Source organism: Anomaloglossus baeobatrachus, chromosome 2, assembly GCF_048569485.1.
Source record: "Anomaloglossus baeobatrachus isolate aAnoBae1 chromosome 2, aAnoBae1.hap1, whole genome shotgun sequence".
NCBI classification, from domain to species: Eukaryota; Metazoa; Chordata; class Amphibia; order Anura; family Aromobatidae; genus Anomaloglossus; species Anomaloglossus baeobatrachus.
In genome coordinates this window covers 341,984,963-342,057,051 of record NC_134354.1, presented here as the reverse complement: position 1 = coordinate 342,057,051, position 72,089 = coordinate 341,984,963, and the positions used below count along the sequence as shown (strand labels likewise).

The 72,089-nt window shown below is 42.9% G+C and overlaps 10 non-coding genes across 10 annotated transcripts; all 10 read right to left on the bottom strand.

Moving 5' to 3' along the window:
• Positions 1-1,149: 1,149 nt before the first annotated feature.
• Positions 1,150-1,222, bottom strand: TRNAV-GAC (transfer RNA valine (anticodon GAC)). The gene has a single exon. It is a non-coding gene; the product is annotated as a tRNA-Val (tRNA).
• A 9,480-nt stretch (positions 1,223-10,702) lies between these two features.
• TRNAV-CAC (transfer RNA valine (anticodon CAC)) lies at positions 10,703-10,775 on the bottom strand. Its single transcript has one exon. It is a non-coding gene; the product is annotated as a tRNA-Val (tRNA).
• Positions 10,776-13,757: 2,982 nt separating this feature from the next.
• TRNAV-CAC (transfer RNA valine (anticodon CAC)) lies at positions 13,758-13,830 on the bottom strand. Its single transcript has one exon. It is a non-coding gene; the product is annotated as a tRNA-Val (tRNA).
• Positions 13,831-17,684: 3,854 nt separating this feature from the next.
• Positions 17,685-17,757, bottom strand: TRNAV-CAC (transfer RNA valine (anticodon CAC)). The gene has a single exon. It is a non-coding gene; the product is annotated as a tRNA-Val (tRNA).
• An 18,620-nt stretch (positions 17,758-36,377) lies between these two features.
• TRNAG-ACC (transfer RNA glycine (anticodon ACC)) lies at positions 36,378-36,450 on the bottom strand. Its single transcript has one exon. It is a non-coding gene; the product is annotated as a tRNA-Gly (tRNA).
• Positions 36,451-37,362: 912 nt separating this feature from the next.
• On the bottom strand, positions 37,363-37,435 carry TRNAA-UGC (transfer RNA alanine (anticodon UGC)). The gene has a single exon. It is a non-coding gene; the product is annotated as a tRNA-Ala (tRNA).
• An 8,691-nt stretch (positions 37,436-46,126) lies between these two features.
• TRNAV-AAC (transfer RNA valine (anticodon AAC)) lies at positions 46,127-46,199 on the bottom strand. The gene has a single exon. It is a non-coding gene; the product is annotated as a tRNA-Val (tRNA).
• Positions 46,200-46,373: 174 nt separating this feature from the next.
• TRNAV-AAC (transfer RNA valine (anticodon AAC)) lies at positions 46,374-46,446 on the bottom strand. The gene has a single exon. It is a non-coding gene; the product is annotated as a tRNA-Val (tRNA).
• A 2,991-nt stretch (positions 46,447-49,437) lies between these two features.
• TRNAV-AAC (transfer RNA valine (anticodon AAC)) lies at positions 49,438-49,510 on the bottom strand. The gene has a single exon. It is a non-coding gene; the product is annotated as a tRNA-Val (tRNA).
• A 342-nt stretch (positions 49,511-49,852) lies between these two features.
• On the bottom strand, positions 49,853-49,925 carry TRNAV-CAC (transfer RNA valine (anticodon CAC)). Its single transcript has one exon. It is a non-coding gene; the product is annotated as a tRNA-Val (tRNA).
• Positions 49,926-72,089: the final 22,164 nt, after the last annotated feature.

Here is a 72,089-nt window from a genome sequence, read left to right as displayed (position 1 = left end):
ATGGGATTATGTTTTCTGTTAAAATGGTCAATAAAAAAGAAACCCAAAATCGTAGTTCTCTTTGTGATGGAAGCCAAAATGTATTATCATTTGGCAACGAAAGCAAGAATTTTATATATTATAGGTTGATAGCAAATTACTTCAACAGCGAAAACGGCTTGTTTTTACTGGGGATTGAACCCAGGACCTTCTGCGTGTGAAGCAGACGTGATGACTACTACAATTTAAAACCTGTGAAATCCTGCAAAGAGAAGGCAATTAGAGACGAGTTTTGACCACCAGGGGGAAAAAAAAAATAATTCGTAGTTCTATTGGTGATGGTAGCCAAAACATCCTGTCATTCGGCAAAAAAGCCAAGAACTTCATATATTGTAGTTGGATAGGGTATTATTTTAACACCAAGAACAGACTGGTTTCACTGGGGATTGAACCCAGGACCTTCTGCGTGTTAAGCAGACATGATGACCACTACACTATGCAACCTGTGAAAACCTGCAAAGTAATGGCAATTAGAGACGAGTTTTGACCGCCAGCGGGAAAAAAGAATAATTCTTAGTTCAGTTGGTGATGGAAGCCAAAACATCCTGTTATTCGGCAACAAAGCCAAGAACTTTATATATTGCTGGTTGATACGGTATTATTTCATCACCAAGGACAGATGGGTTTCACTGGGGATTGAACTCAGGTCTTTCTGCGTGTAAAGCAAACGTGATTACCACTACACTATGAAACCTGACAAAAAAATTATAGAGTATTGGCTATCGGAGCCGAATTGTAACTGACGGGGCCTTTTTATTGCTGAAGAAAAGTGTTTTTGGTTAATAAAACATTTACAATTTTTATTTCATATTTTACTAGTTTTATTCCTACAAAGGGATTTTGCTTAAATTGAAGTTTATATTGAATGTTTTACTTTTTCCACAAAGTTTTGTCTTTTGCTTTTGTATTTATGGGAACTATATTTTTTCAAACAAACAGGATTTTTATAATATGGGATTATGTTTTCTGCTTAAATGGTCAATAAAAAAGAAACCCAAAATCGTAGTTCTCTTGGTGATGGAAGCCAAAATGTATTGTCATTTGGCAATGAAACCAAGAATTTCATATATTACAAGTCGATAGGAAATTACTTCAACATCGAAAACAGATTGGTTTCACTGGGGATAGAACCCAGGACCTTCTGCGTGTCAAGCAGACGTGATGACCACTACACTATGAAACCTGTGAAATCTTGCAAAGCAATGGCAATTGGAGACGAGTTTTGACCACCAGGGGAAAAAAAAAAAATTCTTAGTTCTGTGGCTGATGGAAGCCAAAACATCCCATCATTCGGCAACAAAGCCAAGAACTTCATATATTGTAGTTTGATACGGTATTATTTCAACACCAAGAACAGATTGCTTTTACTGGGGTTTGAACCCAGGACCTTCTGCGCGTTATGCAGACGTGATGACCACTACAGTATGAAACCTGTGAAATCCTGCAAAGTAATGGCAATTAGAGACGAGTTTTGACCGCCAGGGGAAAAAAAAAAAATAATTCATAGTTCTGTTGGAAGCTAAAACAACCCATCATTCGTCAACAAAGCCAAGAACTTCATATATTGTAGTTTGATAGGGTATTATCTCAACACCAAGAACAGACTGGTTTTACTGGGTATTGAACCCGGGACCTTTTACGTGTTAAGCAGACGTGATGACCACTACACTATGAAACCTTCTGGAAAGTTACTGTGTATTGGCAAGCAGAGCAGAATTGTAACTGATGGGGCCTTTTTATTGCTGAAGAAAAGTATTTTTGGTAATGAAACATTTACAATTTTTATTACATATTTTACCAGTTTTATTCCTACAAAGGGATATTGCTTAAATTGAAGTTTACATTGAATGTGATACTTTTTTCTACACAGTTTAGTCGTTTGCTTTTGTATTTATGGGAACTATATATTTTGAAACAAACAGGATTTTTATAATATGGGATTATGTTTTCTGCTAAAATGGTCAATAAAAAAGAAACCCAAATTCGTAGTTCTCTTTGTGATGGAAGCCAAAATGTATTGTCATTTGGCAACAAAACCAAAAATTTCATTTCTTACAGGTTGATAGGAAATTACTTCAACACCGAAAACAGGTTGGTTTCACTGGGGATTGAACCCAGAAATTACTGCATGTGAAGCAGACTTAATGACAACCACACTAGAAAACCTGTGAAATCCTGCACAGTAATGGCAATTAGAGACGAGTTTTGACTAGAGTTGAGCGCGGTTCGTGGTTCTCCAGTTCGCGGCTCGAGTGATTTTGGGGGCTGTCTTAGATCGATCTAGAACTCGAGCTTTTTGATAAAAGCTCGATAGTTCTAGATACGTTCGAGAACGGTTCTAGCAGCAAAAAAAAACAGCTAATTCCTAGCTGGCTTTCCGCTGTAATAGTGTAAGTCACTCTGTGACTTACACTATTATAACATTTCAGTGTATAGTGTGCGGGAACAGCGCGTTCAGATCACTGCTGTATGGATAATGGCAATCGCCATTTTTTTTTTTTCCTTGTCTTCCTTCCCTAAGCGCGCGCGTGTAGTGGGGAGGGCCAGCATGTCAGCCAATCCCAGACACACACACAGCTAAGTGGACTTTTAGCCAGAGAAGCAACGGCATGTGTGATAGGATGTCCATGTCACATGTCCCTGCATTATTAAACCGGACATTTTCCTCCAGCACGCCATTATCTGCCTTCTGCGTCCTTGGTGTCAGACTTCACTGGCGCAGCTCCTATCGCCAATACAGCTGTATACGCTCCATACACAGTGCTGGGCAGCATAGGGATAGCACTTTCTATCAGTCCTTTTAAGGGCTCATACCGGCAGGGTCAGAGCCATAGGTGACAGGTCCTGAAAACAGAGTTTAACAGCTACACAAGATGACAGCGTCTGTGTAGCTAAGGTCAGGGATTTCCTCGCTGCATTTTCCCATTAGGAGGGATAGAAAGGCAGGCTTCATTTCCTCTACCCAGAGACCCACAACCCTGCCACTGTACCCTCCTGCCCTTTGCACACTCTAACTCATTGTTACTAAGCCATTATACTAGCAAACACTGAGTGAACTTAGTGGCATCCTAAACGTGGCTATTGGACTTCTGTATAGTTCCAGTAGTGCACAGATATTTGCAGCACCTCTGCCTGCATTGCACACTCAAACTCATTGTTACTAAGCCATTATACTAGCAAACACTGAGTGAACCTAGTGGCATCCTAAACGTGGCTATTGGATTTCTGTATAGTCCCACTAGTGCAAAGATATTTGCAGCACGTCTGCCTGCATTGCACACTCAAACTCATTGTTACTAAGCCATTATACTAGCAAACAATGAGTGAACTTAGTGGCATCCTAAACGTGGCTATTGGACTTCTGTATAGTCCCAGTAGTGCACAGATATTTGCAGCACCTCTGCCTGCATTGCACATTCAAACTCATTGTTACTAAGCCATTATACTAGCAAACACTGAGTGAACCTAGTGGCATCCTAAACGTGGCTATTGGACTTCTGTATAGTCCCACTAGTGCAAAGATATTTGCAGCACGTCTGCCTGCATTGCACACTCAAACTCATTGTTACTAAGCCATTATACTAGCAAACAATGAGTGAACCTAGTGGCATCCTAAACGTGGCTATTGGACTTCTGTATAGTCCCACTAGTGCAAAGATATTTGCAGCACATCTGCCTGCATTGCACACTCAAACTCATTGTTACTAAGCCATTATACTAGCAAACACTGAGTGAACCTAGTGGCATCCTAAACGTGGCTATTGGACTTCTGTATAGTCCCACTAGTGCAAAGATATTTGCAGCACGTCTGCCTGCATTGCACACTCAAACTCATTTTTACTAAGCCATTATACTAGCAAACACTGAGTGAACCTAGTGGCATTCTAAACGTGGCTATTGGACTTCTGTATAGTCCCAGTAGTGCACCGATATTTGCAGCACGTCTGCCTGCATTGCACACTCAAACTCATTGTTACTAAGCCATTATACTAGCAAACACTGAGTGAACCTAGAGGCATCCTAAACGTGGCTATTGGACTTCTGTATAGTCCCACTAGTGCAAAGATATTTGCAGCACTGCTGCCTGCATTGCACACTCAAACTCATTGTTACTAAGCCATTATACTAGCAAACACTGAGTGAACCTAGTGGCATCCTAAACGTGGCTATTGGACTTCTGTATAGTCCCACTAGTGCAAAGATATTTGCAGCACGTCTGCCTGCATTGCACACTCAAACTCATTGTTACTAAGCCATTATACTAGCAAACACTGAGTGAACCTAGTGGCATCCTAAACGTGGCTATTGGACTTCTGTATAGTCCCAGTAGTGCACAGATATTTGCAGCACGTCTGCCTGCATTGCACACTCAAACTCATTGTTTCTAAGCCATTATACTAGCAAACACTGAGTGAACCTAGTGGCATCCTAAACGTGGCTCTTGGACTTCTGTATAGTCCCACTAGTGGAAAGATATTTGCAGCACGTCTGCCTGCATTGCACACTCAAACTCATTGTTACTAAGCCATTATACTAGCAAACACTGAGTGAACCTAGTGGCATCCTAAACATGGCTATTGGACTTCTGTATTGTCCCACTAGTGCAAAGATATTTGCAGCACGTCTGCCTGCATTGCACACTCAAACTAATTGTTACCAAGCCATTATACTAGCAAACACTGAGTGAACTTAGTGGCATCATAAAATTGGCTGTTGGACTTCTGTACTTCCTCCCCTTCCTCTTGGACCAACACCTGACTCCGAATAATGCTTACAGTGTGCTCCATTTTGTAGATGACCAGAATTGTCACGCTGAGAATGGCATCGCTAGTGCTAAACATCTTCGTCGACATTTGTAAACTGTGTAGAAGGGTGCATAGGTCCTTGATCTGACACCACTCCAGCAGCGTGATCTGCACCACCTCTGGATCAAGTTAGCCCAGGGTATACATTATAACGTATTTCAGCAGGGCTCTGCGGTGCTTCCACAGACGCTGCAACATGAGCAGATTCCAATTCCTGCGTGTCGGAACATCGCATTTCCGGCGTTTAACCGCCAGACCCTAAGACTTCAGGAGCGATGAAAGTTGTTGAGCTGCTGGGTGCGAAGGATGAAAGTGAGCACATAGCAGCGTGCCCGCTGCACAAGGCCATGTAGGCCGGGATGGTATTTTAAAAATTGCTGGAGAATCAGACTCAACACGTGAGCCATACAAGGCACGTGTGTCACATTGCCCTGACGAAGGGCCGCAGACAGGTTTGCATCATTGCCGCACACGGCTGTTAAGTCACCAACGTAGTCCACTCAATTAATTTGTACTCCGGTCGCCAGGTGACAACGTGTTCCTTTCGTGCATAGTGCTGATGATGGGAAAGGAGTCGATGCCTGCGGCGCAGGTGGACGCAAGTTATGGTCACCCACTGGGTTGCGTTACCTTGACCGATACAGAGCCACAGGCTGAATGTAGGTGGTGGGTATCTCACAGATGAAGTACCATCATTCAGCTACAACCAATGGGAAGACACCACACCCTTTTTTAGGCCCCTCCTGTCTGCAGACCACTGCCAGACAAAGCTATGAACCTTTTGTTACTGTTACCCCCAGTTCAGTTTTATGAGTTTGTGTGCTTGTTACCTGACTACTTTTCCTGCTTGCTGTTTATGTACCTCGTTGGCCGATCCGCATTTCACCTCTGCTTGTTTTCTGATTAAGTCCTGGCCATCCCATTCTGTTCCTCTTCCTCAATTAATGTTTTTGACCCTGCATGACTACTATTCTCTGGAACTGCAGCCTTCCACAGGTATTGATCAACTTGGGCCCTGTGTAATTCCAAATCACTGTATAGGGGTTAAAGGGTTTCAGGGTTCTGGGTGTCCAGCTTGGTGAGTGGCTTGCCTCTAGCCTATCCTTTACAGCCCATCTGAGTGTGTCGATCCAGGCAGGCGTTACACCGTGCCCTCTGCAGAAGGCCATGTAGGCCGGGATAGTGTTTTAAAAATTGCTGGACAACCAGGTTCAACACGTGAGCCATACAAGGCACGTGTGCCACATTGCCCTGAAGAAGGGTCGCAGACTGGTTTGCATCATTGTCGCACCCGACCTTCCCTGGCTGCTGGTTGAGTGGAGACAACCATTGATGAAACTCGGTCTCACTCTCCAGAGCTAACCGTCCACAATTCCTCAGCGGTGTCTCACATTTCCCCTACATTTCAAAGTAAACATTTGACCGCCTGATGGCCTTGAGCTCTGCTGCCAGCATAGTAAGGAGGTGTGTGGGATTCCTTGGGCGCAGTTACAAGGAAGGGTGGACTGACCACACAGGGTTTGGGCCAAGGTGGAGGACCCACACGAGGTTGAGGAGGCAGAAGCAGCGGATGAACTTGTACATACAGAGGAAGGATTGACACACAAGTCGTGGGGACGGCAAGACTTGTACAGCAAACCCTTCTCCATCTCTCACCATAGTTACCCAGTGCCCAGTCAGCAACATGTAACTCCCCTGTCCATGCTTACTGGTCCAAGTATCTGTGGTGAAATGCACCCTGTCACACACAGAGTTTCTCAAGGAATCGGTGAGGTTGTGTGCGACCTACTGTGGTAGCGCGGGCACGCCTTTCTTGGAGAAGGAGTGACGACTGGCCATCGGCTCTTGGGGCACTGCAATGGGCATAAGGTCTCGAAAATCCTCAGTCTCCAAAGGGTGTAAAGGCAGCCTTTCTGTTGCCAACAAGTTGCAGATGATGAAACTCAACCTCTTAGGCATGTCATGCCCTTCGAAAATCTTGTAAAACACAGCGAGGGGACTCCAACCACAGTCTCCCTCGTTTCCACTAATTGGGCCACACACACCCCACTTGACTGGCATCACTTGATCCCCCTTTTCAAAATGAAAACGATGCTTTGCATGAAGCACTCTCAAAAATACGCATGCCTTTCCCGTCCCCTGGCTGAATCAGGGGAAGAAAAGTCCTCTGAGAGCCATGACTTGTTCATCTTGGTTCTTTTACAAACACAGCGAGGGGACTCCAACCACAGTCTCCCTCATTGCCACTAATTGGGCCACACACACCCCACTTGACTGGCATCAGTTGACCCCCCTTTTGAAAAAGAAAAAGATGCTTTGCATGAAGCACTCTCAAAAATACGTGTGCCTTTCCCATCCCCTGGATAACCCAGGGGAAGAAAAGTCCTCTGAGAACCATGACTTGTTCATCTTGGTTCTTTTAGAAACACAGCGAGGGGACTCCAACCACAGTCTCCCTCGTTGCCACTAATTGGGCCACACACACCCCACTTTACTGGCATCAGTTGACCCCCTTTTGAAAAAGAAAAAGATGCTATGCATGAAGCACTCTCAAAAATACGCGTGCCTTTCCCATTCCCTGGCTGACCCAGGGGAAGAAAAGTCCTCTGAGAGCCAAAACTTGTTCATCTTGGTTTTTTTAGAAACACAGCGAGGGGACTCCAACCACAGTCTCCCTCGTTGCCACTAATTGGGCCACACACACCCCACTTGACTGGCATCAGTTGACCCCCCTTTTGAAAAAGAAAAAGATGCTTTGCATGAAGCACTCTCAAAAATACGCGTGCCTTTCCCATCCCCTGGCTAACCCAGGGGAAGAAAAGTCCTCTGAGAGCCATGATTTGTTCATCTTGGTTCTTTTAGAAACACAGCGAGGGGACTCCAACCACAGTCTCCCTCGTTGCCACTAATTGGGCCACACACACCCCACTTGACTGGCATCAGTTGACCCCCCTTTTGAAAAAGAAAAAGATGCTTTGCATGAAGCACTCTCAAAAATACGCGTGCCTTTCCCGTCCCCTGGCTGACCCAAGGGGAAGAAAAGTCCTCTGAGAGCCACGACTTGTTCATCTTGGTTCTTTTAGAAACACAGCGAGGGGACTCCAACCACAGTCTCCCTCGTTGCCACTAATTGGGCCACACACACCCCACTTGACTGGCATCAGTTGACCCCCCCTTTTGAAAAAGAAAAAGATGCTTTGCATGAAGCACTCTCAAAAATACGCGTGCCTTTCCCATCCCCTGGCTGACTCAGGGGAAGAAAAGTCCTCTGAGAGCCATGACTTGTTCATCTTGGTTCTTTTAGAAACACAGCGAGGGGACTCCAACCACAGTCTCCCTCGTTGCCACTAATTGGGCCACACACACCCCACTTGACTGGCATCAGTTGACCCCCCTTGTGAAAAAGAAAAAGATGCTTTGCATGAAGCACTCTCAAAAATAAGCGTGCCTTTCCCGTCCCTTGGGTGACCCAGGGGAAGAAAAGTCCTCTGAGAGCCTTGTCCACATTGTCAGTGGACAGACACGTGTGCTTATCTACCAGCAGACCCCCAGCAGCACTGAAGACAGGTTCCGAGAGAACGCTGGCTGCAGGACACGACAAGATCCCCAAGGCGTACGTGGCAATCTCAGGCAATTTATCCAGATTGGAAGCCTAAAATGAGCAGGGCTCAAGTTGCACAGTAATGGCATCGATGTTTCCTTGCATATACTCATATATCTGTGTGTCCTCCTCTTTTTCCTTGTCCAGCACTTTTGTTTTCGCATGAGTATATGTCCTTGTCACTTTCCCATGTGTTTGGGATGTGTTGTGCGTTGTTTGTCACCTTTTGGACACCATTGAGGGTGTTTTCTATGTGTTTTTATGTGTTTGTGAATGCCTGCCATTGTTTCCTATGCAGTTCGCGTTCAATTCGTCGAACGTTCGACGAACCGAACTCGAACGGGAGCTCCGTTCGGCGAACCGACCTCGAGGCGAACCGCGACCGGTTCGCTCATCTCTAGTTTTGACCGCCAGGGTAAAAAAAAAAAAAAATTCGTAGTACTGTTGGTGATGGAAGACAAAACACCCCGTTATTCGTGAACAAAGCCAAGAACTTTTTATATTGCTGGTTGATAGAGTATTACTTCAACACCAAGAACAGATAGGTTTCACTGGGGATTGAATCAGGACCTTCTGCATGTAAAGCACACATGATAACCACTACACTATGAAACCTGACAAAAAAAATTATAGAGTATTGGCTATCGGAGCAAAATTGTGACTGACAGGGCCTTTTTATTGCTGAAGGAAAGTATTTTTGGTAATGAAACATTTACAATTTTTATTACATATTTTACCACTTTTATTCCTACAAAGGGATATTGCTTAAATTGAAGTTTACATTGAATGTGTTACTTTTTTCTACATAGTTTAGTCGTTTGCTTTTGTATTTATGGGAACTATATATTTTAAAACAAACAGGTTTTTTTATAATGTGGGATTATGTTTTCTGCTAAAATGTTCAATAAAAAAGAAACCCAAAATCGTAGTTCTCGTTGTGATAGAAGCCAAAATGTATTGTCATTTGGCAACGAAACCAAGAATTTCAGACTTTACAGGTTGATAGGAAATTACTTCAACACCGAAAACAGATTGGTTTAACTGGGTATTGAATGCAGAACGTTCTGCATATGAAGCAGACTTGATGACCACCACACTTTAAAACCTGTGAAATCCTGCAAAGTAATGGCAATTAGAGACGAGTTTTGACTGCCAGGAAAAAAAAAAAATTCGTAGTTCTGTTGGTTATGGAAGCTAAAACATCCCGTCATTCGGCAACAAAGCCAAGAACTTCATGTATTGTAGTTGGATAGGGTATTATTTCAACACCAAAAACAGACCGGTTTTACTGGGGATTAAACACAGGACTTTCTGCAAGTTGAGCAGATGTGATGACCACTACACTATGAATCCTAATAAAAAGTTACTGTGTATTGGCTAGCAGAGCAGAATTGTGACTGACGGGGCCTTTTTATTGCTGAAGGAAAGTATTTTTGGTAATGAAACATTTACAATTTTTATTACATATTTTACCAGTTTTATTCCTACAAAGGGATATTGCTTAAATTGAAGTTTACATTGAATGTGTTACTTTTTTCTACACAGTTTAGTCGTTTGCTTTTGTATTTATGGGAACTATATATTTTAAAACAAACAGGATTTTTATAATATGGGATTATGTTTTCTGCTAAAATGGTCAATAAAAAAGAAAGCCAAAATCGTAGTTCTTTGTGATGGAAGCCAAAATGTATTGTCATTTGGCAACGTAATCAAGAATTTCATACTTTACAGGTTGATAGGAAATTACTCCAACACCGAAAACAGATTGGTTTAACTGGGTATTGAATCCAGAACGTTCTGCACATGAAGCAGACTTGATGACCACCACACTTTAAAACCTGTGAAATCCTGCAAAGTAATGGCAATTAGAGACGAGTTTTGACCATCAGGGAAAAAAAAAAATAATTCGTAGTTCTATTGGTGATGGAAGCCAAAACATCCCGTCATTCGGCAACAATGCCAAGAACTTCATATATTGCAGTTGCATAGGGTATTATTTCAACACCAAGAACAGATTGGTTTTACTGGGGATTGAACCCAGGACCTTCTGCGTGTTAAGCAGACGTGATGACCACTACACTATGAAACCTGTGAAATCCTGCAAAGCAAAGGCAATTGGAGACGATTTTGACCGCCAGGGAAAAAAAAAAATATCAAAGTTCTGTTGGAAGCCAAAACATCCTGTTATTCGACAACAAAGCCAAGAACTTCATATATTGTAGTTGGATAGTGTATTATTTCAACACCAAGAGGAGATTGGTTTCACTGGGGATTGAACCCAGGACCTTCTGCGTGTGAAGCAGACGTGATGACCACTACACTATGAAACCTGTGAAATCGTGCAAAGCAATGGCAATTGAAAACGAGTTTTGACCGCCAGGGGAAAAAAAATATTAGTTCTGTTGGTGATGGAAGCCAAAACATCCCATCATTCGGCAACAAAGCCAAGAACTTCATATATTGTAGTTTGATAGGGTATTATTTCAACACTAAGAACAGATTGCTTTTACTGGGGATTGAACCAGTGTTAAGCAGACGTGATGACTACTACACTATGAAACCTTCTGGAAAGTTACTGTGTATTGGCAAACAGAGCAGAACTGTAACTGACGGGGCCTTTTTATTGCTGAAGAAAAGTGTTTTTGGTAATGAAACATTTACAATTTTTATTACATATTTTACCAGTTTTATTCCTACAAAGGGATATTGCTTAAATTGAAGTTTACATTGAATGTGTTACTTTTTTCTACACAGTTTAATCGTTTGCTTTTGTATTTGTGGGAACTATAAATTTTGAAACAAACAGGATTGTTATAATATGGGATTATGTTTTCTGCTAAAATGTTCAATAAAAAAGAAACCCAAAATCGTAGTTCTCCTTGTGATAGAAGCCAAAATGTATTGTCATTTGGCAACGAAACCAAGAATTTCATACTTTACAGGTTGATAGGAAATTACTTCAACACCGAAAACAGATTGGTTTCACTGGGTATTGAACCCAGAACGTTCTGCATATGAAGCAGACTTGATGACCACCACACTTTAAAACCTGTGATTCCTGCAGAGTAATGGCAACTAGAGACGAAATTTGACTGCCAGGAAAAAAAAAATCGTAGTTCTGTTGGTTATGGAAGCTAAAACATCCCGTCATTCGGCAACAAAGCCAAGAACTTCATGTATTGCAGTTGGATAGCGTATTATTTTAACACCAAGAACAGACTGGTTTTACTGGGGATTAAACCCCGGACCTTCTGCGTGTTAAGCAGACATGATGACCACTACACTATGAAACCTGTGAAATCCTGCAAAGCAATGGCAATTGGAGACGAGTTTTGACCGCCAGGGAAAAAAAAAAAAAAAATTCTTAGTTCTGTTGGTGATGGAAGCCAAAACATCCCATCATTCTGCAACAAAGGGAAGAACTTCATATATTGTAGTTTGATAGGGTATTATTTCAACACCAAGGACAGATGGGTTTCACTGGGGTTTGAACCCAGGATCTTCTGCGAGTAAAGCAGACGTGATGACCACTACACTATGAATCCTAATGAAAAGTTACTGTGTATTGGCTAGCAGAGCAGAATTGTAACTGACGGGGCCTTTTTATTGCTGAAGGAAAGTATTTTTGGTAATGAAACATTTACAATTTTTATTACATATTTTACCAGTTTTATTCCTACAAAGGGATATTGCTTAAATTGAAGTTTACATTGAATGTGTTACTTTTTTCTACACAGTTTAGTCGTTTGCTTTTGTATTTATGGGAACTATATATTTTAAAACAAACAGGATTTTTATAATATGGGATTACGTTTTCTGCTAAAATGGTCAATAAAAAAGAAAGCCAAAATCGTAGTCCTTTGTGATGGAAGCCAAAATGTATTGTCATTTTGGCAACGAAACCAAGAATTTTTCATATTACAGGTTGATAGCAAATTACTTCAACAGCGAAAACGGCTTGTTTTTACTAGGGATTGAACCCAGGACCTCCTGCGTGAGAAGCAGATGTGATGACTACTACACTTTGAAACCTGTGAAATCCTGCAAAGTAATGGCAAATAGAGACGAGTTTTGACCACTAGGGGAAAAAAAAAATAAGTCGTAGTTCTGTTGGTGATGGAAGCCAAAACATCCTGTTATTCGGCAACAAAGCCAAGTACTTAATATATTGCAGGTTGATAGGGTATTATTTCAACACCAAGGACAGATGGGTTTCACTGGGGTTTGAACCCAGGATCTTCTGCGAGTAAAGCAGACGTGATGACAACTACACTATTAAACCTGTGAAATCCTGCAAAGCAATGGCAATTGGAGACGAGTCTTGACCGCCAGAGGAAAAAAAAAAAAATTCGTAGGTCTGTTGGTGATGGAAGCCAAAACATCCCGTCATTCAGCAACAGAGCCAAGCACTTCATGTATTGTAGTTAGATAGGGTATTATTTCAACATTAAGAACAGATTGGTTTTACTGGGGATTAAACCCAGGACCTTCTGTGTGTTAAGCAGACGTGATGACCACTACACTATGAAACCTGATGAAAAGTTACTGTGTATTGGCTAGCAGAGCAGAATTGTGACTGACGGGGCCTTTTTATTGCTGAAGGAAACTATTTTTGGTAATGAAACATTTACAATTATTATTACATATTTTACCAGTTTTATTCCTACAAAGGGATATTGCTTAAATTGAAGATTACATTGAATGTGTTACTTTTTTCTACACAGTTTAATCGTTTGCTTTTGTATTTATGGGAACTATAAATTTTGAAACAAACAGGATTGTTATAATATGGGATTATGTTTTCTGCTAAAATGTTATATAAAAAAGAAACCCAAAATCGTAGTTCTCCTTGTGATAGAAGCCAAAATGTATTGTCATTTGGCACCGAAACCAAGAATTTCATACTTTACAGGTTAATAGGAAATCACTATAACACCGAAAAACAGATTGGTTTCACTGGGTATTGAACCCAGAACGTTCTGCATATGAAGCAGACTTGATGACCACCACACTTTAAAACCTGTGATTCCTGCAAAGTAATGGCAATTAGAGACGAAATTTGACTGCCAGGAAAAAAAAAAATTCGTAGTTCTGTTGGTTATGGAAGCTAAAACATCCCGTCATTCGGCAACAAAGCCAAGAACTTCATGTATTGCAGTTGGATAGGGTATTATTTCAACACCAAGAACAGACTGGTTTTACTGGGGATTAAACCCAGGACCTTCTGCGTGTTAAGCAGACGTGATGACCACTACACTATGAAACCTGTGAAATCCTGTTGATAGCAAATTACTTCAACAGCGAAAACGGATTGGTTTCACTGGGGATTGAACCCAGGACCTTCTGCGTGTGAAGCAGACGTGATGACCACTACACTATGAAACCTGTGAAATCCTGCAAAGCAATGGCAGTTGAAATCGAGTTTTGACCGCCAGGGGAAAAAAATTATTAGTTCTGTTGGTGATGGAAGCCAAAACATCCCATCATTCGGCAACAAAGCCAAGAACTTCATATATTGTAGTTTGATAGGGTATTATTTCAACACCAAGAACAGATTGCTTTTACTGGGGATTGAACCAGTGTTAAGCAGTCGTGATGACTACTAAACTATGAAACCTTCTGGAAAGTTACTGTGTATTGGCAAGCAGAGCAGAATTGTAACTGATGGGGCCTTTTTATTGCTGAAGAAAAGTGTTTTTGGTAATGAAACATTTACAATTTTTATTACATATTTTACCAGTTTTATTCCTACAAAGGGATATTGCTTAAATTGAAGATTACATTGAATGTGTTACTTTTTTCTACACAGTTTAATCGTTTGCTTTTGTATTTATGGGAACTATAAATTTTGAAACAAACAGGATTGTTATAATATGGGATTATGTTTTCTGCTAAAATGTTCAATAAAAAAGATTGAACCCAGGACCTTCTGCGTGTGAAGCAGACGTGATGACCACTACACTATGAAACCTGTGAAATCCTGCAAAGCAATGGCAATTGAAAACGAGTTTTGACAGCCAGGGGAAAAAAATTATTAGTTCTGTTGGTGATGGAAGCCAAAACACCCCATCATTCGGCAACAAAGTCAAGAACTTCATATATTGTAGTTTGATAGGGTATTATTTCAACACCAAAAACAGATTGCTTTTACTGGGGATTGAATCAGTGTTAAGCAGACGTGATGACTACTACACTATGAAATCTTCTGGGAAGTTACTGTGTATTGGCAAGCAGAGCAGAATTGTAACTGATGGGGCCTTTTTATTGCTGAAGAAAAGTGTTTTTGGTAATGAAACATTTACAATTTTTATTACATATTTTACCAGTTTTATTCCTACAAAGGGATATTGCTTAAATTGAAGATTACATTGAATGTGTTACTTTTTTCTACACAGTTTAATCGTTTGCTTTTGTATTTATGGGAACTATAAATTTTGAAACAAACAGGATTGTTATAATATGGGATTATGTTTTCTGCTAAAATGTTCAATAAAAAAGATTGAACCCAGGACCTTCTGCGTGTGAAGCAGACGTGATGACCACTACACTATGAAACCTGTGAAATCCTGCAAAGCAATGGCAATTGAAAACGAGTTTTGACAGCCAGGGGAAAAAATTATTAGTTCTGTTGGTGATGGAAGCCAAAACATCCCATCATTCGGCAACAAAGCCAAGAACTTCATATATTGTAGTTTGATAGGGTATTATTTCAACACCAAGAACAGATTGCTTTTGCTGGGGATTGAACCAGTGTTAAGCAGATGTGATGACTACTACACTATGAAACCTTCTGGAAAGTTACTGTGTATTGGCAAGCAGAGCAGAATTGTAACTGATGGGGCCTTTTTATTGCTGAAGAAAAGTGTTTTTGGTAATGAAACATTTACAATTTTTATTACATATTTTACCAGTTTTATTCCTACAAAGGGATATTGCTTAAATTGAAGATTACATTGAATGTGTTACTTTTTTCTACACAGTTTAATCGTTTGCTTTTGTATTTATGGGAACTATAAATTTTGAAACAAACAGGATTGTTATAATATGGGATTATGTTTTCTGCTAAAATGTTCAATAAAAGAGAAACCCAAAATCGTAGTTCTCCTTGTGATAGAAGCCAAAATGTATTGTCATTTGGCAACGAAACCAAGAATTTCATACTTTACACTTTAATAGGAAATTACTTTAACACCGAAATCAGATTGGTTTCACTGGGTATTGAACCCAGAACGTTCTGCATATGAAGCAAACTTGATGACCACCACACTTTAAAACCGGTGATTCCTGCAAAGTAATGGCAATTAGAGACGAAATTTGACTGCCAGGAAAAAAAAAAATTCGTAGTTCTGTTGGTTATGGAAGCTAAAACATCCCGTCATTCGGCAACAAAGCCAAGAACTTCATGTATTGCAGTTGGATAGGGTATTATTTCAACACCAAGAACAGACTGGTTTTTACTGGGGATTAAACCCAGGACCTTCTGCGTGTTAAGCAGACGTGATGACCACTACACTATAAAACCTGTGAAATCCTGTTGATAGCAATTTACTTCAACAGCGAAAACAGATTGTTTTCACTGGGGATTGAACCCAGGACCTTCTGCGTGTGAAGCAGACGTGATGACCACTACACTATGAAACCTGTGAAATCCTGCAAAGCAATGGCAATTGAAAACGAGTTTTGACCGCCAGGGGAAAAAAATTATTAGTTCTGTTGGTGATGGAAGCCAAAACATCCCATCATTCGGCAACAAAGCCAAGAACTTCATATATTGTAGTTTGATAGGGTATTATTTCAACACCGAGAACATATTGCTTTTACTGGGGATTGAACCAGAGTTAAGCAGACGTGATGACTACTACACTATGAAACCTTCTGGAAAGTTACTATGTATTGGCAAGCAGAGCAGAATTGTAACGGACGGGGCCTTTTTATTGCTGAAGAAAAGTGTTTTTGGTAATGAAACATTTACAATTTTTATTACATATTTTACCAGTTTTATTCCTACAAGGGGATATTGCTTAAATTGAAGATTACATTGAATGTGTTACTTTTTTCTACACAGTTTAATCGTTTGCTTTTGTATTTATGGGAACTATAAATTTTGAAACAAACAGGATTGTTATAATATGGGATTATGTTTTCTGCTAAAATGTTCAATAAAAAAGATTGAACCCAGGACCTTCTGCGTGTTAAGCAGACGTGATGACCACTACACTATGAAACCTGTGAAATCCTGCAAAGCAATGGCAATTGAAAACGAGTTTTGACAGCCAGGGGAAAAAAATTATTAGTTCTGTTGGTGATGGAAGCCAAAACATCCCATCATTTGGCAACAAAGCCAAGAACTTCATATATTGTAGTTTGATAGGGTATTATTTCAACACCAAGAACAGATTGCTTTTACTGGGGATTGAACCAGTGTTAAGCAGATGTGATGACTACTACACTATGAAACCTTCTGGAAAGTTACTGTGTATTGGCAAGCAGAGCAGAATTGTAACTGATGGGGCCTTTTTATTGCTGAAGAAAAGTGTTTTTGGTAATGAAACATTTACAATTTTTATTACATATTTTACCAGTTTTATTCCTACAAAGGGATATTGCTTAAATTGAAGATTACATTGAATGTGTTACTTTTTTCTACACAGTTTAATCGTTTGCTTTTGTATTTATGGGAACTATAAATTTTGAAACAAACAGGATTGTTATAATCTGGGATTATGTTTTCTGCTAAAATGTTCAATAAAAAAGAAACCCAAAATCGTAGTTCTCCTTGTGATAGAAGCCAAAATGTATTGGCATTTGGCAACGAAACCAAGAATTTCATACTTTACAGGTTAATAGGAAATTACTTCAACAGCGAAAACAGATTGGTTTCACTGGGTATTGAACCCAGAACGTTCTGCATATGAAGCAGACTTGATGACCACCACACTTTAAAAACTGTGATTCCTGCAAAGTAATGGCAATTAGAGACGAAATTTGACTGCCAGGAAAAAAAAAAAATTCGTAGTTCTGTTGGTTATGGAAGCTAAAACATCCCGTCATTCGGCAACAAAGCCAAGAACTTCATGTATTGCAGTTGGATAGGGTATTATTTCAACACCAAGAACAGACTGGTTTTACTGGGGATTAAACCCAGGACCTTCTGCGTGTTAAGCAGACGTGATGACCACTACACTATGAAACCTGTGAAATCCTGTTGATAGCAAATTACTTCAACAGCGAAAATGGATTGGTTTCACTGGGGATTGAACCCAGGACCTTCTGCGTGTGAAGCAGACGTGATGACCACTACACTATGAAACCTGTGAAATCCTGCAAAGCAATGGCAATTGAAAACGAGTTTTGACCGCCAGGGGAAAAAAATTATTAGTTCTGTTGGTGATGGAAGCCAAAACATCCCATCATTCGGCAACAAAGCCAAGAACTTCATATATTGTAGTTTGATAGGGTATTATTTCAACACCAAGAACAGATTGCTTTTACTTGGGATTGAACCAGTGTTAAGCAGACGTGATGACTACTACACTATGAAACCTTCTGGAAAGTTACTGTGTATTGGCAAGCAGAGCAGAATTGTAACTGATGGGGCCTTTTTATTGCTGAAGAAAAGTGTTTTTGGTAATGAAACATTTACAATTTTTATTACATATTTTACCAGTTTTATTCCTACAAAGGGATATTGCTTAAATTGAAGTTTACATTGAAAGTGTTACTTTTTTCTACACAGTTTAATCGTTTGCTTTTGTATTTATGGGAACTATAAATTTTGAAACAAACAGGATTGTTATAATATGGGATTATGTTTTCTGCTAAAATGTTCAATAAAAAAGAAACCCAAAATCGTAGTTCTCCTTGTGATAGAAGCCAAAATGTATTGTCATTTGGCAACGAAACCAAGAATTTCATACTTTACAGGTTAATAGGAAATTACTATAACACCGAAAACAGATTGGTTTCACTGGGTATTGAACCCAGAACGTTCTGCATATGAAGCAAACTTGATGACCACCACACTTTAAAACCGGTGATTCCTGCAAGGTAATGGCAATTAGAGACGAAATTTGACTGCCAGGAAAAAAAAAAATTCGTAGTTCTGTTGGTTATGGAAGTTAAAACGTCCCGTCATTCGGCAACAAAGCCAAGAACTTCATGTATTGCTGTCGGATAGGGTATTATTTTAACACCAAGAAGAGACTGGTTTCATTGGGGATTGAACCCAGGACCTTCTGCGTGTTAAGCAGACGTGATGACCACTACACTATGAAACCTGTGAAATCCTGCAAAGCAATGGCAATTGAAAACGAGTTTTGACAGCCAGGGGAAAAAAATTATTAGTTCTGTTGGTGATGGAAGCCAAAACATCCCATAATTTGGCAACAAAGCAAAGAACTTCATATATTGTAGTTTGATAGAGTATTATTTCAACACCAAGAACAGATTGCTTTTACTGGGGATTGAACCAGTGTTAAGCAGACGTGATGACTACTACACTATGAAACCTTCTGGAAAGTTACTGTGTATTGGCAAGCAGAGCAGAATTGTAACTGACGGGGCCTTTTTATTGCTGAAGAAAATTGTTTTTGGTAATGAAACATTTACAATTTTTATTACATATTTTACCAGTTTTATTCCTACAAAGGGATATTGCTTAAAATGAAGTTTACATTGAATGTGTTACTTTTTTTTACACAGTTTAATCGTTTGCTTTTGTATTTATGGGAACTATAAATTTTGAAACAAACAGGATTGTTATAATATGGGATTATGTTTTCTGCTAAAATGTTCAATAAAAAAGAAACCCAAAATCGTAGTTCTCCTTGTGATAGAAGCCAAAATGTATTGTCATTTGGCAACGAAACCAAAAATTTCATACTTTACAGGATGATAGGAAATTACTTCAACACCGAAAACAGATTGGTTTCACTGGGTATTGAACCCAGAACATTCTGCATATGAAGCAGACTTGATGACAACCACACTTTAAAACCTGTGATTCCTGCAAAGTAATGGCAATTAGACACGAAATTTGACTGCCAGGAAAAAAAAATAATTCGTAGTTCTGTTGGTGATGGAAGCCAAAACATCCCATCATTCTGCAACAAAGCCAAGAGCTTCATATATTGTAGTTTGACAGGGTATTATTTCAACACCAAGAACAGACTGGTTTTACTGGGGATTAAACCCAGGACCTTCTACGTGTTAAGCAGACATGATGACCACTACACTATGAATCCTGATGAAAAGTTACTGTGTATTGGCTAGCAGAGCAGAATTGTGACTGACAGGGCCTTTTTATTGCTGAAGGAAAGTATTTTTGGTAATGAAACATTTCCAATTTTTATTACATATTTTACGAGTTGTATTCCTACAAAGGGATATTGCTTAAATTGAAGTTTACATTGAATGTGTTACTTTTTTCTACATTGCTTAGTCGTTTGCTTTTGTATTTATGGGAACTATATATTTTAAAACAAACAGGTTTTTTTATAATATGGGATTATGTTTTCTGCTAAAATGTTCAATAAAAAAGAAACCCAAAATCGTAGTTCTCCTTGTGATAGAAGCCAAAATGTATTGTCATTTGGCAACGAAACCAAGAATTTCATACTTTACAGGTTGATAGCAAATTACTTCAACACCGAAAACAGATTGGTTTAACTGGGTATTGAATCCAGAATGTTCTGCATATGAAGCAGACTTGATGACCACCACACTTTAAAACCTGTGAAATCCTGCAAAGTAATGGCAATTAGAGACGAGTTTTGACTGCCAGGAAAAAAAAAAAATTCGTAGTTCTGTTGGTTATGGAAGCTAAAACATCCTGTCATTCGGCAACAAAGCCAAGAACTTCATGTATTGTAGTTGGATAGGGTATTATTTTAACACCAAGAACAGACTGGTTTTACTGGGGATTAAACCCAAGACTTTCTGCGTGTTAAGCAGACGTGATGACCACTACACTATGAATCCTAATGAAAAGTTACTGTGTATTGGCTAGCAGAGCAGAATTGTGACTGACGGGGCCTTTTTATTGCTGAAGGAAAGTATTTTTGGTAATGAAACATTTACAATTTTTATTACATATTTTACCAGTTTTATTCATACAAAGGGATATTGCTTAAATTGAAGTTTACATTGATTGTGTTACTTTTTTCTACACAGTTTAGTCGTTTGCTTTTGTATTTATGGGAACTATATATTTTAAAACAAACAGGATTTTTATAATATGGGATTATGTTTTCTGCTAAAATGGTCAATAAAAAAGAAAGCCAAAATCGTAGTTCTTTGTGATGGAAGCCAAAATGTATTGTCATTTGGCAATGAAAGCAAGGATTTTAGATATTACAGGTTGATAGCAAATTACTTCAACAGCGAAAACGGCTTGTCTTTACTGGGGATTGAACCCAGGACATTATGCGTGTGAAGCAGACGTGATGACTACTACACTTTGAAACCTGTGAAATCCTGCAAAGTAATGGCAATTAGAGACGAGTTTTGTCCACCAGGGAAAAAAATAATTCGTAGTTCTATTGGTGATGGAAGCCAAAACATCCCGTCATTCGGCAACAATGCCAAGAACTTCATATATTGTAGTTGCATAGGGTATTATTTCAACACCAAGAACAGATTGGTTTCACTGGGGATTGAACCCAGGACCACCTGCATGTTAAGCAGACGTGATGACCACTACACTTTGAAACCTGTGAAATCCTGCAAAGCAATGGCAATTGGAGACGATTTTGACAAAGAGAGAAAAAAAAAAAAATTCAAAGTTCTGTTGGTGATGGAAGACAAAACATCCTGTTATTCGGCAACAAAGCCAAGAAATTCATATATTGTAGTTGGATAGGGTATTATTTCAACACCAAGAAGAGATTGGTTTCACTGGGGATTGAACCCAGGACTAGAGTTGAGCGCGGTTCGTGGTTCGTGGTTCTCCAGTTCTAGGCTCGAGTGATTTTGGGGCATGTTCTAGATCGAACTAGAACTCGAGCTTTTTGCAAAAGCTCGATAGTTCTAGAAACGTTCGAGAACGGTTCTAGCAGCAAAAAACAAGCTAAATCATAGCTTGGTTTCTGCTGTAATAGTGTAAGTCACTCTGTGAATCACACTATTATCACATTTCAGTGTATGTGAACAGCGCCTTCAGATGACTGCTGTTTGTATAATGGCGATCGCCATTTTTTTTTTTTTTTTCTTGTCTTCCTTCCCTAAGCGCGCGCGTCTTGTGGGGCGGGCCAGCATGTCAGCCAATCCCAGACACACACACAGCTAAGTGGACTTTGAGCCAGAGAAGCAACGGCATGTGTGATAGGATGTCCATGTCACATGTCCCTGCATTATAAAACCGGACATTTTCTTCAAGGACGTCATTATCTGCCTTCTGCCTCTTTGGTGTCAGACATCACTGTCGCAGCTCCGTCCTCCTGAGTCCTATAGCCGATACAGCTGTATGCGCTGCATACACAGCGTTAGACAGCTTAGGGAGTGCACTTTCTAGCAGTCCTTTTAAGGGCTCAAACCGGCAGGGTCAGAGAGCCATAGGTGACAGGTCCTGCAAACAGCAACAGCGTCTGTGTAGCCAAGGTCAGGGATTTCCTCCCTGCATTTCACCATTAGGAGGGAATAGAAAGGCAGGCTTCCATTCCTCTACCCAGAGCACCACAATCCTGCCACTGTACCCTCTTGTCCTCTGCACACTCCAACTCATTATAACTAAGCCATTATACTAGCAAACACTCAGTGTACCTAGTGGCATCCTATCTGTGGCTATTGGACTTTGCTATAGTCCCACTAGTGCAAAGACATTTGCAGAGCACGTCTGCCTGCATTGCACACTCCAACTATTTTAAACTAAGCCATTTTACTAGCAAACACTCAGCGTACCTAGTGGCATCCTAAACGTGGCTATTGGACTTTGCTATAGTCCCACTAGTGCAAAGACATTTGCAGAGCACGTCTGCCTGCATTGCACACTACAACTTTTTTAAACTAAGCCATTTTACTAGCAAACACTCAGTGTACCTAGTGGCATCCTAAACGTGGCTATTGGACTTTGCTATAGTCCCACTAGTGCAAAGACATTTGCAGAGCACGTCTGCCTGCATTGCACACTCCAACTTTTTTAAACTAAGCCATTTTACTAGCAAACACTCAGTGTACCTAGTGGCATCCTAAACGTGGCTATTGGACTTTGCTATAGTCCCACTAGTGCAAAGACATTTGCAGAGCACGTCTGCCTGCATTGCACACTCCAACTATTTTAAACTAAGCCATTTTACTAGCAAACACTCAGTGTACCTAGTGGCATCCTAAACGTGGCTATTGGACTTTGCTATAGTCCCACTAGTGCAAAGACATTTGCAGAGCACGTCTGCCTGCATTGCACACTCCAACTTTTTTAAACTAAGCCATTTGACTAGCAAACACTCAGTGTACCTAGTGGCATCCTAAACGTGGCTATTGGACTTTGCTATAGTCCCACTAGTGCAAAGACATTTGCAGAGCACGTCTGCCTGCATTGCACACTCAAACTTTTTTAAACTCAGCCTTTATACTAGCAAACACTCAGTGTACCTAGTGGCATCCTAAACGTGGCTATTGTACTTTTGTCTATTCACACTATTGTAAACATATTTGCAGCATGTCTGCCTGCATTGCACACTCAAACTTTTTTAAACTCGGCCATTATACTAGCAAACACTCAGTGTACCTAGTTGTATCCTAAACGTGGCTATTGTACTTTTGTCTATTCACAACATTGGAACGTTATTTGCAGCACGTCTGCCTGCATTGCACACTCAAACTTTTTTAAACTCAGCCATTATACTAGCAAACACTCAGTGTACCTAGTGGCATCCTAAACGTGGCTATTGTACTTTTGTCTATTCACACTATTGTAAACATATTTGCAGCATGTCTGCCTGCATTGCACACTCAAACTTTTTTAAACTCAGCCATTATACTAGCAAACACTCAGTGTACCTAGTTGTATCCTAAACGTGGCTATTGTACTTTTTTCTATTCACAGTATTGGAACGTTATTTGCAGCACGTCTGCCTGCATTGCACACTCAAACTTTTTTAAACTCAGCCATTATACTAGCAAACACTCAGTGTACCTAGTGGCATCCTAAACGTGGCTATTGTACTTTTGTCTATTCACACTATTGTAAACATATTTGCAGCATGTCTGCCTGCATTGCACACTCAAACTTTTTTAAACTCAGCCATTATACTAGCAAACACTCAGTGTACCTAGTTGTATCCTAAACGTGGCTATTGTACTTTTGTCTATTCACAGTATTGGAACGTTATTTGCAGCACGTCTGCCTGCATTGCACACTCAAACTTTTTTAAACTCAGCCATTATACTAGCAAACACTCAGTGTACCTAGTGGCATCCTAAACGTGGCTATTGTACTTTTGTCTATTCACACTATTGTAAACATATTTGCAGCATGTCTGCCTGCATTGCACACTCAAACTTTTTTAAACTCAGCCATTATACTAGCAAACACTCAGTGTACCTAGTTGTATCCTAAACGTGGCTATTGTACTTTTGTCTATTCACAGTATTGGAACGTTATTTGCAGCACGTCTGCCTGCATTGCACACTCAAACTTTTTTAAACTCAGCCATTATACTAGCAAACACTCAGTGTACCTAGTGGCATCCTAAACGTGGCTATTGTACTTTTGTCTATTCACACTATTGTAAACATATTTGCAGCATGTCTGCCTGCATTGCACACTCAAACTTTTTTAAACTCAGCCATTATACTAGCAAACACTCAGTGTACCTAGTTGTATCCTAAACGTGGCTATTGTACTTTTGTCTATTCACAGTATTGGAACGATATTTGCAGCATGTCTGCCTGCATTGCACACTCTAACTTTTTTAAACTCAGCCATTATACTAGCAAACACTCACTGTACCTAGTTGTATCCTAAACGTGGCTATTGTACTTTTGTCAATTCACAGTATTGGAACGATATTTGCAGCACGTCTGCCTGCATTGCACACTCTAACTTTTTTAAACTCAGCCATTATACTAGCAAACACTCACTGTACCTAGTTGTATCTTAAACGTGGCTATTGTACTTTTGTCAATTCACAGTATTGGAACGTTATTTGCAGCACGTCTGCCTGCATTGCACACTCAAACTTTTTTAAACTCAGCCATTATACTAGCAAACACTCACTGTACCTAGTTGTATCCTAAACGTGGCTATTGTACTTTTGTCTATTCACACTACTGCAAATCTATGTGCAGCACCTCTGCATGACAACCTCCTGCTCTGTTTTTAATAAGCTATAATGATAGCACAAAATACTGCCATTTAGTGGCATCATAGAACTGGCTGTTGTATTCCATTAGTGCCCCACTGGTGACAAGCTATTTCTAGCACCTCTACATCACACCCTCATGCACATTTTGATACGCTAATGTTATAGCAAACTCATGGAATTCATTGCTGCATTTCATAATTCGGAGGGATAGAAAGTCAGGCTTCCTTTAGCTTTTCCTTCTGTTCATAGACAGCATCTCCAAGACAAATTTCCCCTCCACGTCTAAGTGTGGAGAGTCAGCTAGTGCGCATGCGTGTGCCGATGTACCCCAGCTGCAGCATAATTACAGTGTTTCGCGTAGTGAGTATGCTCAGCCTGACTGTGTTATTCCTGACGCTAAGTCTTCTTTTCGGGATACAGCGCATGCTCCCACACTAAGTGTGAAAAGCCTCTTTGCACAGGTGCTTGCATTCCGTGCCGGGTCTAAGTCCTGTTTTGTGCCTAGACACCATGCTAAAGCTGATAGTCTTTTTTCAGAGACTGTATTTCGTGCTACTGAGCATGCTCAGGCACTTCCTGCATCAGAGACTAGGTCCGGTAATGAACTCTTTGGCCCTGGCCCTGATGTGGGGGTCCCATATAGACCACAGGGCATCAGGTGTCCTCCCAAATGGCTTGCAGAGGCCCACACCTATGACTTGTCACCGCATTATTGATGGTCAGACGATGACTGGTGAGGTGTTTGGGTCATGGCAGCCATGAGGTCATAATTGAAGTTGCGTTTCCAAATAGGACGCTAGTTATGCCACTGATGACGTGTCACTCTACTTTTGTCTCCAGGAGGTGCATTGTGGTTCACCCTGGTTTGGGGCGGACCCAGGTTATAAAAGGGGCTGGAGCCAACAAGGAGGTGCGCAGTCTTCTATTATGCTCCGAAAGAGCACACCTCCATGTGTTGAACCCATTGCGGCTTTAGGCCAGAGGTAGGCAGGGATAGGGTGGTGGATGCAGGCCACCACCACAGTTGGTAACGCAGAACGGTTAAGACCAGCTCCTGTCCTAACAGTCCTGCTTGTGCAGCCCAGTGGCATTAACAGTCCTGCTGCTGCTGATGCGCCTGCTGTCCACAGGTGTGGCCCCTACGCACACGGTCAGCGTACTCAATGGCCCCTGTGTTGTTAACAGGGAGTTCCTGGGCTGGGTGGGCATGTGGACCCTGTGACGCTAACAGGGCTCACAGTCTCCAGATCCGAATGGCGTCTAACTCGGTTCAGGCTACTATTAGTTTCATAGCCACACAGCTCTGTATCCTCCACCAAACCTTCAAGTTACCAACCTCTCCTTTTCCAACTGGGAGCACGGTGGACACTGACTGCTGATGGGGATATATACCTTTCTCTTTCTTTTCTTATTAATTTTCGTTATATAGCGGTCACAGATTATATACCACTTTATCCAAATCTGCCAGTCCCACTGTAACAGATGTTGTTTCTTCAGCAAATGTTACAGTTGCTTAACCACCAAATCCACGGACCAAAACTTTTTTCCCCTTTCCAACACACCTGTTCCCCTTTCCAACAGCATCTGTCCTTTTTCAACTCATTTTGGGATATGACCAAAAGTGCAACTGTGCAGGGACACCGTACTCAACGCCATCTCAGCACAGCAGCCATCCCTCGGTCCCTCCCATGTGGACAAGTAAAAGACCATTTCCTCCTATCCATGACAAAGCGTTGAGATTCACTCTGTGCAGCACTGGTGTTTAGTGGAAAAGTAGATCTAAGATTGCGTACCACATTCTGCAGATACTCCTGTATACGTGCGTCTATTTCTATGGCAGGAATTAGTTCACCAAATTTTGTCTTGTACCGGGGATCTAACAGTGTGGCAACCCAGTATTCAGGATTACTTCAAATTCATACAATCCGAGGGTTATGTAGGTAGTGCAGCAAGAAGGCGCTCATGTGTCTTGTGCATCCAGGAGGACCAAGTCCTTGGTGTGTTGGTGGCAGAGAGGTGAGAATCGTGCCTCCTTCCTCTGCCCTCTCCCCACAACCTCGCACAACCGAAATGTGAGCAAGCTCTCACTCATCTGCTGAGTCTTCCATGCCCATCGCCAGTTCGTCCTCCATTTCTTCATGGGCTCCTGCACTTTCATCAACACTTTTTGCTGATACTATGCGCCCTTGTTAATCCCTCTCCCTCACCATGACTGCCGCATAGGTGCCACTGACCATCTGGACCTCGTAGATCTTGTTATCCCTTCCGCATATGACTCCTCCTGTACTTCCTCCCCTTCCTCTTGTCCCAACACCTGACTCCGAATAATAATTACAGTGTGCTCCATCATGTAGATGACCAGAATTGTCACGCTGAGAATGACATTGCCAGTGCTAAACATCTTCGTCGACATTTGTGAACTGTGTAGCAGGGTGCATAGGTCCTTGATCTGACACCACTCCAGCAGCGTGATCTGCACCACCTCTTGATCAAGTTATCCCAGGCTATATGTCATACCATATTTCAGCAGGGCTCTGCGGTGCTGCCACACACGCTGCAACATGTGCAGATTCCAATTCCTGCGTGTCGGAACATCGCATTTCCGGCGTTTAACTGCCAGACCCTAAGATTTCCGGAGTGATGAAAGTTGTGGAGCTGCTGTGTGCGCACGATGGAAGTGAGCACATAGCGAGCGTGCACGCTGCACAAGGCCATGTAGGCCGTGATGGTGTTTTAAAAATTGCTGGAGAATCAGATTCAACACGTGAGCCATACAAGGCACGTGTGTCACATTGCCCTGACGATGGCCCGCAGCCAGGTTTGCATCATTGCCGCACACGGCTGTTAAGTCACCAACGGAGTCCGCTCCGGCAATTTGTACTCCAGTCGCCAGGTGACAACGTGTTCCTTTCATGCATAGTGCTGATGATGGGAGAGGAGTCGATGCCAGCGGCGCAGGTGGACGCAGGTTATGCTCACCCACTGGGCTGCATTACCTTGACAGATGCAGAATCTCTGGCTGAATGTAGCTGGTGGGTATCTCACAGATGAAATACCATCATTCAGCTACAACCAATGTGAAGACACCACACCCTTTTTTATGCCCATCCTGTCTGCAGACCACTGCCAGACATAGCTATGAACCTCTGGTTAATTTTACCCCCAGTTCAGTTTTATGATTTTGTGTGCTTGTTACCTGACTACTTTTCCTGCTTGCTGTTTATGTACCTTGTTGGCCGATCCGCATTTCACCTCTGCTTGTTTTCTGATTAAGTCATGGCCGTCCCATTCTGTTCCTGTTCCTCAATTAATGTTTTGACCCTGCCTGACTACTATTCTCTGGAATAGCGGTGTGACTCACATTTCCCATACATTTCAAAGTAAAACTTTGACCGCCTGATGGCATTGAGCTCTGCTGCCAGCATAGTAAGGAGGTGTGTGGTAGTCCTTGTGCGCAGTTGCAAGGAAGGGTGGCCTGACCACACAGGGTTTGCGCCAAGGTGGAGGACCCACACGAGGTTGAAGAGGCAGAAGCAGTGTATTAACTTCTACATACAGAACAAGGATTGAAACAACTCGTGGGGACGGCAAGACTTGTACAGCAGACCCTTCTCCATCTCTCACCATAGTTTGCCAGTGCCCAGTCAGCGACATGTAACGTCCCTATCCATGCTTACTGGTCCAAGTATCAGTGGTGAAATGCACCCGTTCACACACAGAGTTTCTCAAGGAAGCGGTGATGTTGTGTGCGACATGCTGGTGTAGCGCAGGCACACCTTTCTTAGAGAAGTAGTGGCGACTGGGCATCTGGTACTGGGGCACAGTGACAGACATAAGGTCTCTAAAATCCTGTGTGTCCACCATGCGGAAAGGCAGCATTTCGGTAGCCAACAGCTTACAGAGGGATAGAGTCAACCTCTTAGCTTTGTCATGGGTCGCAGGAAGTGGCCTTTTATTTGACCACATCTGAGGGACAGAGATCTGGCTGCTGTGTGTAGACGGTGTTGAGTAGGGTGTCCCAGGAAAAATGCAGGTTTGTGAGGAAAGTGCAGGCGGAGACATGATGTTGCCTTCATCTTGCCTTCAGATCTGTTCATCTTGTATCATTTTTAAAAAACACAGCAAGCAAGGGTTACTCCAAGCGGAGTCTACCTTTTTTCCAAAACTTGGGCACACAGACACCCCATCAGTGGCAGCACTTGTGCCATAGCTGCAAACAGGATGTTTTGATTTGCATCAAGCACATTAAAAAATACGCCATAATTAACCGTCCCCAGCATGACACCGGGGTAGGTAGATAAAGTCTTTGCTGAACCATGACTTGGTCATCTTGTCTCCTTTTAAAAACAATGTAAGCAAGGGTTACTCCAAGCGGAGCCTCCCTTTTTTCCAAAAATTGTGCCCCACACACACCCACCCATTCAGTGGCAGCACTTGTGCCCTAGTTGCAAACAGGATGTTTTGATTTGCATCAAGCACATTCCAAATCCACAAGCATTTACTCTCCCCAGGATGACACAGGGGTAGTAAATTCATTTTGGATCCATGACTTGTTCATTTTGATGATTGTCAGTCTGTCCACATTGTCACTGGACAGACGCGTGCGCTTATCTGTCAGCACACACCCAGCAGCACTGAAGACACGTTCAGAGACAACGCTGGCAGCTGGACACGACAAAATCTTCAAGGCGTAACTGGAGAGCTCTGGACATTTTTCTAGATTTGAAGCCCAAAAGGAGCAAGGCTCCATTTGAAAAGTCATTGCATCGATGTTCATTTGGAGATACTCCTGTATCATCCTCTCCATCCGTTGACTATGTGTCAGACTTGTTGTCTCTGGTGGCCTTGCAAAGGAGGGTCTAAAAAAATTATTAAAAGATTCCATAAAATTGCTGTTACCAGCACCAGATCCGGTCCTACTGGTACGGGTAGACTGTTGAAGATGACGAGGCCGTCCCATGTTTGTCAAGTTCCAACTGGAAGAATCACTCCCTTCACCTGCACGGTTGTTTGGTGGAAAAGCCGAGCTAAGATCGAGTAACAGCTTCTGCTGATACTCCTGCATACGTGCGTCCCTTTCTATGGGTGGAATTATGTCACAAAATTTGGACTTGTACCGGGGATCTAATAGTGTGGCAAGCTAGTAGTCATCATCACTTCTAATTTTGACAATACGAGGGTCATGTTGGAGGTAGTGCAACAAGAAGGCACTCATGTGTCTTGCGCAGCCATGCGGACCAAGTCCACGCTGTGTTTGTGGCATAGAGGTGCTAACCGTTCTTTCTTCCTCTGACATCTCCCCCCAACCTCTTTCAACTGAAATTTGACCAATTCCCCCCTCATCTGCTGAGTCTTCCATGTCCATGGACAGTTCGTCCTCCATATCTTCATGTCCTCCTAAACCTTCCTCAACATCTCTCCTGCTACCATGCGCCCTTGTTGATCCCTGTCCCCCATGGTCCCATGCCTGCCGCGTTGGTGATGATGAACATCTGGACCTTGGTGATGTTGTTGTGTCTTGCGCATATGAATCCTCCTGTAGTTCCTCCCCTTCCTGTTGTCCCACCCCCTGACTCCGAATAGTGTTTAGCGTGTGCTCCAGCATGTAAATGACTGGAATCGTCATGATGATAATGGCATTGTCAGCGCTAAACATGTTCGTCGCCATGTCGAAACTGTGCAGAAGGGTGCATAGGTCCTTGATCTGAGATCACTCCATCAGGGTGATCTGCCCCACCTCTGCATCTCGTTGGCCAAGGCTATACGTCATGACGTATTGCACCATGGCTCTGCGGTGCTGCCACAGTCGCTGTAACATGTGGAGAGTTGAATTCCAGCCTGTCGCCACATCGCATTTCAGGCGATGAACCGGCAGGCCGAAAGACTTCTGGAGCGATGCAAGTCGCTCAGCTGCGGCGCTTGAACGGCGGAAGTGAGCAGACAGTTTTTGTGCCCTGTTCAAAGGCCATCTAGGCCGGGATAGTGTGTTAAAAATTGCTGGACGACAAGGTTCAACACGTGAGCCATACAAGGTACGTGTGTCACCTTGCCCAGGCGAAGTGCCGCACCCAGGTTTGCAGCATTGTCGCACACGGCCTTACCAGGCTGCAGGTTGAGTGGAGACAACCATTTATGAAACTCGGACCGCAGAGCTGACCACAACTCCTCAGCTGTGTGACTCTTATTCCCAAGACATGTCAAGCTAAAGACCGCCTGATGCCGTTGCGCTCTGCTGCCAGCATAGTAATGAGGGTTGCGTGATTCCTTCTGCACAGTGAGAACGCTGGTGGCCTGACCAGGCAGGCTTGGGGCGGAGGTGGAGGACCCAGATGAGGTGGAGGATGCAGAAGCAGTGGCGGAACTTGGACAGACAGAGGATTGACACACAAGTCGTGTGGACGGCAAGACTTGTGCAGCAGACCCTTCACCATCTATCACCATAGTTACCCAGTGGCCAGTCAGCGACATGTAACGTCCCTGTCCATGCTTACTGGTCCAAGTATCGGTGGTGAAATGCACCCGTTCACACACAGAGTTTCTCAAGGAAGCGGTGATGTTGTGTGTGACATGCTGGTGTAGCGCGGGCACACCTTTCTTAGAGAAGTAGTGGCGACTAGGCATCTGGTACTGGGGCACAGCGACAGACATAAGGTCTCTAAAATCCTGTGTGTCCACTAGGCGGAAAGGCAGCATTTCGGTAGCCAACAGCTTACAGAGGGATAGAGTCAACCTCTTAGCTTTGTCATGGGTCGCAGTAAGTGGCCTTTTATTTGACCACATCTGAGGGACAGAGATCTGGCTGCTGTGTGTAGACGGTGTTGAGTGTCCCTGGAAAAATGCAGGTTTGTGAGGAAAGTGCAGGCGGAGACATGATGTTGCCTTCATCCAACGTTGGTGCTATCGATGTTTGAGAGAGCTGTACACAATCACTTGTTTCCCCTTCCAAACCAACTGACGACCTACCAAGAAAACTGCCTGTTGCGGTTACAGTGGTGGAAGTTGTGGGTGGAAAAACAGGTGTGACAGCTGTCCCCACAGTCCTAGAAGATGACGAGCGCGCGGATGCACTGGAAGGGGCAGGCGGTGGATGGTTGGCTCCGCTAGGCCGCATTGCAGCACGGTGAGCTTCCCACCAGGCCATATGATATTTATTCACGTGACGATTCATGGAAGAAGTTGTCAAACTGCTGAGGTTTTGACCTCTACTAAGATAACCATGCCAAATGTTACAGATCACATAATTAGGGCGATCTTTTTTTATGTCAAAAAAGGACCAGGCTAGGCAAGGCTTAGAGGCCATGCGACCTGTTGATCCACCCCGAATAATGCTCAGAGGCAGAGTGTTGGCTGAGGATGCAGTTGTAGACGTGCTACCAGTGCTCCGACTGTGTCCAGGAAGGCGCAAGGTTACTTCGACGTCGGTTGCATCCTCCTCCACCGCCTCTGTTGACCTCCTCGAGTGTCTGACTGTGGGTTGACAGTAGGTGGGATCTAGGACTTCATCATCAATTGTTGTGTTTGCACTCCCCTCCCCCTCAGACAGAGCCTCTTCTTGCCCTGACCGAATATTTAAGTTGTCATCCCAATCGGGTATCTGCGTCTCATCTTCATCAGTATGTTCCTCATTGTCTATAACCACATTTGTTGGAAAGGCAGCATTTTGGTAGCCAACAGTTTGCAGATGATGAAAGTCAACCTCCAAGCCATGTCATGCCCTTCTAAAAGCATGTAAAACACAGCGAGGGGACTCCAACCACAGTCTCCCTCGTTTCCACTAACTGGGCCACACACACCCCACTTGACTGGCATCGGTTGAGCCCCCTTTTGAAAAAGAAAAAGATGCTTTGCATGAAGCACTCTCAAAAATACGCGTGCCTTTCCCGTCCCCTGGCTGACCCAGGGGAAGAAAAGTCCTCTGAGAGCCATGACTTGTTCATCTTGGTTCTTTTAGAGACACAGCGAGGGGACTCCAACCACAGTCTCCCTCGTTTCCACTAACTGGGCCACACACACCCCACTTGACTGGCATCGGTTGAGCCCCCTTTTGAAAAAGAAAAAGATGCTTTGCATGAAACACTCTCAAAAATACGCGTGCCTTTCCCGTCCCCTGGCTGACCCAGGGGAAGAAAAGTCCTCTGAGAGCCATGACTTGTTCATCTTGGTTCTTTTAGAGACACAGCGAGGGGACTCCAACCACAGTCTCCCTCGTTTCCACTAACTGGGCCACACACACCCCACTTGACTGGCATCGGTTGAGCCCCCTTTTGAAAAAGAAAAAGATGCTTTGCATGAAGCACTCTCAAAAATACGCGTGCCTTTCCCGTCCCCTGGCTGACCCAGGGGAAGAAAAGTCCTCTGAGAGCCATGACTTGTTCATCTTGGTTCTTTTAGAGACACAGCGAGGGGACTCCAACCACAGTCTCCCTCGTTTCCACTAACTGGGCCACACACACCCCACTTGACTGGCATCGGTTGAGCCCCCTTTTGAAAAAGAAAAAGATGCTTTGCATGAAGCACTCTCAAAAATACGCGTGCCTTTCCCGTCCCCTGGCTGACCCAGGGGAAGAAAAGTCCTCTGAGAGCCATGATTTGTTCATTTTGGGTCTTTTAGAAACACAGCGAGGGGACTCCAACCACAGTCTCCCTCGTTTCCACTAACTGGGCCACACACACCCCACTTGACTGGCATCGGTTGAGCCCCCTTTTGAAAAAGAAAAAGATGCTTTCATGAAGCACTCTCAAAAATACGCGTGCCTTTCCCGTCCCCTGGCTGACCCAGGGGAAGAAAAGTCCTCTGAGAGCCATGACTTGTTCATCTTGGTTCTTTTAGAGACACAGCGAGGGGACTCCAACCACAGTCTCCCTCGTTTCCACTAACTGGGCCACACACACCCCACTTGACTGGCATCAGTTGAGCCCCCTTTTGAAAAAGAAAAAGATGCTTTGCATGAAGCACTCTCAAAAATACGCGTGCCTTTCCCGTCCCCTGGCTGACCCAGGGGAAGAAAAGTCCTCTGAGAGCCATGACTTGTTCATCTTGGTTCTTTTAGAGACACAGCGAGGGGACTCCAACCACAGTCTCCCTCGTTTCCACTAACTAGGCCACACACACCCCACTTGACTGGCATCGGTTGAGCCCCCTTTTGAAAAAGAAAAAGATGCTTTGCATGAAGCACTCTCAAAAATACGCGTGCCTTTCCCGTCCCCTGGCTGACCCAGGGGAAGAAAAGTCCTCTGAGAGCCATGACTTGTTCATCTTGGTTCTTTTAGAGACACAGCGAGGGGACTCCAACCACAGTCTCCTTCGTTGCCACTAACTGGGCCACACACACCCCACTTGACTGGCATCGGTTGAGCCCCCTTTTGAAAAAGAAAAAGATGCTTTGCATGAAGCACTCTCAAAAATACGCGTGCCTTTCCCGTCCCCTGGCTGACCCAGGGGAAGAAAAGTCCTCTGAGAGCCATGACTTGTTCATCTTGGTTCTTTTAGAGACACAGCGAGGGGACTCCAACCACAGTCTCCTTCGTTGCCACTAACTGGGCCACACACACCCCACTTGACTGGCATCGGTTGAGCCCCCTTTTGAAAAAGAAAAAGATGCTTTGCATGAAGCACTCTCAAAAATACGCGTGCCTTTCCCGTCCCCTGGCTGACCCAGGGGAAGAAAAGTCCTCTGAGAGCCATGTCCACATTGTCAGTGGACAGACGCGTGTGCTTATCTGCCAGCAGACCACCAGCAGCACTGAAGACAGGTTCCGAGAGAACGCTGGCTGCAGGACATGACAAAATCCCCAAGGCGTACGTGGCGAGCTCAGGCAATTTATCCAGATTGGAAGCCTAAAATGAGCAGGGCTCAAGTTGCACAATAATGGAATCAATGTTTCCTTGCATATACTCATATATCTGTGTGTCCTCCTCTTTTTCCTTGTCCAGCTCTTTTGTTTTCACATGAGTATATGTCCTTGTCACTTTCCCATGTGTTGTGAGTTGTTTGTCACCTTTTGGACACCTTTGAGGGTGTTTTCTAGGTGTTTTTCTGTGTTTGTGATTGCCTGCCATTGTTTCCTATGCAGTTCGAGTTCGGTTCGTCGAACGTTCGACGAGCCGAACTCGAACGGGAACTCCGTTCGGCAAACCGACCTCGAGCCGAACCGGGACCGGTTCGCTCATCTCTACCCAGGACCTTCTGCGTGTTAAGCAGACGTGATGACCACTACACTATGAAACCTGATGAAATGTTACTGTGCTAGCAGAGCAGAATTGTGACTGACGGGGCCTTTTTATTGTTGAAGGAAAGTATTTTTGGTAATGAAACATTTCCAATTTTTATTACATATTTTACGAGTTTTATTCCTACAAAAAGAAATTGCTTAAATTGAAGTTTACATTGAATGTGTTACTTTTTTCTACATAGTTTAGTCGTTTGCTTTTGTATTTATGGGAACTATATATTTTAAAACAAACAGGTTTTTTTTATAATATGGGATTATGTTTTCTGCTAAAATGTTCAATAAAAAAGAAACCCAAAATCGTAGTTCTCCTTGTGATAGAAGCCAAAATGTATTGTCATTTGGCAACGAAACCAAGAATTTCATACTTTACAGGTTGATAGGAAATTACTTCAACACCGAAAACAGATTGGTTTAACTGGGTATTGAATCCAGAACGTTCTGCATATGAAGCAGACTTGATGACCACCACACTTTAAAACCTGTGAAATCCTGCGAAATCCTGCAAAGTAATGGCAATTAGAGACGAGTTTTGACTGCCAGGAAAAAAAAAAATTCGTAGTTCTGTTGGTTATGAAAGCTAAAACATCCAGTCATTCGGCAACAAAGCCAAGAACTTCATGTATTGTAGTTGGATAGGGTATTATTTCAACACCAAGAACAGACTGGTTTTACTGGGGATTAAACCCAGGACTTTCTGCGTGTTAAGCAGACGTGATGACCACTACACTATGAATACTAATGAAAAGTTACTGTTTATTGGCTAGCAGAGCAGAATTGTGACTGACGGGGCCTTTTTATTGCTGAAGGAAAATATTTTTGGTAATGAAACATTTACAATTTTTATTACATATTTTACCAGTTTTATTCCTACAAAGGGATATTGCTTAAATTGAAGTTTACATTGAATGTGTTACTTTTTTCTACACAGTTTAGTCGTTTGCTTTTGTATTTATGGGAACTATATATTTTAAAACAAACAGGATTTTTATAATATGGGATTTTGTTTTCTGCTAAAATGGTCAATAAAAAAGAAAGCCAAAATCGTAGTTCTTTGTGATGGAAGCCAAAATGTATTGTCATTTGGCAACGAAAGCAAGGATTTTAGATATTACAGGTTGATAGCAAATTACTTCAACAGCGAAAACAGCTTGTCTTTACTGGGGATTGAACCAAGGACATTCTGCGTGTGAAGCAGACGTGATGACTACTTCACTTTGAAACCTGTGAAATCCTGCAAAGTAATGGCAATTAGAGACGAGTTTTGACCACCAGGGAAAAAAAAAATGATTCGTAGTTCTATTGGTGATGGAAGCCAAAACATCCCGTCATTCGGCAACAATGCCAAGAACTTCATATATTGTAGTTGCATAGGGTATTATTTCAACACCAAGAACAGATTGGTTTCACTGGGGATTGAACCCAGGACCTTCTGCGTGGTAAGCAGACGTGATGACCACTACACTATGAAACCTGTGAAATCCTGCAAAGCAATGCAATTGGAGACGATTTTGACCGCCAGGGAAAAAAAAAAAATTCAAAGTTCTGTTGGTGATGGAAGCAAAAACATCCTGTTATTTGACAACAAAGCCAAGAACTTCATATATTGTAGTTGGATAGGGTATTATTTCAACACCAAGAAGAGATTGGTTTCACTGGGTATTGAACCCAGGACCTTCTGCGTGTTACGCAGACGTGATGACCACTACACTATGAAACCTGATGAAAAGTTACTGTGTATTGGCTAGCAGAGCAGAATTGTGACTGACGGGGCCTTTTTATTGCTGAAGGAAAGTATTTTTGGTTAATGAAACATTTACAATTTTTATTACATATTTTACCAGTTTTATTCCTACAAAGGGATTTTGCTTAAATTGAAGTTTACATTAAAAGTGTTACTTTTTTCTACATAGTTTAGTCGTTTGCTTTTGTATTTATGGGAACTATATATTTTGAAACAAACAGGATTTTTATAATATGGGATTATGTTTTCTGCTAAAATGGACAATAAAAAAGAAACCCAAAATAGTAGTTCTCTTTGTGATGGAAGATAAAATGTATTGTCATTTGGCACTGAATTCAAGAAGTTAATATATTACAGGTTGATAGCAAATTACTTCAACAGCAAAAACGGCTTGTTTGTACTAGGGATTAAACCCAGGACCTTCTGCCTGTGAAGCAGATGTGATGACTACTACACTTTGAAACCTGTGAAGTCCTGCAAAGTAATGGCAATTAGAGACGAGTTTTGACCACCAGGGGAAAAAAAAAATAATTCGTAGTTCTGTTAGTGATGGAAGCCAAAACATCCTGTTATTCGGCAACAAAGCCAAGTACTTAATATATTGCAGGTTGATAGGGTATTATTTCAACACCAAGGACAGATGGGTTTCACTGGGGTTTGAACCCAGGATCTTCTGCGTGCAAAGCAGACGGGATTACCACTACACTATGAAACCTGTGAAATCCTGCAAAGCAATGGCAATTAGAGACGAGTTTTGACCGCCAGGGGAAAAAAAAAAAATCGTAGTTCTGTTGGTGATGGAAGCCAAAACATCCCGTCATTCGGCAACAAAGCCAAGAACTTCATATATTGTAGTTAGATAGGGTATTATTTCAACACTAAGAAGAGATTGGTTTTACTGGGGATTAAACCCAGGACCTTTTGCGTGTTAAGCAGACGTGATGACTAGAGTTGAGCGCGGTTCGAGGTTCGAGGTTCTCCAGTTCTAGACTCGAGTGATTTTGGGGGCTGTTCGAGATCGAACTAGAACTCGAGCTTTTTGCAAAAGCTCGATAGTTCTAGATACGTTCGAGAACGGTTCTAGCAGCAAAAAGCAGGGCTTTTTACAGCTACAGTGTGCAGGAGCCATCGCTGGCAGCTTGCCAGAAGCTGGTAACCAAGATAAACATCGGGTATCCAACCAAAGCGCTTTGGTTAGTAACCCGATGTTTATCCTAGTTACGTGCAGGAAGCCCACACTTCCCCGTTCAGCTCGCTCCACCCCCTCCTGCCCGCGGCATGTATTGTACACACGTACACACACAACAGATGGTCCCGCTCGGCTTACCTGCGGTGATGAAGTCCCACCATCCCGACCTCAGCGCTGTCACTGTCCTCCATGCCTGCCGCTGGTCACATCACCTTCTCTCGCTTCCAACCCGAGACTGACTAGCGGTGACGTCATGGGCCTCTCGCGATACTTGGTGTGAAGGCGCCGGTCATTGAACTCAGTGACAGGGGCTGTCAGTGTGCTGGAGATCAGCGCAGGTAATGTACCTCGCTGACAGCAGCACTTGTCATGCCCTGCAGTGACCTGGGCTGACCCATTGATGTTAGCTCAGGTCACTGCACTGCTCTCCCAGCCAATGGGGAACATCCTGCTCTTCATTGACTGGGACAGTGTGGATCGTCATGGCAACCCCTTGGATTACACCAGACCTGGAATTGTTTTTCATTCTAATAAATTGGTTAAAGAGGGAATGTTTTGGGGAGTGTTTTTTCAAATAAAAATGTGTTTGTCGTCTATTTTTTTTTATTACTGACTGGGTTGGTGATGTCGGGTATCTGATAGACGCCTGACCTCACCAACCCCAGGCCTTGATGCCAGGTGACATTACACATCTGGTATTAACCCCATATATTACCCCGTTTGCCACCGCACCAGGGCGCGGGATGAGCTGGGGCGAAGCACCAGGATTGGCGCATCTAATGGATGCACCACTTCTGGGGCGGCTGCGGCCTGCTATTTTTAGGCTGGGGAGAGTCCAATAACCATGGACCTCCCTAGTCTGAGAATATCAGGCCCCAGCTGTCTGCTTTACCTTGGCTGGTGATCCAATTTTGGGGGACCCCTACGTGTTTTTTTTTTAATTATTTATTTAATTTAAAATAACAGCGTGGGGTGCCCTCAGTTTTGGATTACCAGCCAAGGTGAGGTTGCCAGCTGTGGTCTGCAGGCTGCAGCCATCACCTTTACCCTATTTTAACCTACAATAATTGTACAGGAATCCATAAATTCTTAATCAAAAGTGAATTTTTATTTTTACTCATAATGTTATCATAATATAATTCAAAGATAAACGTAGGACAACAGTTTCGTGAATATCAGGGAATGATAGTATAGCCGCACATGTATAAATAAGGTGACGATTTCCAAGCAGATGGTGACCAACACTCATGTATTATGTATCAGACTCCAGTATTTATAGACACTAATGCAGGAATTGGTATATATTTAATTCTGTTTAACACACCAGTGTGCTTTCACATGACAAATATCAAAAGGCCTTTTATCTAATGAGACATATGGCACATCACACCGGGACCATACATGGACACAATCTATCCAACGGACCAACAAAGTCAAAGTAATTGGCCCAAATTAGCTTGAATTGATGGTGCCACGCAGTGCATAGGTCCTAAGGTAAACATATGTAAAACACCTATGTACCCATATATAGACCACCGATGATATGCCTAAATATTAAATAGGACCTGTGGTGTTAAAACGGTATACTCAAACCAAGATAGTGCACATATCCTAATTGGAAATTAACCAGTCCACACCCCGACATATAGCCTGATTTTGCCTGTATAAACAATCACTGTCTGTCTTTAGTCCATACCTGAAGTCATTTCAGTGGTCATAAGTTGGTCACCCCGTGGTCGGAAGCCGTCACCTATACCTCTACGCGCGTTTCACCGCTCTGGTTTTGTCAGGAGTCTTGTGTGAAGTATTGAAATCCCATCCTTTGTAGGACCCATGATCAGGCGCAAATGAGCGCTCCCTGGTAGATGTTGTGGGCGCGCCCCGCCCCATGATGCACCTCACGCGAACCCGTCGCCTGTCGAGTGCGTCATCTGCCACCTGACCGCACTAGTGCGGTCAGCGGTCACATGACACGGAGTCAGCAGGGAGACCGGATGTATCGTCCGGTCGCCATGCCAACCCTATCTGTCGGCAACTCGCTCGCCGTGACGTGCAGCGCATGCGGGCGGGCGCGTCCTTTTTCTTAGGCGCGCGCACGCCGGGCCAGATCACTGTGGGCAACATGAACGCTCCATCACTATTTCTGTGAATGAGCCCCAATATGGGAGGTACCTTTACCCTAGCTGGCTACAAAACTAGGGGGAACCCTACGTCATTTTTTTTTTTCATTTTTTTGGCTAAATACAAAGCTAAGCACCCCTTAGTGCCACATGAAAGGCACCAAAGGGTGCTCCACTTTTTCTCCACTTTTTCTCCATTTTGTTCTCCACTTTTTCTCCACTTTTTCTCCACTTTTTCTCCACTTTTTTTTCTCCATTTTTTCTCCACTTTTTCTCCATTTTTTCTCCATTTTTTTCTCCAATTTTTCTCCACTCGTTCTCCATTTTTTTCTCCACTTTTTCTCCACTTTTTCTCCACTTTTTCTCCACTTTTTTCTCCACTTTTTTCTACACTTTTTCTACACTTTTTCTCCACTTTTTCTCCACTTTTTCTCCACTTTTTCTCCACTTTTTCTCCATTTGTTTCTCCATTTTTTCTCCACTTTTTCTCCACTTTTTCTCCGTTCTTTTTCTATGGTCGGTCTACCCATTAGCTCTGCCATGCATACTGTAGCTCTACACCTACTGCACATGTTACTTTATGATTGACATATTTCGTACCAGAGCTGTCTAAGCCTACTCTGACCTCATATTTGTCATTACTATATTGTCCTTGTACTGTATTATGACATTTGTATCATGTGTTTCATTTCTTGCTGTGTTGCATTTTTTTTGCTGCATCCCAATTGTACCTCTACATTGTTCGAGTTTATGTTATTGTTCTCTCACTCTTATGTGATACTGATTATTGTCATTTTTCATGATTACATGCAGATAAGTCCAATCTGACGAAGGCTCAGGCCGAAACGTCATTTGTAACTTGTTTTGGACAAAAACATATATGCTTATGAAAAAAAAAAATTTCTTAATACGGACCAATAAAGAGTGATTTTGCATTACTATCCGTTGTGACTTACTGACTTAGTCTGGGAGATTTAGAGTGCCGAGGTTACTCACTAATTTTATCTATTATTACCTCTGAGCACCTATATACCAGTGAGCAGAGCTTCCTCTACAGTAGTTCTTCTGATTAGGCATGCCCTTACCTCATGAGCAGGGCATTGCAGCTTTGGTAGCAACCATTACGACATGGACTCTGCTGCTGTGGACCCGAGAAGAGTGAGTGCAGATTCATTGCACCCACACTCCTCACATGAAGGGTCCGCACTCCTAGAAAATGGGGGATACGTTCCCTAAGTGTCTCCCCCCATATTCTAGACGGTCCAGAGTCGTCGTGGGACCCCTTTATTTTTTTTTCTTACAATAAATTGGTGAAAGAGGAAATGTTTTGGGGACTGTTTTTTCAAATAAATTTCTTTTGTCGATTTTTTTTTTTTTGTTAGTACTGACAGTTTATGATGTTGGATATCTAATAGACGCCATGCGAAAACGGCTTGTTTTTACTAGGGATTAAACCCAGGACCTTCTGCCTGTGAAGCAGATGTGATGACTACTACACTTTGAAACCTGTGAAATCTTGCAAAGTAACGGCAATTAGAGACGAGATTTGACCGCCAGGGGAAAAAAAAATAATTCGTAGTTCTGTTGATGATGGAAGATAAAATATCCAATCATTCGGCAACAAGGCCAAGAACTTCATATATTGTAGTTTGATAGGGTATTAGTTCAACACCAAGAACAGATTGGTTTTACTGGGGATTGAACCCAGGAACTTCTGCATGTTAAGCAGACGTGATGACCACTACACTATGAAACCTTATGGAAAGTTACTGTGTATTGGCAAGCAGAGCAGAATTGTGACTGACGGGGCCTTTTTCATTGCTATAGGAAAGTATTTTTGGTTAATGAAACATTTACAATTTTTATTACATATTTTACCAGTTTTATTCCTAAAAAGAGATTTTGCTTAAATTCAAGTTTACATTAAATGTGTTACTTTTTTCTACATAGTTTAGTCGTTTGCTTTTGTATTTATGGGAACTATATATTTTGAAACAAACAGGATTTTTATAATATGGGATTATGTTTTCTGCTAAAATGGACAATAAAAAAGAAACCCAAAATCGTAGTTCTCTTTGTGATGGAAGCCAAAATGAATTGTCGTTTGGCAACGAAACAAAGAATTTTTTATATTACAGGTTGATAGCAAATTACTTCAACAGCGAAAACAGCTTGTTTCTACTAGGGATTGAACCCAGGACCTTCTTCGTGTGAAGCAGATGAGATGACTACTACACTTTGAAACCTGTGAAATCCTGGAAAGTAATGGCAATTAGAGACGAGTTTTGACCACCAGGGGAAAAAAAAAATAATTCGTAGTTCTGTTGGTGATGGAAGCCAAAACATCCTGTTATTCGGCAACAAAGCCAAGTACTTAATATATTGCAGGTTGATAGGGTATTATTTCAACACCAAGGACAGATGGGTTTCACTGGGGTTTGAACCCAGGATCTTCTGCGTGTACAGCAGACATGATTACCACTACACTATGAAACCTGTGAAATCATGCAAATCAATGGCAATTGGAGACGAGTTTTGACCGGCAGGGGAAAAAAAAAAATTCGTAGGTCTGTTGGTGATGGAAGCCAAAACATCCCGTCATTCGGCAACAAAGCCAAGCACTTCATGTATTGTAGTTAGATAGGGTACTATTTCAACACTAAGAACAGATTGGTTTTACTGGGGATTAAACCCAGGACCTTCTGCGTGTTAAGCAGACGTGATGACCACTACACTAAGAAACCTGATGAAAAGTTACTGTGTATTGGCTAGCAGAGCAGAATTGTGACTGACGGGGCCTTTTTATTGCTGACGGAAAGTATTTTTGGTAATGAAACATTTACAATTTTTATTACATATTTTACCAGTTTTATTCCTACAAAGGGATATTGCTTAAATTGAAGTTTACATTGAATGTGTTCCTTTTTTCTTCACAGTTTAGTCGTTTGCTTTTGTATTTATGGGAACTATATATTTTAAAACAAACAGGATTTTTATAATATGGGATTATGTTTTCTGCTAAAATGGACAATGAAAAAGAAATCCAAAATCGTAGTTCTCTTTGTGATGGAAGCCAAAATGTATTGTCATTTGGCAACGAAACCAAGAATTTTATATAATACAGGTTGATAGCAAATTACTTCAACAGCGAAAACAGACTGGTTTCACTGGGGATTGAACCCAGGACCTTCTGCGTGTGAAGCTGACGTGATGACCACTACACTATGAAACCTGTGAAATCCTGCAAAGCAATGGCAATTGAAAACGAGTTTTGACCGCCAGGGGAAAAAAATTATTAGTTCTGTTGGTGATGGAAGCCAAAACATCCCATCATTCGGCAACAAAGCCAAGAACTTCATATTCTGTAGTTTGATAGGGTATTATTTCAACACCAAGAACAGATTTCTTTTACTGGGGATTGAATCAGTGTTAAGCAGATGTGATGACTACTACACTATGAAACCTTCTGGAAAGTTACTGTGTATTGGCAAGCAGAGCAGAATTGTAACTGACGGGGCCTTTTTATTGCTGAAGAAAAGTGTTTTTGGTAATGAAACATTTACAATTTTTATTACATATTTTACCAGTTTTATTCCTACAAAGGGATATTGCTTAAATTGAAGTTTACATTGAATGTGTTACTTTTTTCTACACAGTTTAATCGTTTGCTTTTGTATTTATGGGAACTATAAATTTTGAAACAAACAGGATTGTTATAATATGGGATTATGTTTTCTGCTAAAATGTTCAATAAAAAAGAAACCCAAAAACCTTGTTCTCCTTGTGATAGAAGCCAAAATGTATTGTCATTTGGCAACGAAACCAAGAATTTCATACTTTACAGGTTGATAGGAAATTACTTCAACACCGAAAACAGATTGGTTTCACTGGGTATTGAACCCAGAACGTTCTGCACATGAAGCAGACTTGATGACCACCACACTTTAAAACCTGTGATTCCTGCAAAGTAATGGCAATTAGAGACGAAATTTGACTGCCAGGAAAAAAAAAAAATTCGTAGTTCTGTTGGTTATGGAAGCTAAAACATCCCGTCATTCGGCAACAAAGCCAAGAACTTCATGTATTGCAGTTGGATAGGGTATTATTTCAACACCAAGAACAGACTGGTTTTACTGGGGATTAAACCCAGGACCTTCTGCGTGTTAAGCAGACGTGATGACCACTACACTATGAAACCTGTGAAATCCTGCAAAGCAATGGCAATTGGAGACGAGTTTTGACCGCCAGGGAAAAAAAAAAAAAATTCTTAGTTCTGTTGGTGATGGAAGCCAAAACATCCCATCATTCTGCAACAAAGCCAAGAACTTCGTATATTGTAGTTTGATAGGGTATTATTTCAACACCAAGAAGAGACTGGTTTTACTGTGGATTAAACCCAGGACCTTTTGCGTGTTAAGCAGACATGATGACCACTACACTATGAATCCTGATGAAAAGTTACTGTGTATTGGCTAGCAGAGCAGAATTGTGACTGACGGGGCCTTTTTATTGCTGAAGGAAAGTATTTTTGGTAATGAAACATTTCCAATTTTTATTACATATTTTACGAGTTTTATTCCTACAAAGGGATATTGCTTAAATTGAAGTTTTCATTGAATGTGTTACTTTTTTCTACATAGTTTAGTCGTTTGCTTTTGTATTTATGGGAACTATATATTTTAAAACAAACAGGTTTTTTTATAATATGGGATTATGTTTTCTGCTAAAATGGACAATAAAAAAGAAACCAAAAATAGTAGTTCTCTTTGTGATGGAAGCCAAAATGAATTGTCATTTGGCACTGAAACCAAGAATTTTTTAGATTACAGGTTGATAGCAAATTACTTCAACAGTGAAAACGGCTTGTTTTTACTAGGGATTGAACCCAGGACCTTCTGCGTGTGAAGCAGATGGGATGACTACTACACTTTGAAACCTGTGAAAGCCTGGAAAGTAATGGCAATTAAAGACGAGTTTTGACCACCAGGGGAAAAAAAAAGTAATTCGTAGTTCTGTTGGTGATGGAAGCCAAAACATCCTGTTATTCAGCAACAAAGCCAAGTACTTAATATATTGCAGTTTGATAGGGTATTATTTGAACACTAAGGACAGATGGGCTTCACTGGGGTTTGAACCCAGGACCTTCTGCGTGTGAAGCAGACGTGATGACCACTACACTATGAAACCTGTGAAATCCTGCAAAGCAATGGCAATTGGAAACGAGTTTTGACCACCAGGGAAAAAAAAATAATTCTTAGTTCTGTTGGTGATGGAAGCCAAAACATCCCATCATTCTGCAACAAAGCCAAGAACTTCATATATTGTAGTATGATAAGGTATTATTTCAACACCAAGAACAGACTGGTTTTACTGGGGATTAAACCCAGGACCTTCTGCGTGTTAAGCAGACATGATGACCACTACACTATGAATCCTGATGAAAAGTTACTGTGTATTGGCTAGCAGAGCAGAATTGTGACTGACGGGGCCTTTTTATTGCTGAAGGAAAGTATTTTTGGTAATGAAACATTTCCAATTTTTATTACATATTTTACGAGTTTTATTCCTACAAAGGGATATTGCTTAAATTGAAGTTTACATTGAATGTGTTACTTTTTTCTACACAGTTTAGTCGTTTGCTTTTGTATTTATGGGAACTATATATTTTAAAACAAACAGGATTTTTATAATATGGGATTATGTTTTCTGCTAAAATGGTCAATAAAAAAGAAAGCCAAAATCGTAGTTCTTTGTGATGGAAGCCAAAATGTATTGTCATTTGGCAACGAAAGTAAAGATTTTAGATATTACAGGTTGATAGCAAATTACTTCAACAGCCAAAACAGCTTGTCTTTACTGGGGATTGAACCCAGGACCTTCTTCGTGTGAAGCAAACGTGATGACTACTGCACTTTGAAACCTGTGAAATCCTGCAAAGTAATGGCAATTAGAGACGAGTTTTGACCACCAGGGGAAAAAAAAATAATTCGTAGTTCTATTGGTGATGGAAGCCAAAACATCCCGTCATTCGGCAACAATGCCAAGAACTTCATATATTGTAGTTGCATAGGGTATTATTTCAACACCAAGAACAGATTGGTTTCACTGGGGATTGAACCCAGGACCTTCTGCGTGTTAAGCAGACGTGATGACCACTACACTATGAAACCTGTAAAATCCTGCAAAGCAATGGCAATTGGAGACGATTTTGACCGCCAGGGAAAAAAAAAAAATTGAAAGTTCTGTTGGTGATGGAAGCCAAAACATCCTGTTATTCGACAACAAAGCCAAGAATTTCATATATTGTGGTTGGATAGGGTATTATTTCAACTCCAAGAACAGATTGGTTTCACTGGGGATTGAACCCAGGGCCTTCTGCGTGTTAAGCAGACGTGATGACCACTACACTATGAAACCTGATGAAAAGTTACTGTGTATTGGCAAGCAGAGCAGAATTGTGACTGACGATGCCTTTTTATTGCTGAAGTAAAGTATTTTTATTAATGAAACATTTACAATTTTTATTAAATATTTTACCAGTTCTATTCATACAAAGGGGTATTGCTTAAATTGAAGTTTACATTGAATGTGTTACTTTTTTCTACACAGTTTAGTCGTTTGTTTTTGTATTTATGGGAACTATATATTTTGAAACAAACAGGATTTTTATAATATGGGATTATGTTTTCTGCTAAAATGGACAATAAAAAAGAAACCCAAAATCGTAGTTCTCTTTGTGATGGAAGACAAAATGTATTGTCATTTGGCACTGAAACCAAGAATTTTTTATATTACAGGTTGATAGCAAATTACTTCAACAGCGAAAACGGCTTGTTTTTACTAGGGATTAAACCCAGGACCTTCTGCCTGTGAAGCAGATGTGATGACTACTACACTTTGAAACCTGTGAAATCTTGCAAAGTAACGGCAATTAGAGACAAGATTTGACCGCCAGGGGAAAAAAAAAATAATTCGTAGTTCTGTTGATGATGGAAGCTAAAATATCCAATCAATCGTCAACAAGGCCAAGTACTTCATATATTGTAGTTTGATAGGGTATTATTTCAACACAAAGAACAGATTGGTTTTACTGGGGATTGAACCCAGAAACTTCTGCATGTTAAGCAGACGTGATGACCACTACACTATGAAACCTTATGGAAAGTTTCCTTATGGAAAGGAAAGTATTTTTGGTATTGAAACAATTACAATTTTTATTACATATTTTACCAGTTTTATTCCTACAAAGGGATATTGCTTAAATTGAAGTTTACATTGAATGTGTTACTTTTTTCTACACAGTTTAATCGTTTGCTTTTGTATTTATGGGAACTATAAATTTTGAAACAAACAGGATTGTTATAATATGGGATTATGTTTTCTGCTAAAATGTTCAATAAAAAAGAAACCCAAAATCGTAGTTCTCCTTGTGATAGAAGCAAAAATGTATTGTCATTTGACAACGAAACCAAGAATTTCATACTTTACAGGTTGATAGGAAATTACTTCAACAACGATAACAGATTGGTTTCATTGGGTATTGAACCCAGAACGTTCTGGATATGAAGCAGACTTGATGACCACCACACTTTAAAACCTGTGATTCCTGCAAAGTAATGGCAATTAGAGACGAAATTTGACTGCCAGGAAAAAAAAAAAAATTCGTAGTTCTGTTGGTTATGGAAGCTAAAACATACCGTCATTCGGCAACAAAGCCAAGAACTTCATGTATTGCAGTTGTATATGGCATTATTTCAACACCAAGAACAGACTGGTTTTACTGGGGATTAAACCCAGTACCTTCTGCGTGTTAAGCAGACGTGATGACCACTACACTGTGAAACCTGTGAAATCCTGCAAAGCAATGGCAATTGGAGACGAGTTTTGACCGCCAGGGAAGTAAAAAAAAAAATTCTTAGTTCTGTTGGTGATGGAAGCCAAAACATCCCATCATTCTGCAACAAAGCCAAGAACTTCATATATTGTAGTTTGATAGGGTATTAGTTCAACACCAAGAACAGACTGGTTTTACTGGGGATTAAACCCAGGACCTTCTGCGTGTTAAGCAAACATGATGACCACTACACTATGAATCCTGATGAAAAGTTACTGTGTATTGGCTAGCAGAGCAGAATTGTGACTGACGGGGCCTTTTTTATTGCTGAAGGAAAGTATTTTTGGTAATGAAACATTTCCAATTTTTATTACATAATAATATAATATGTGATGACTACTACACTTTGAAACCTGTGAAATCCTGCAAAGTAATGGCAATTAGAGACGAGTTTTGACCACCAGGGAAAAAAAAAAAAAAATTGTAGTTCTATTGGTGATGGAAGCCAAAACATCCCGTCATTCGGCAACAATGCCAAGAACTTCATATATTGTAGTTGCATAGGGTATTATTTCAACACCAAGAACAGATTGGTTTCACTGGGGATTGAACCCAGGACCTTTTGCATGTGAAGCAGACGTGATGACCACTACTCGATGAAACCGGTGAAATCCTGCAAAGCAATGGCAATTGGAGACGATTTTGACCGCCAGGGAAAAAAAAAAAAATTCAAAGTTCTGTTGATGATGGAAGCCAAAACATCCTGTTATTCGACAACAAAGCCAAGAACTTCATATATTGTAGTTGGATAGGGTATTATTTCAACACCAAGAAGAGATTGGTTTCACTGTGGATTGAACCCAGGACCTTCTGCGTGTTAAGCAGACGTGATGACCACTACACTATGAAACCTGATGAAAAGTTACTGTGTATTGGCTAGCAGAGCAGAATTGTGACTGACGGGGCCTTTTTATTGCTGAAGGAAAGTATTTTTGATAATGAAACATTTACAATTTTTATTACATATTTTACCAGTTTTATTCCTACAAAGGGATATTGCTTAAATTGAAGTTTACATTGAATGTGTTACTTTTTTCTACACAGTTTAGTCGTTTGCTTTTGTATTTATGGGAACTATATATTTTTAAACAAACAGGATTTTTAAAATATGGGATTATGTTTTCTGCTAAAATGGTCAATAAAAAAGAAAGCCAAAATCGTAGTTCTTTGTGATGGAAGCCAAAATGTATTGTCATTTGGCAACGAAAGCAAGGATTTTAGATATTACAGGTTGATGGCAAATTACTTCAACAGCGAAAACGGCTTGTCTTTACTGGGGATTGAACCCAGGACATTCTGCGTGTGAAGCAGACGTGATGACTACTACACTTTGAAACCTGTGAAATCCTGCAAAGTAATGGCAATTAGAGACGAGTTTTGACCACCAGGGAAAAAAAAACTAATTCGTAGTTCTATTGGTGATGGAAGCCAAAACATCCCGTCACTCGGCAACAATGCGAAGAACTTCATATATTGTAGTTGCATAGGGTATTATTTCAACACCAAGAACAGATAGGTTTCACTGGGGATTGAACCCAGGACCTTCTGCGTGTTAAGCAGACGTGATGACCACTACACTATGAAACCTGTGAAATACTGCAAAGCAATGGCAATTGGAGACGATTTTGACCGCCAGGGAAAAAAAAAAAAAATTCAAAGTTCTGTTGGTGAAGTTTACATTGAATGTGTTACTTTTTTCTACACAGTTTAGTCGTTTGCTTTTGTATTTACGGGAACTATATATTTTTAAACAAACAGGATTTTTATAATATGGGATTATGTTTTCTGCTAAAATGGACAATAAAAAAGAAACCCAAAATAGTAGTTCTCTTTGTGATGGAAGCCAAAATGTATTGTCATTTGGCAACGAAACCAAGAATTTTATATATTACAGGTTGATAGCAAATTACTTCAACAGCGAAAACAGATTGGTTTCACTGGGGATTGAACCCAGGACCTTCTGCGTGTGAAGCAGACGTGATGACCACTACACTATGAAACCTGTGAAATCCTGCAAAGCAGTGGCAATTGAAAACGAGTTTTGACCGCCAGGGGAAAAAAATTATTAGTTCTGTTGGTGATGGAAGCCAAAACATCCTATTATTCGGCAACAAAGCCAAGAACTTCATATATTGTAGTTTGATAGGGTATTATTTCAACACCAAGAACAGATTGCTTTTACTGGGGATTGAACCAGTGTTAAGCAGATGTGATGACTACTACACTATGAAATCTTCTGGAAAGTTACTGTGTATTGGCAAGCAGAGCAGAATTGTAACTGATGGGGCCTTTTTATTGCTGAAGAAAAGTGTTTTTGGTAATGAAACATTTACAATTTTTATTACATATTTTACCAGTTTTATTCCTACAAAGGGATATTGCTTAAATTGAAGTTTACATTGAATGTGTTACTTTTTTCTACACAGTTTAATCGTTTGCTTTTGTATTTATGGGAACAATAAATTTTGAAACAAACAGGATTGTTATAATATGGGATTATGTTTTCTGCTAAAATGTTCAATAAAAAAGAAACCCAAAATCGTAGTTCTCCTTGTGATAGAAGCCAAAATGTATTGTCATTTGGCAACGAAACCAAGAATTTCATACTTTACAGGTTGATAGGAAATTACTTCAACACCGAAAACAGATTGGTTTCACTGGGTATTGAACCCAGAACTTACTGCATGTGAAGCAGACTTGATGACAACCGCACTAGAAAACATGTGAAATCCTGCACAGTAATAAAAATTAGAGACGAGTTTTGACTAGAGTTGAGCGCGGTTCGTGGTTCGTGGTTCATGGTTCTCCAGTTCGCAGCTCGAGTGATTTTGGGGGCTGTTCTAGATCGATCTAGAATTCGAGCTTTTTGGTAAAAGCTTGATAGTTCTAGATACGTTAGAGAACGGTTCTAGCAGCAAAAAAAACAGCTAATTCCTAGCTGGCTTTCCGCTGTAATAGTGTAAGTCACTCTGTGACTCACACTATTATGACATTTCAGTGTATAGTGTGCGGGAACAGCGCGTTCAGATCACTGCTGTATGGATAATGGCGATCGCCATTTTTTTTTTTTCCTTGTCTTCCTTCCCTAAGCGTGCGCGTGTAGTGGGGAGGGCCAGCATGTCAGCCAATCCCAGACACACACAGCTAAGTGGACTTTTAGCCAGAGAAGCAACGGCATGTGTGATAGGATGTCCATGTCACATGTCCCTGCATTATAAAAACGGACATTTTCCTCCAGCATGCCATTATCTGCCTTCTGCGTCCTTGGTGTCAGACATCACTGGCGCAGCTCCTATCGCCGATACAGCTGTTTACGCTCCATACACAGCGCTGGACAACATAGGGATAGCACTTTCTATCAGTCCTTTTAAGGGCTCATACCGGCAGGGTCAGAGCCATAGGTGACAGGTCCTGAAAACAGAGTTTAACAGCAACACAAGATGACAGCGTCTATATAGCTAAGGCCAGGGATTTCCTCGCTGCATTTCTCCATTAGGAGGGATAGAAAGGCAGGCTTTCTTTCCTCTACCCAGAGACCCACAACCCTGCCACTGTACCCTCCTGCCCTTTGCACACTCCAACTCATTGTTACTAAGCCATTATACTAGCAAACACTGAGTGAACTTAGTGGCATCCTAAACGTGGCTATTGGACTTCTGTATAGTCCCAGTAGTGCACAGATATTTGCAGCACCTCTGCCTGCATTGCACACTCAAACTCATTGTTACTAAGCCATTATACTAGCAAACACTGAGGGAACCTAGTGGCATCCTAAACGTGGCTATTGGACTTCTGTATAGTCCCAGTAGTGCACAGATATTTTCAGCACCTCTGCCTGCATTGCACACTCAAACTCATTGTTACTAAGCCATTATACTAGCAAACACTGAGTGAACCTAGTGGCATCCTAAACGTGGCTATTGGACTTCTGTATAGTCCCACTAGTGCAAAGATATTTGCAGCACGTCTGCCTGCATTGCACACTCAAACTCATTGTTACTAAGCTATTATACTAGCAAACACTGAGTGAACTTAGTGGCATCCTAAACGTGGCTATTGGACTTCTGTATAGTCCCAGTAGTGCACAGATATTTGCAGCACCTCTGCCTGCATTGCACACTCAAACTCATTGTTACTAAGTCATTATACTAGCAAACACTGAGTGAACCTAGTGGCATCCTAAACGTGGCTATTGGACTTCTGTATAGTCCCACTAGTGCAAAGATATTTGCAGCACGTCTGCCTGCATTGCACACTCAAACTCATTGTTACTAAGCCATTATACTAGCAAACACTGAGTGAACCTAGTGGCATCCTAAACGTGGCTATTGGACTTCTGTATAGTCCCACTAGTGCACAGATATTTGCAGCACGTCTGCCTGCATTGCACACTCAAACTCATTGTTACTAAGCCATTATACTAGCAAACACTGAGTGAACCTAGTGGCATCCTAAACGTGGCTATTGGACTTCTGTATAGTCCCACTAGTGCAAAGATATTTGTAGCACGTCTGCCTGCATTGCACACTCAAACTCATTGTTACTAAGCCATTATACTAGCAAACACTGAGTGAACCTAGTGGCATCCTAAACGTGGCTATTGGACTTCTGTATAGTCCCACTATTGCAAAGATATTTGCAGCACGTCTGCCTGCATTGCACACTCAAACTCATTGTTACTAAGCCATTATACTAGCAAACACTGAGGGAACCTAGTGGCATCCTAAACGTGGCTATTGGACTTCTGTATAGTCCCAGTAGTGCACAGATATTTTCAGCACCTCTGCCTGCATTGCACACTCAAACTCATTGTTACTAAGCCATTATACTAGCAAACACTGAGTGAACCTAGTGGCATCCTAAACGTGGCTATTGGACTTCTGTATAGTCCCACTAGTGCAAAGATATTTGCAGCACGTCTGCCTGCATTGCACACTCAAACTCATTGTTACTAAGCCATTATACTAGCAAACACTGAGTGAACCTAGTGGCATCCTAAACGTGGCTATTGGACTTCTGTATAGTCCCACTAGTGCACAGATATTTGCAGCACGTCTGCCTGCATTGCACACTCAAACTCATTGTTACTAAGCCATTATACTAGCAAACACTGAGTGAACCTAGTGGCATCCTAAACGTGGCTATTGGACTTCTGTATAGTCCCACTAGTGCAAAGATATTTGTAGCACGTCTGCCTGCATTGCACACTCAAACTCATTGTTACTAAGCCATTATACTAGCAAACACTGAGTGAACCTAGTGGCATCCTAAACGTGGCTATTGGACTTCTGTATAGTCCCACTAGTGCAAAGATATTTGCAGCACGTCTGCCTGCATTGCACACTCAAACTCATTGTTACTAAGCCATTATACTAGCAAACACTGAGTGAACCTAGTGGCATCCTAAACGTGGCTATTGGACTTCTGTATAGTCCCACTAGTGCAAAGATATTTGCAGCACGTCTGCCTGCATTGCACACTCAAACTCATTGTTACTAAGCCATTATACTAGCAAACACTGAGTGAACCTAGTGGCATTCTAAGCGTGGCTATTGGACTTCTGTATAGTCCCAGTAGTGCACAGATATTTGCAGCATGTCTGCCTGCATTGCACACTCAAACTCATTGTTACTAAGCCATTATACTAGCAAACACTGAGTGAACCTAGTGGCATCCTAAACGTGGCTATTGGACTTCTGTATAGTCCCACTAGTGCAAAGATATTTGCAGCACTGCTGCCTGCATTGCACACTCAAACTCATTGTTACTAAGCCATTATACTAGCAAACACTGAGTGAAATTAGTGGCATCCTAAAGTTGACTATTGGACTTCTGTATAGTCCCACTAGTGCACAGATATTTGCAGCACGTCTGCCTGCATTGCACACTCAAATTCATTGTTACTAAGCCATTATACTAGCAAACACTGAGTGAACCTAGTGGCATCCTAAACGTGGCTATTGGACTTCTGTATAGTCCCACTAGTGCAAAGATATTTGCAGCACGTCTGCCTGCATTGCACACTCAAACTCATTGTTACTAAGCCATTATACTAACAAACACTGAGTGAACCTAGTGGCATCCTAAACGTGGCTATTAGACTTCTGTATTGTCCCACTAGTGCAAAGATATTTGCAGCACGTCTGCCTGCATTGCACACTCAAAGTAATTGTTACTAAGCCATTATACTAGCAAACACTGAGTGAACTTAGTGGCATCATATAAGTGGCTGTTGGACTTCTGTATTGTCCCACTAGTGCAAAGATATTTGCAGCACGTCTGCCTGCATTGCACACTCAAACTCATTGTTACTAAGCCATTATACTAGCAAACACTGAGTGAACTTAGTGGCATCATAAAAGTGGATGTTGGACTTCTGTATTGTCCCACTAGTGCAAAGATATTTGCAGCACGTCTGCCTGCATTGCACACTCAAACTCTTTGTTACTAAGCCATTATACTAGCAAACACTGAGTGAACCTAGTGGCATCCTAAACGTGGCTATTGGACTTCTGTATAGTCCCACTAGTGCAAAGATATTTGCAGCACGTCTGCCTGCATTGCACACTCAAACTCATTGTTACTTACTAAGACATTATAATACCAAAAATTGAGTAAACTTAGTGGCATACAAGAAGTGGCTGTTGTACTCCATTAGTGGCCCACTGGTGCAAATCTATGTGCAGCACCTGTGCAGGACACCCTCCTGCTCTGTTTTTAATAAGCTATAATGATAGCAAAAAATACTGCCATTTAGTGGCATCATAGAACTGGATGTTGTATTCCATTATTGTCCAACTGGTGCCAAGCTATTTCTAGCACCTGTGCAGGACACCCTCCTGCTCTGTTTTTAATAAGCTATATTGATAGCAAAAAATACTGCCATTTAGTGGCATCATAGAACTGGATGTTGTATTCCATTATTGTCCCTCTGGTGCCAAGCTATTTCTAGCACCTGTGCAGGACACCCTCATGCACATTTTGCTACGCTAATGTTATAGCAAACTCAGGGAATTCATTGCTGCATTTGATAATTCGGAGGGATAGAAAGTGAGGCTTTCTTTAGCTTTTCCTTCTGTTCATAGACAGCATCTCCAAGTCCACACCCGAAGAGCAATTTCTCCTCCACATGTAAGTGTGGAGAGGCAGCTAGTGCGCATGCGTGTTCCGATTTACCCCAGCTGCAGCCTAACTACAGTGTTTCGCCTAGTGAGTATGCTCAGCCTGACTGTGCCATTCCTGACGCTAAGTCTTCATTTCGGGATACAGCGCATGCTCCCACACTTAGCTGAAAAGCCTCTTTGCACAGGTACTTGCATTCCGTGCCGGGTCTAAGTCCTGTTTTGTGCCGAGACACCATGCTAAAGCTGATAGTCTTTTTTCAGAGACTCTATTTCATGCAACTGACCATGCTCAGGCACTTACTGCATCAGAAACTAGGTCCGGTAATGAACTCTTTGGCCCTGCCCCTGATGTGGGGGGGCCATATAGACCACAGGGCATCAGGTGTCCTGACGATGTGGCGAGGCCACTCCCAAATGGCTTGCAGAGGCCCGCCCCTATGACTTGTCACCTCATTATTGATGGTCAGACGATGACTGGTGAGGTGTTTGTGTTGTGGCAGTCATGAAGTCATTATTGAAGTTGCGGTTCCAAATAGGACGCTAGTTATGCCACTCATGACGTGTCACTCTGCTTTTGTCTCCAGGAGGTGCATTGTGGTCCACCCTGGTTTGGGGCGGACCCAGGTTATAAAACGGGCTGGAGCCAACAAGGAGGTGCGCAGTCTTCTATTATGCTCTGAAAGAGCACACCTCCATGTGTTGAACCCATTGCGGCTTTAGGCCAGAGGTAGGCAGGGATAGGGCGTCACCACAGTTGGTAACGCAGAACGGTTAAGAACAGCTCCTCTCCTTCAAGTCCTGCTTGTGCAGCCCAGTGGCATTAACAGGCCTGCTGCTGCTGATGCGCCTGCTGTCCACAGGTGTGGCCCCAATGCACACGGTCAGCGTTCTCAATGGCCCCTGTGATGTTAACAGGGAGTTCCTGGGCTGGGTGGGCGTGTGGACCCTGTGACGCTAACAGGGGTCCCAGTCTCAAGATCCGAGTGGCGTCTTACTCGGTTCGGGCAACTATTAGTTTCATAGCCACACAGATCTGTATCCTCCACCTAACTTTCCATTTGCCAACCTCTCCTTTTCCATCTGGGAGCACGGTGGACATTGACTGCTGATGGGGATATATACCTTTCTCTTTCTTTTCTTATTAATTTTCGTTATATACCGGTAACATAGTATATACCACCTTATCCAAATCTGCCAGTCCCACCGTAACAGATGGTGTTTCTTCATCAAATGTTACTTTTGCTTAATCACCAAACCCACTCACAAAAACTGTTTTCCCCTTTCCAACACACCTGTTCCCCTTTCCACCAGCATTTGTCCTTTTTCAACTCATTTGGTATATGACCAAAAGTGCAACTCTGCAGGGACACCATACTCAATGCCATCTCAGCCCAGCAGCCAGCCCTCGGTCCCTCAGATGTGGACAAGTAAAAGCCCATTTCCTCCGATCCATGACAAAGCGTTGAGATTCACTCTGTGCAGCACTGGTGTTTACTGGAAAAGCAGATCTAAGAATCCGTACCACCGTCTGCAGATACTCCTGTATACGTGCGTCCCTTTCTATGGCTGATATTATTTCGCCAAATTTTGTCTTGTACCAGGGATCTAACAGTGTGGCAACCCAGTAGTGAGCATTACTTCGAATTCGTACACTCCGAGGGTCATGTTGTAGGTAGTGCAGCAAGAAGGCGCTCATGTGTCTTGTGCATCCAGGAGGACCAAGCCCTTGGTTTGTTGGTGGCAGAGAGGTGAGAATCGTGCCTCCTTCCTCTGCCCTCTCCCCCCAACCTCGCACAACCGAAATGTGAGCAAGCTCTCACTCATCTGCTGAGTCTTCCATGCCCATCGCAAGTTCGTCCTCCATTTCTTCATGGGCTCCTGCACCTTCCTCAACAATTTTTGCTGATACTATGTGCCCTTGTTAATCCCTATCCCCCACCATGACTGCCGCCTAGGTGCCGCTCAACGTATGGACCTTGTACATCTTATTATCCCTTCTGCATATGACTCCTCCTGTACTTCCTCCCCTTCCTCTTGGACCAACACCTGACTCCGAATAATGCTTACAGTGTGCTCCATCTTGTAGATGACCAGAATTGTCACGCTGAGAATGGCATCGCTAGTGCTAAACATCTTTGTCGACATTTGTAAACTGTGTAGAAGGGTGCATAGGTCCTTGATCTGACACCACTCCAGCAGCGTGATCTGCACCACCTCTGGATCAAGTTAGCCCAGGGTATACATCATACCGTATTTCAGCAGGGCTCTGCGGGGCTTCCACAGACGCTGCAACATGAGCAGATTCCAATTCCTGCGTGTTGGAACATCGCATTTCCGGCGTTTAACCGCCAGACCCTAAGACTTCAGGAGCGATGAAAGTTGTTGAGCTGCTGGGTGCGAAGGATGAAAGTGAGCACATAGCAGCGTGCCCGCTGCACAAGGCCATGTAGGCCGGGATGGTATTTTAAAAATTGCTGGAGAATCAGATTCAACACATGAGCCATACAAGGCACGTGTGTCACATTGCCCTGACGAAGGGCCGCAGACAGGTTTGCATCATTGCCGCACACGGCTGTTAAGTCACCAACGTAGTCCACTCAATCAATTTGTACTCCGGTCGCCAGGTGACAACGTGTTCCTTTCGTGCATAGTGCTGATGATGGGAAAGGAGTCGATGCCTGCGGCGCAGGTGGACGCAGGTTATGGTCACCCACTGGGTTGCGTTACCTTGACAGATACAGAGCCACAGGCTGAATGTAGGTGGTGGGTATCTCACAGATGAAGTACCATCATTCAGCTACAACCAATGGGAAGACACCACACCCTTTTTTAGGCCCCTCCTGTCTGCAGACCACTGCCAGACAAAGCTATGAACCTTTTGTTACTGTTACCCCCAGTTCAGTTTTATGAGTTTGTGTGCTTGTTACCTGACTACTTTTCCTGCTTGCTGTTTATGTACTTCGTTGGCCGATCCGCATTTCACCTCTGCTTGTTTTCTGATTAAGTCCTGGCCATCCCATTCTGTTCCTCTTCCTCAATTAATGTTTTTGACCCTGCATGACTACTATTCTCTGGAACTGCAGCCTTCCACAGGTATTGATCAACTTGTTCCCTGTGTAATTCCAAATCACTGTATAGGGGTTAAAGGGTTTCAGGGTTCTGGGTGTCCAGCTTGGTGAGTGGCTTGCCTCTAGCCTATCCTTTACAGCCCATCTGAGTGTGTCGATCCAGGCAGGCGTTACACCGTGCCCTCTGCAGAAGGCCATGTAGGCCGGGATAGTGTTTTAAAAATTGCTGGACAACCAGGTTCAACACGTGAGCCATACAAGGCACGTGTGCCACATTGCCCTGAAGAAGGGTCGCAGACTGGTTTGCATCATTGTCGCACCCGACCTTCCCTGGCTGCTGGTTGAGTGGAGACAACCATTGATGAAACTCGGTCTCACTCTCCAGAGCTAACCGTCCACAATTCCTCAGCGGTGTCTCACATTTCCCCTACATTTCAAAGTAAACATTTGACCGCCTGATGGCCTTGAGCTCTGCTGCCAGCATAGTAAGGAGGTGTGTGGGATTCCTTGGGCGCAGTTACAAGGAAGGGTGGACTGACCACACAGGGTTTGGGCCGAGGTGGAGGACCCACACGAGGTTGAGGAGGCAGAAGCAGTGGAGGAACTTGTACATACAGAGGAAGGATTGACTTGTACAGCAAACCCTTCTCCATCTCTCACCATAGTTACCTAGTGCCCAGTCAGCAACATGTAACTCCCCTGTCCATGCTTACTGGTCCAAGTATCTGTGGTGAAATGCACCCTGTCACACACAGAGTTTCTCAAGGAATCGGTGAGGTTGTGTGCGACCTACTGTGGTAGCGCGGGCACGCCTTTCTTGGAGAAGGAGTGACGACTGGCCATCGGCTCTTGGGGTACTGCAATGGGCATAAGGTCTCGAAAATCCTCGGTCTCAAAAGGGTGTAAAGGCAGCCTTTCTGTTGCCAACAAGTTGCAGATGATGAAACTCAACCTCTTAGGCATGTCATGCCCTTCGAAAATCATGTAAAACACAGCGAAGGGACTCCAACCACAGTCTCCCTCGTTTCCACTAATTGGGCCCCACACATCCCACTTGACTGGCATCACTTTATCCCTCTTTTCAAAATGAAAACGATGCTTTGCATGAAGCACTCTCAAAAATACGCGTGTCTTTCCCGTCCCCTGGCTGACCCAAGGGAAGAAAAGTCCTCTGAGAGCCATGACTTGTTCATCTTGGTTCTTTTAGAAACACAGCGAGGGGACTCCAACCACAGTCTCCCTCGTTGCCACTAATTGGGCCACACACACCCCACTTGACTGGCATCAGTTGACCCCCCTTTTGAAAAAGAAAAAGATGCTTTGCATGAAGCACTCTCAAAAATACGCGTGCCTTTCCCATCCCCTGGATGACCCAGGGGAAGAAAAGTCCTCTGAGAGCCACGACTTGTTCATCTTGGTTCTTTTAGAAACACAGCGAGGGGACTCCAACCACAGTCTCCCTCGTTGCCACTAATTGGGCCACACACACCCCACTTGACTGGCATCAGTTGACCCCCTTTTGAAAAAGAAAAAGATGCTTTGCATGAAGCACTCTCAAAAATACGCGTGCATTTCCCATCCCCTGGCTGACCCAGGGGAAGAAAAGTCCTCTGAGAGCCATGACTTGTTCATCTTGGTTCTTTTAGAAACACAGCGAGGGGACTCCAACCACAGTCTCCCTCGTTGCCACTAATTAGGCCACACACACCTCACTTGACTGGCATCAGTTGACCCCCCTTTTGAAAAAGAAAAAGATGCTTTGCATGAAGCACTCTCAAAAATACGCGTGCCTTTCCCATCCCCTGGATGACCCAGGGGAAGAAAAGTCCTCTGAGAGCCATGACTTGTTCATCTTGGTTCTTTTAGAAACACAGCAAGGGGACTCCAACCACAGTCTCCCTCGTTGCCACTAATTGGGCCACACACACCCCACTTGACTGGCATCAGTTGACCCCCCTTTTGAAAAAGAAAAAGATGCTTTGCATGAAGCACTCTCAAAAATACGCGTGCCTTTCCCGTCCCCTGGCTAACCCAGGGGAACAAAAGTCCTCTGAGAGCCATGACTTGTTCATCTTGGTTCTTTTAGAAACACAGCGAGGGGACTCCAACCACAGTCTCCCTCGTTGCCACTAATTGGGCCACACACCCCCCACTTGACTGGCATCAGTTGACCCCCCTTTTGAAAAAGAAAAAGATGCTTTGCATGAAGCACTCTCAAAAATACGCCTGCCTTTCCCGTCCCCTGGCTGACCCAGGGGAAGAAAAGTCCTCTGAGAGCCATGACTTGTTCATCTTGGTTCTTTTAGAAACACAGCGAGGGGACTCCAACCACAGTCTCCCTCGTTGCCACTAATTGAGCCACACACACCCCACTTGACTGGCATCAGTTGACCCCCCTTTTGAATAAGAAAAATATGCTTTGCATGAAGCACTCTCAAAAATACGCGTGCCTTTCCCATCCCCTGGCTGACCCTGGGGAAGAAAAGTCCTCTGAGAGTCATGACTTGTTCATCTTGGTTCTTTTAGAAACACAGCGAGGGGACTCCAACCACAGTCTCCCTCGTTGCCACTAATTGGGCCACACACACCCTACTTGACTGGCATCAGTTGACCCCCTTTTGAAAAAGAAAAAGATGCTTTGCATGAAGCACTCTCAAAAATACGCGTGCCTTTCCTGTCCCTTGGGTGACCCAGGGGAAGAAAAGTCCTCTGAGAGCCATGTCCACATTGTCAGTGGACAGACACGTGTGCTTATCTGCCAGCAGACCTTCAGCAGCACTGAAGAAAGGTTCCGAGAGAACGCTGGCTGCAGGACACGACAAGATCCCCAAGGCGTACGTGGCAATCTCAGGCAATTTATCCAGATTGGAAGCCTAAAATGAGCAGGGATCAAGTTACACAGTAATGGCATCGATGTTTCCTTGCATATACTCATATATCTGTGTGTCCTCCTCTTTTTCCTTGTCCAGCTCTTTTGCTTTCGCATGAGTATATGTCCCTGTCACTTTCCCATGTGTTTGTGTTGTGTTGTGAGTTGTTTGTCACCTTTTGGACACCTTTGAGGGTGTTTTCTAGGTGTTTTTATATCTTTGTGAATGCCAGCCATTGTTTCCTATGCAGTTCGAGTCCGGTTCGTCGAACGTTCGACGAACCAAACTCAAACGGGAGCTCAGTTCGGCGAACCGACCTCGAGCAGAACCGCGACTGGTTCGCTCATCTCTAGTTTTGACCGCCAGGGGAAAAAAAAAAATAATTCGTAGTACTGTTGGTGATGGAAGACAAAACATCCCGTTATTCGTGAACAAAGCCAAGAAATTTTTATATTGCAGGTTGACAGAGTATTACTTCAACACCAAGAACAGATAGGTTTCACTGGGGATTGAATCAGGACCTTCTGCATGTAAAGCACACATGATTACCACTACACTATGAAACCTGCCAAAATAAATTATAGAGTATTGGCTATCGGAGCAAAATTGTGACTGACAGGGCCTTTTTATTGCTGAAGAAAAGTATTTTTGGTAATGAAAAATTTACAATTTTTATTACATATTTTACCAGTTTTAGTCCTACAAAGGGATATTGCTTAAATTGAAGTTTACATTGAATGTGTTACTTTTTTCTACACAGTTTAGTCGTTTGCTTTTGTATTTATGGGAACTATATATTTTGAAACAAAAAGGATTTTTATAATATGGGATTATGTTTTCTGCTAAAATGGTCAATAAAAAAGAAACCCAAAATCGTAGTTCTCTTTGTGATGGAAGCCAATATGTATTGTCATTTGGCAACGAAACCAAGAATTTCATATACTACAGGTTGAGAGCAAATTACTTCAACACCGAAAAAAGATTGGTTTTACTGGGGATTGAACCCAGAACGTTCTGCATGTGAAGCAGACTTGATGACCACCACACTAGAAAACCTGTGAAATCCTTCAAAGTAATGGCAATTAGAGACGAGTTTTGACCACCAGGGGAAAAAAAAAATAATTCGTAGTTCTGTTGGTGATGGAAGCCAAAACATCTTGTTATTCGACAACAAATCCAAGAACTTCATATATTGTAGTTGGATAGGGTATTATTTCAACACCAAGAACAGATTGGTTTCACTGGGGATTGAACCCAGGACCTTCTGCGTGTTAAGCTGACGTGATGACCACTACACTATGAAACCTGTGAAATCCTGCAAAGCAATGGCAATTAAAGACGAGTTTTGACCGCCAGGGAAAAAAAAATAATTCGTAGTTCTGTTGGTGATGAAAGCCAAAACATCCTGTTATTCGACAACAAAGCCAAGAACTTTATATATTGTTGGTTGATAGGGTATTATTTCAACACCAAGAACAGATTGGTTTAACTGGGGATTTAACTCAGGACCTTTTGCGTATTAAGCAGACGTGATGAACACTACACTATGAAACCTGATGGACAGTTACTGTGTATTGGCAAACAGAGCAGAATTGTGACTGACGGGGCCTTTTTATTGCTGAAGCAAAGTATTTTTGGTAATGAATAGTGATGAGCGAGTATGCTTGTTACTACTCGGTACTCGCACGAGTATCACTGTACTCGGGCAACTTGGCGGGGACCGAGTAATCTCGCGATACTCGTGCTGTACTCTTCATCTCTGCATGTTGGCGCTCTTTTGAGAGCCAGCCCTTATGCAGGGATTGGCTGGCAGACCACTGCAATGCCACAGCCCTGTTAGTTGTGGAATTGCAGTGATTGGCCGGCCTGCACAGCGTGACCGAGCCTTTATACCGGCGGGCGCGCTGTGCTCTGCACACAGCCATCCAGACAGTCAGTGCAGGGAGAGTGTTGCTGCTTCAGGGAAAGGTTTGCGGCCCTTTATAGCTATTTCCGTAGCAGGGCTGCAAACAGTGTGACCAGAAGTCCTTCTTAGGACTATTATAGTTGTATACAGGCAGGCAGGGTATAGCCAGGTCGGAGTACAGTAGCAGAGTCTTTCTCAGGACTATTGTTGCTGTATACAGGCAGGGTATAGCCGGGTCGGAATACAGGCTAGTGACTAGAAGAGTCCTTGTCAGGACTATTGTAGCAGTATACTTGCAAGCAGGCAGGCAGGGTATATAGCCATTCCTAGTGGTGACCGTATACCAGCCTTCATCATATCTGGGACTGGTGTACACAGTCTAAAACAATCCAGATAGTGTCAGACTTCTCAGTAATTGTCGCTCCTAAAAACCTGTTAGGTTCTTAGTGCGTCCGTGCTTGCATTTAAAAACCGCACGTGTGTGCCTGTCGGTGGCAGCGTACAGGTGCACGTTTTGCACAAACTATTATATAACGCACAAGTCTAGTGAATAATACATGTCAGTCAGCAGTGTCTGATAGTGTCAGACTTCTCAGTAATTGTCGCTCCTAAAAACCTGTTAGGTTCTTAGTGCGTCCGTGCTTGCATTTAAAAACCGCACGTGTGTGCCTGTCGGTGGCAGCGTACAGGTGCACGATTTGCACAAACTTGGATATAACGCACAAGTCTAGTGTATAATACACGTCAGGTAGCAGTGTCTAATAGTGTCAGACTTCTCAGTAATTGTCACTCCTAAAAACCTGTTAGGTTCTTAGTGCGTCCGTGCTTGCATTTAAAAACTGCACGTGTGTGCCTGTCGGTGGCAGCGTACAGGTGCACGTTTTGCACAAACTATTATATAACGCACAAGTCTAGTGAATAATACACGTCAGTCAGCAGTGTCTGATAGTGTCAGACTTCTCAGTAATTGTCGCTCCTAAAAACCTGTTAGGTTCTTAGTGCGTCCGTGCTTGCATTTAAAAACCGCACGTGTGTGCCTGTCGGTGGCAGCGTACAGGTGCACGATTTGCACAAACTATTATATAACGCACAAGTCTAGTGAATAATACACGTCAGTCAGCAGTGTCTGATAGTGTCAGACTTCTCAGTAATTGTCGCTCCTAAAAACCTGTTAGGTTATTAGTGCGTCCGTGCTTGCATTTAAAAACCGCACGTGTGTGCCTGTCGGTGGCAGCGTACAGGTGCAAGATTTGCACAAACTTGGATATAACGCACAAGTCTAGTGTATAATACACGTCAGGTAGCAGTGTCTAATAGTGTCAGACTTCTCAGTAATTGTCACTCCTAAAAACCTGTTAGGTTCTTAGTGCGTCCGTGCTTGCATTTAAAAACTGCACGTGTGTGCCTGTCGGTGGCAGCGTACAGGTGCACGTTTTGCACAAACTATTATATAACGCACAAGTCTAGTGAATAATACACGTCAGTCAGCAGTGTCTGATAGTGTCAGACTTCTCAGTAATTGTCGCTCCTAAAAACCTGTTAGGTTCTTAGTGCGTCCGTGCTTGCATTTAAAAACCGCACGTGTGTGCCTGTCGGTGGCAGCGTACAGGTGCACGATTTGCACAAACTATTATATAACGCACAAGTCTAGTGAATAATACACGTCAGTCAGCAGTGTCTGATAGTGTCAGACTTCTCAGTAATTGTCGCTCCTAAAAACCTGTTAGGTTATTAGTGCGTCCGTGCTTGCATTTAAAAACTGCACGTGTGTGCCTGTCGGTGGCAGCGTACAGGTGCACGATTTGCACAAACTTGGATATAACGCACAAGTCTAGTGTATAATACACGTCAGTCAGCAGTGTCTGATAGTGTCAGACTTCTCAGTAATTGTCGCTCCTAAAAACCTGTCAGGTTCTTAGTGCGTCCGTGCTTGCATTTAAAAACCGCACGTGTGTGCCTGTCGGTGGCAGCGTACAGGTGCACGATTTGCACAAACTTGGATATAACGCACAAGTCTAGTGAATACACGTCAGCACAGCATTGCAAAATGCGCAAGTTCGTTTGCAAGGAACAAGGAAGTGGACGTGATGGTGGTGCAGGCAGATGCCGAGGTCGTGGGCAAGCTCTAATTTCGCCACAACAAAGGGCCACATCTAGTCACTCGCACGTCCTGTCCCAAATTCTTGGGGACCGCAGCAGTACACTGCTCTTGAACCAAGACCAGTGTCAACAGGTTGTTAGTTGGATAGCGGATAATGCTTCCAGTCAGATTGGCTCCACCACAAACACTCTGTCTTCCACACGGTCAAGTGTCAGTAGCCGTGATACTGCACCGCACATTTCAGAACCTGATCCTCCTTCCTACTACAAGGCTGAGTACACGTCCTCGGACATTACTGATCCCACACTTGGACACTCGGAAGAGCTGTTCACGTTTCCATTCGCACATTCTGGCCTCTCGCCAGCTCATGTTGAAGTGGGTCATGAGGAGATCGTATGTACAGATGCCCAAATATTTGAGCAGCCACGTTCTCACGAAGTTGGCAACGTGTCTCAACAAGGGGTGGACGATGATGAGACACAATTGTCAGGAAGTCAGGAGGAGGAGCAGGGTGCGGAAGAGGAAGATAATGTGGTGGATGATCCAGTAACTGACCCAACCTGGCAGGAGGATATGCAGAGCGAGGACAGCAGTGCACAGGGGGAGGGAGGCGTAGCATCCCAACAGGCAGTAAGAAGCAGGGTGGTGGCTCCAGGCAGAAGTCAGGCAACCGTTCCCCGGAACAACAACACGACACAAGGTGCCTGTACAAATGTTAGGTCTTCCCGAGTCTGTCAGTTTTTTAAGTTGGCTCCAGATGATTCTAAAAAGGCCATTTGCAACACCTGCCATGCCAGCATCAGCAGGGGTACCAAAACTAGCAGCCTGACCACCACCAGCATGATCAGGCACATGTTAGCCAAGCACCCGACTTTGTGGGAAGTACAACAGAGTCGAGGAGCAGTGCTTGCTGATGTCACTGCTACGTCTTCGCTTGTTGTGCATGCGAGCCAATCCCCTGTCCATGCTGCCTGCGAACAAGCCTCCTCTGGTCCTGCACCTGCAGTTGCCTACGCAGAAATAACACCATCATCAAGCACGTCCTTGTCCCATCGCAGCGTTCAGTTATCCATTCAGCAAACCTTTGAACGCAGGCGCAAATACACTGCCAACACCCCACATGCCACAGTTCTAAATGCTAACATTTCGCGACTGCTTGTGCTGGAAATGTTGCCTTTTAGGCTGGTCGAGACAGAAGCATTCCGCGACCTGATGGCGGCAGCTGTCCCACGTTACTCGGTCCCCAGCCGCCACTATTTCTCCCGGTGTGCCGTCCCCGCGTTGCATAACCACGTGTCACAAAACATCACACGTGCCCTGAACAACGCTGTTTCACCCAAAGTCCACCTAACCACAGACACGTAGACAAGTGCTTGTGGGCAAGGCCGCTACATCTCGTTGACGGCACACTGGGTTAATATTGTGGAAGCTGGGACCCAGTCTCAGCGAGGGACGGAACACGTCCTTCCCACACCAACGTTTGCAGGCCCTACCTCAGTCAGGGTTTCACCCACACTCTACAGCTCCGGAATGTCATGCTCTTCAGCCTCCTCCTCCTCCTGCGAATCCTCATCCACTTTACCCTCCACACCAGTCCCAAGCTGGAAGCACTGCAGCACTGCCTCGGCGAAGCGGCAACAGGCTGTGCTGAAGCTAATCTGCATAGGTGACAAACCCCACAATGCAGAAGAGGTGTGGACAGCTCTGAAACAGCAGGCAGATCACTGGCTCACACCTCTGAACCTAAAGCCAGGAAAGGTCGTGTGTGACAATGGCCGGAACCTGGTGGCGGCTTTGAGGCGAGGCCAGCTGACACATGTTCCATGCGTGGCCCATGTGCTCAACCTCGTGGTTCAGCGGTTTCTAAAGTCATACCCAGAGCTGTCTGATCTGCTGGTAAAAGTTTGCCGCCTGTCTGCACATTTTCAAAAGTCACCTACTGCTTCAGCCGGCCTTGCCGGCTTTCAGCGCCGTTTGCATCTTCCGGCTCACAGACTGGTGTGTGATGTCCCCACGTGTTGGAATTCAACTCTGCACATGTTGGTCAGGATATGTGAGCAGAAGAGGGCAGTTATTGAGTACCTGCATCACCTAAGCCGTCGGGAAATGGGTCAAACTCCACACATAACACCTGAGGAGTGGAGATGGATGTCCGACCTATGTACCATCCTCCAAAACTTTGAGGACTCCACCAAGATGGTGAGTGGTGATGACGCCATTATTAGCGTCACCATACCGCTTCTCTGCCTTCTAAAACGGTCTCTGCTCAAAAACAAACATGATGCATTGCAGGCGGAGCGCGATGAGTTGCAGCAAGAAACAGTAGTGGGTGTGGGTGATAACACAGAGCCCAGCCTCGTTTCATCACAACGTGCAGTGGAGGACTATGACGAGGAGGAGGATGAAGACATGGAGCAACTCTCCGGCCAAATTGAGGATATGACATGCACACCAGTCATATCCTCGGTTCAGCGTGGCTGGCCAGAGGACAGGGTAGATGAGGAGGAGGAGGAGGAGGACAGCATGTTCAGTCATCGTGTTGGTCAGGATACTGAAGTACTGGCTGTTAAGAGTCTGGCGCACATGGCTGACTTTATGGTAAGCTGCCTGTCTCGTGACCCTCGCGTTAAGAACATCTTGGCCAACAATCATTACTGGTTGGTAACACTGTTAGACCCACGCTACAAGGAGAACTTTATGTCTCTTATTCCCGAGGCGGAGAGGTCAACCAAAATGCAGCAGTTCCGGAAGGCCATAGTCACAGAAGTAGGCAAAGCATTCCCCTCACAAAACGCTAGCGGCATAGGTCAGGAATCAGTGGACACCCAAGGCGTACAGCCGAGAGAGGCACAAGTCCAATCCGCCAGAGGTAGGGGAACAGTCTTTAAGATGTGGGACAGTTTTCTCAGCCCCTCATGTACCACAGCCCCTGAGGTGCGGGGTAGTGCCACAAGAAATTCTAAGTTTGCCCAGATGCTCAAGGAGTACCTTGCAGATCGAACAACTGTACTCCGACATTCCTCTGTGCCTTACAATTATTGGGTATCCAAGGTGGACACGTGGCATGAATTGGCTCTCTACGCCTTGGAAGTCCTGGCCTGCCCTGCCGCTAGCGTTTTGTCAGAGCGTGTTTTTAGTGCCGCAGGTGGAATCCATACAGATAAACGCACCCGCCTGTCAACTGAAAATGCTGACAGGCTGACTCTGATCAAGATGAACAAGTGTTAGATTGGGCCAGACTTCATTACACCACCAGCAAATGAGAGCGGAATTTAAAGTTTGAAACGGGAATTTGCCATGTACCTCCACTCACCCATGGGTACACACTTCTGGACTTTGGATAATCGCTGGACTGCTCCTCCTTCTCCTCATGCACCACCATGATGACCGTTACAGTAGTTAGGCCTTTGTTTCAGGAATACCCCCAGTGGTAAATTTTTTCGCCCATTCTTTTGGAATGGACATTACAACGACAGGAGACCCGCTCCTTTGCAATGGGAACAATGTTTTGAGGCCCTCATGCACATCTCTATCCAGGGACAACGTGGAGCCTCCCAATTTTTGGCTGCCCTGCCAAAGGGCTATACTACAATAGACCCACTTCCTTACAATGGGCACTTCAGGTTTACAGGCCCTCATGCACGTCTCTATCCAGGGACAACGTGGAGCCTCCCAATTTTTGGCTGCCCTGCCAAAGGGCTATACTACAATACACCCACTTCCTGACAATGGACACTTCAGGTTTACAGGCCCTCATGCACGTCTGTATGCAGGGGCATGGGTGAACCTCACAATTTTGGACTGCCCTGGCAAAGGAAAATACTACAAAGACTCACTTCCTCAAAATGGGCACATTAGACTCAAGAGGCCTTCATGTACGTCTCTTCTTAGGGACATCGGAGTGCCACACAATGTTTTAGGTAAAATCTTTCATGTATTAATCTCAAAAAGTACATATCTCACTATTGGGTATGTGCCCTTAACATTTCTGCCATGAAAATTCAATTTGGTGTCATTTTGGAAGGTTTTCTGGTGAGTCCGTAAAAATGGTGTAAAACGCGGACAAAATTGTTCACAGCTGTGACTTTTGAGTGATAAATGCTTCAAGGGGTCTTCCCCATGCTGTTGCCATGTCATTTGAGCACTCTTCTGAGACTTTTGTGACATTTTTAGGGTTTCTACATGCTGCCGGGGGTCATTTCATAAAAATACTCGGGTCTTCCAATGGGCACTTCAGGTTTACAGGCCCTCATGCACGTCTCTATCCAGGGACAACGTGGAGCCTCCCAATTTTTGGCTGCCCTGCCAAAGGGCTATACTACAATAGACCCACTTCCTTACAATAGGCACTTCAGGTTTACAGGCCCTCATGCACGTCTGTATGCAGGGGCATGGGTGAACCTCACAATTTTGGACTGCCCTGGCAAAGGAAAATACTACAAAGACTCACTTCCTCAAAATGGGCACATTAGACTCAAGAGGCCTTCATGTACGTCTCTTCTTAGGGACATCGGAGTGCCACACAATGTTTTAGGTAAAATCTTTCATGTATTAATCTCAAAAAGTACATATCTCACTATTGGGTATGTGCCCTTAACATTTCTGCCATGAAAATTCATTTTGGTGTCATTTTGGAAGGTTTTCTGGTGAGTCCGTAAAAATGGTGTAAAACGCGGACAAAATTGTTCACAGCTGTGACTTTTGAGTGATAAATGCTTCAAGGGGTCTTCCCCATGCTGTTGCCATGTCATTTGAGCACTCTTCTGAGACTTTTGTGACATTTTTAGGGTTTCTACATGCTGCCGGGGGTCATTTCATAAAAATACTCGGGTCTCCCATAGGATAACATTGGGCTCGGTGCTCGGGCCAAGTACACGAGTATCTTGGGATGCTCGGCCCCAGCCTCGAGCACCCGAGCTTTTTAGTACTCGCTTATCACTAGTAATGAAACATTTACAATTTTTATTACATATTTTACCAGTTTTATTCCTACAAAGGGATATTGCTTAAATTGAAGTTTACATTGAATGTGTTACTTTTTTCTACACAGTTTAGTCGTTTGCTTTTGTATTTATGGGAACTATATATTTTGAAACAAACAGGATTTTTATAATATGGGATTATGTTTTCTGCTAAAATGGACAATAAAAAAGAAACCCAAAAATTAAACCCAGGACCTTCTGCGTGTTAAGCACACGTGATGACCACTACACTATGAAACCTTACGGAAAGTTACTGTGTATTGGTAAGCAGAGCAGAATTGTGACTGACGGGGCCTTTTTATTGCTGAAGGAAAGTATTGGTTACATAGTTACATAGTTACTTAGGTTGAAAAAAGACCTAGGTCCATCTAGTTCAACCTTCCTCCACCAGTTCTACATTTAGTCACTAAGTCATTTATAACCAACAATGTTTTGTGTACTGAGGAAATCATACAGCCCTTTTTTAAAAGCTGTTACAGTATCTGCCATTACTACCTCTTGTGGTAGGGCATTCCACAGTCTGACTGCTCTAACTGTAAAGAACCCTTTCCTATTTAGCTGTTGGAATCGCTTTTCTTCCACTCGCAGTGAGTGCCCCCTGGTCCTTAGTACTGTCTTTGGAAGAAATAAGTCATGTGCCAGTCCTTTATATTGACCACACATGTATTTATACATATAAATGAGATCTCCTCTGAGACGTCTTTTTTCTAAGCTAAACATATCTAACTTTTTCAACCTGTCATCATATGGGAGGCCTTCCATTCCTTGTAATAGTCTAGTTGCCTGCCTTTGAACTGACTCTAACTTCTGAATGTCCTTTTTAAAATGTGGAGCCCAAAACTGGATCCCGTATTCCAGATGTGGCCTTACAAGTGATTTATAGAGGGGTAACAATACGTTGGGATCACGGGATCTAATCTCTCTTTTTATACACCCTAAAATCTTGTTTGCTTTAGCAGCTGCTGCTTGACATTGAGTGCTGCTGCTCAGCTTATTTGTAATGAGAATACCCAAGTCCTTCTCCTGTTCTGTAGTCCCGAGTTTACTTCCATTTAATGTATACGCAGCTATAGGATCACTCCATCCTAGGTGCATTACTTTACATTTATCAACATTAAATCTCATTTGCCAAGTATCTGCCCATTCTGACATCTTATCCAGATCTTTTTGTAATATTGTACTATCCAGGTCAGTTTTTAATATCCTACATAGTTTGGTGTCATCGGCAAAGACTGACACTGTACTATCAATCCCATCCACAAGGTCATTAATAAAGAGATTAAAAAGAATCGGTCCAAGCACAGATCCCTGCGGCACCCCACTGCTGACTATAGCCCATTTAGAGAATGTACCATTTATGACTACTCTTTGTTTCCTATCTTTTAGCCAATTCCTTACCCAGTTGCATATTGTGTCCCCTAGTCCTTGCTTCTGGAGCTTTAGTATAAGGCTATTTTGTGGTACAGTATCAAATGCCTTTGCAAAGTCCAAATAAATCACATCAGCTGCATTACCAATATCCAGGTTTGAACTTACCCCCTCATAGAACCCCAACAGGTTGGTTAGACACGACTTATCTTTCATGAATCCATGCTGTTTGTCAGTTTTCATATTATTTTCTGCAATATATTTTTGCATGTCATCCCTTAAAATGCCCTCAAAAACTTTGCATACTACTGATGTCAGGCTTACTGGACGGTAGTTGCCTGGATCTACCCTCTTACCTTTCCTAAATATCGGTACCACATCAGCAATCCTCCAATCCTGAGGCACCAACCCTGTTACAAGTGAGTCTAAAAAGATGAGATACAGCGGTCTGTCGATTACGGAGCTCAATTCCCTCAATATTCGTCAATGTTTAATTTACTCAGACGTAGGCGTACTTCATCTTGTGTTAAATGAATTATATCGGGTAGTGAACTTTGATTTTTCACTTGTTGAATGATCCCTGGTACAGTCAGTTTCTTGGTGAATACAGATGAGAAATGCCTATTTAATATCTCAGTCTTTTGTTTGTCCTCTATAACTAACTTGTTATTATATTTTAAGGGGCCGATACTATCCTTTGTTTTCCTTTTGGCATTAATGTATTTATAAAAGATTTTGGGATTTATT